The sequence below is a fragment of the Capsicum annuum genome, chromosome 10 (assembly GCF_002878395.1).
Source record: "Capsicum annuum cultivar UCD-10X-F1 chromosome 10, UCD10Xv1.1, whole genome shotgun sequence".
In the NCBI taxonomy this organism is placed as follows: Eukaryota; Viridiplantae; Streptophyta; class Magnoliopsida; order Solanales; family Solanaceae; genus Capsicum; species Capsicum annuum.
In genome coordinates, this window is record NC_061120.1 from 205,514,888 (window position 1) to 205,581,378 (window position 66,491).

The 66,491-nt window shown below is 35.7% G+C and overlaps 1 protein-coding gene across 1 annotated transcript; it reads right to left on the bottom strand.

The window, feature by feature from the left end:
• Nucleotides 1-55,494: 55,494 nt before the first annotated feature.
• Nucleotides 55,495-58,664, bottom strand: LOC107843581 (oxygen-evolving enhancer protein 2, chloroplastic). Its single transcript, XM_016687905.2, has 4 exons — nucleotides 58,154-58,664; nucleotides 56,810-57,042; nucleotides 56,470-56,520; nucleotides 55,495-55,954 (listed from the first exon to the last, which is right to left on the bottom strand). The coding sequence occupies exons 1-4, from the start codon at nucleotides 58,389-58,391 to the stop codon at nucleotides 55,694-55,696; spliced, it is 783 nt and encodes a 260-aa protein (XP_016543391.2). The 5' UTR covers nucleotides 58,392-58,664; the 3' UTR covers nucleotides 55,495-55,693.
• Nucleotides 58,665-66,491: the final 7,827 nt, after the last annotated feature.

Genomic DNA, 66,491 nt, shown 5'->3' on the forward strand with positions numbered 1-66,491 from the left:
TTTAATCAATTTTTAATTTTTAAGTATTAAAAAAATATTGAAAATACGATATTTTTAAAGCAAAGTATTTTGATGAAGGACAAAAAATGTAAAAAATATTTGTATGGTCTTTAGCACTTTTAATATAGTATAAATATCTTGTACAGTTACATATTCTATGCAACAACTATACAGTTTCTATACAATGGTATTTAATTGTATAAAAGAACAGAAAAATAAGAAATTTTAGGTAGACAATACAATAGCAAATCAAAGTTGATACAATGAAGGAGAAATCCCTATTTAAAAATATTTTTAGAAAAACCTAAATTCAGAAAGAAAAATTAAAATCTCTAATTGCATAAACATGTAAATATAAGGAAATTAATCAAAAAAGGATGAAAATATTTTATAAAAAAAATCAAATACAAAAAGGCAAAAATTCAGATTTCCAATTGCATAATCATGTAAATCTAAAGAAAGAAAGAAAATTTGTCAAATTAATTGTAAGAAATTTATCGACATGCATGAGTGAATACACCCAAAAAATGAAGAAGAGAGAAATCTGCAGTAATATGGTGAATAAATAAGAACGAAAGAGAAAGAAGGAAGCAAAATCTAGAAAAAGACCTCAGTTTCCAAAAAATATCTTTGTGTGGTTATTTTTATTTATTATCTATTTGAGGTGGGCGGTCCACTTCCCTTGACGCCTTTATCAACTTGACTATTAATTGATAATTGCTTGACTGACTGACCATCACTTGACAAATTAGGCAAACATTGGTCATTTTTTTTTTAAAATGTCCAATTAGTGTCATTTTACCTTTATTTAAATCAACTTATTCAAAGAGAAAAAGTTTTGAAAAAGAGAAACTTTTAGCTGTTGAAAGTGAAAATGTAGATGAACCTTTTTTTTTCTTTTGAGTCGAGGATTAAAATTATAGATGGATCTTGAAAACGTCAAATTTTTTGTAATAATTGTATAATATTGCATTCATAGATGAGGTTAAATTTTTATTGAATCTAGGAAGAAGACAAAGTCAAATTTTTTAATATTGTATATGAGTTTACTATACACCTCTTATAATTTTGCATAACATTATCTATTAGGTGTATATATAAATATATATAATTATATAATAATATACATAATTATATTCATATGAGCGTATATGAGTGTATGAAGTCACTTTTTTTATAGGAAAAACTACATGGAGTAGCATATCTAAATCTTAAATTATAAAAATAGCAATACTTTAATGAAATACACTGTGTAGCAAAAAAAGCACTATTTTAAAGTGGTCCCCTACTTTACCGCCTTAGAAAAGTTACTTGTATAACTTTCCCTTTTCATGCTTTTCTCCTTCTCTTTCCTGAATTCTTTTTTACCCTTTTTTCACGCCATTATCAGATTTTCTCTTTTAAATTTCTTTCTTTCGCACGATTTTTGCACGATCTGATAAGGATGGTGTTCCTCTATTTCAGGTAACTAATTAATTCCGTTATTGTATGTTATCAATTTTTTTTTTTTGTACTGTAATCAGTTTCTCCATTAGCAACTCCGAATTTAAGATTTTTATACTCTAATGGCTGAACACACATCAAAATCACGAATAAATAGAGGTATACCACCTATTAATTTGGTGTCTGATAATGCACCATCTTTTAGTATTGGATTAATTCAAGACAATGCAGTTAAAATTGTTTCAAATCCTTTACAGTCTAGAAAAATTGTGAGTACGAAGGAGATTAGGTCCAAATTTTGTAACGACCCGGTGAAGATGGCTAATATTTTGAGAAAAAAATGGTTGAAGAAAACTTTTTCTCTGAAACTACAAAAAAATAAAAAAATATGAGAAGAAAAAAAATCAAAGAAATTGCCGAGTCAAGCAATGTTGATGACAATGTTGAGAACTCTTCTGCTAGTAAATCTGAAGAATACATAGAAGAAGAGGTATTTTTCGTTGTAAATGTATTTTTATTTACTATTATATATTTAGGAATTTCAGTAAAACTTTTCTTTAATTTGGGGGTAATATGTATTTTTGCATGTATTTCAGTTAATATGTATTTCATGGTATGCTGATATGTAATTTTATTAACTTCAGCAAGCTAATTTTGTGTATATTATAGGTTAAATAGACATTTTTGGTTAACATGTATTTAATTGTATTTTATGTGAAGCTGATATGTTTATTTGTGTTTTGTATATTACATGATATTTGCTAAGTTGCATGTATGAAAAATACATTTTTATAGGAACTAGTCATGGAGAGATTTTTGGCTATATGTATTTTTCTTATAATTGATATGTATTTTTAACTATTTTGGATTGTTGAAATATAGAAATACTTTCTATGGCTTTGGCCATATTTGTATTTATTGAAATACAAATACACGTACATTCTTGGTCATAATTGTATTTATTAAAATAAAAATAAACTATGCAGATTGTGTTATAGAAAGTTAAAGTGCATACAGATACATATGCACTTTCATTGTATTTTCATTATGGTTTAATATACATTTTAAGGTATAGGGTAGTATTTGTATTTTTATACATAGATATCAAATTTCATATGTATTTTGCTTTAGTGATCGTTTTGTATTTTTAGTTTGTTCAATATACATTGTTATATGTATTTTTTGATGTGTTGGTTGTGTTTAGTTGTTTTTCACAATTTAATAAGGTGTGACTTTACTCTGTATAGGTGCCGTGTGATGAAATTTTCACTGTAAGAAAACTTTCAAGATTTGCACCACATATGTGCTCCTACAGTGATAATGACATCGAGAAAAATTTACAAGCCATATTAAACAAGGAGCAGTACAAATATTTTTGTAACAATAACTTTTTTGGATATTTCATGAAGAAGAAACACTGTGTTGTTCAAGCACAGTTGTACAGATATGTTATGTCCGTCAAGATATTGTGGGACTACGGAATGAGAAAACAAGAAGCAAAAGCTCAAAGTAATGACGAAGCACCATTAAAGCCTGTTAGGGAAAGCAAGATAACTAGTGTCATGAAAGTTTTAGATGTCTGATTATTCATGATTTTATTACATTACATAGTTGTCAAGATTAATCTGGATGTTGGTAGTCATTGTAGAAACTTTTTTTATGTTTTGAAGTGAATCAACCTTACTGATTTTGAAGTGAATGAAAGTAATTCATTTTAATCTTTTTGTTGAATATATTTTCAATAATTTTGTAGTATGTGTTTTATTTCAGTATTCAATTTTATTTGTTACGTTGAAATTTAGATTCAAAAATACATATGCTCCTTTTAGATTTTTTTCATATATACATATACAATATTCATGTTTAACTTAAAAATACATATGCAGTTAACATCATATGTATTTTAATATTTATTTGTTTACTGTCAAATACATATGATACTTTATATTTATTTTTTTAGTATGTATTCATATACTATGTTTTTTTAGTATATAGATTGGCAAATACATATAGCCAAAATTTATAAAAAATTATGTTATTAAACGTGACTTATAATACAAATACATATTGATATCAATTTCTAAAATTTTTGGCAAATATATATTGATATCACTTTCTCAATTTTACTATTTGTTCTTTCTTATCTTATGTTTTGTAGTGAATCAAATTAAAGTTATTAATTGACAAGTGATTGAAAGTTATTCATTTTACTCATACATGTTGAATATGATTTCGATAAGTTTGTAGTACATGTTTGTTTTTCAGTGTTCAGTAAGATTTGGTACATTGTTCAGATTACACTTCAAAATACATATACACTATTCGTAGTTGATATTCCACTTGAATACGTTTTCTGCTCAAATCCACATTTAGGTGAGATGCCAAAAGTTTGTGTAGTTCATTGAATGGTGCCGTTGTGCTCAATAATATTGCATCATTGACGTACTCTTCATAATTTTATTCATACGTCCACCTTCTGGAATGCTTCACGAAAACTAATATACTTCCTATTGATAACTTATTTCACCTAAAATCACGAATATACACACCTGTAAGTTGTCAATAATTAAAACATACACTTACACAAAACAAATTCAAACAAATTTCTACAATTATAAACGTAAACAATATATACTTACACAACCAATAACTACATCTAAAAATACAATTACAAAACATTGGTTAAACTTAAAATACAAACACAACAAAACTTTTCAGCCAAAATACAATTACATATTAGTTGTTCAATGTTAAATACCATCAAAGCCACATCCTCCATAATCGAACACAATCAAATTATCTACAAATGATTTTTTCACATATACAGATATACTATCAAATTTCGAGAATCAAAACTCCAAAAAATTGAATTTTATCAGCTTTAAAAATTAATTTCGATCACTATTTTTCGTTCTACCGAATCAATTTTGTGTAGCATTAACTTTTACTCGAAATTTATTTACAAACTATTCAAAACAAATTAACGAGGACGTGAAAAATTTGAACGAAGCAGCAGTATGGATCAATAAAAAAAATTGAACCAAATAACTATAATGGTGCGGAAAAAAATTAATAATAAATTCTATTTTTTCGATTTCATAACACATGATGAAATTGATATGAGAAAATGCATTATGAATGAATACCTTCAACAATAGTAAAGGATGAATTTGCAATTGATGTTTGAATTCGAACAAATTATCCAGAAGAACGTACAGTTTATCGTTGAATTCGAAGAAACTGATCGTTGAATTTGAAGAAATTGAACAGAACAAGATACACTTAATTTGATTGTACAATTAGAATAAATTGAACAGAAAAGGATTTAATGGATTTTATTTTTTATTTTGATTTTTGTTTTGCCTGCACACATTTTTTGAAACTGAAATTTGAATTTGATTGTTGTTGCTAACAAATAACGGAAATCACGTGATTTATTAGTTTTTTATGGGAAAGAAATCTGCACATTAATTTAAAGTAATTTTACCATAATTATCGCAATTGATTTCAGTTAAATAAGGGTGGTAAAACTATTTGTATTTGTATATTTATAGCAACAGTTTGTTAAAATACAAAATACAAATTGCTATAATATGTAATTATGAAAGTGTTGCTATGAATCTCATAATTAAGGTGTTAAGTATGCTATTTGTGAATTTTTCCCTTTTTTATAATAGTGTATAATATTGTATATGAATGTATTACAAACCTTTTATAATTTTGCACAATGTTTTATATATATACAATTATTCAACAATATATAATTAAACAAATATGTACATATGCATGTGTTTAGATAATGTATCTACATTATATAAGTGTGTATAAAATGAAGTGGAAGAAGAAAATCAGTGTATTGCCTATACAATAAATATAATACAGTATACAAATGTATACACAAAATGGATTTTGTCTTCTTCCTCGAATTCAACCACCAATTCATTCAAAAAATACCTCAAAACTACACTAAATCATCCAAAATTTTCAGATTTGGGCTCCTAAATACATAACCGATCTTTTATAACTATACCCACTCGAAATAGAGACTAATGACAGATATCTCGTTGATGATCATTTATCTCAAAAATCGATAACAGTTTTGCAGGTGTTAGAGGTGGGAATTATAGTTCATTCAATAGTAATATGCTATCTCTAGGTACTTCAAACAATACATGCACAATAAAGAACTTGTTCCTGCAATTTGCTTTCATCAGATGTTTGAATGGATATGGGCCTTGATAGTTGCATTCTCCAGGCAAGTTTTCATTTTGTGAAGAAATTTCTTTTGAAATACCTTATTAGAAAAAATATCAGTCCGTTGATCATAATTAGTAAATAAGTTTTTATACGTTGTGTTGTTAGATAATTCATAATTTACATTACTAATCAGTAAACAAATGTTGTTTCCCAAATAACTTGGAAAGAAAAGTTAGTTTACCGTGAATGGTCAAATCAGATTGAGCTATAAGGTGTAAAATATATTTTTGGCTACTTAAATGTACAGTATATTTGCTAGCTGTACTTTTGTGTAGATGGTGGAATGAAGTAGTGCAGTACCAGCAGAGTAACAAATCTACCTGCAGATCCTGGTGAACATCTATGAATATTGTTACATGCAATGTGAGGGGTGCAAATAAAGCTCAAAGAATTAGGGAGCTAAGAGTGGCAATAAAAGAAGCTAACATGAAGCTATTGGCTATATTATAACATAGAGTTAAGTACCAAAAAGAGGCATCTATATTACCTAACATTATTACAGGCTGGATATGGGCATCTAATGGAAGTGCTACTACTAAAGGAAGAATATGGGTGATTTGGGATCCTAAGGTGTTGGATTTTAATGTTTAATGATATGGGACCATAAGTGATTCATGGAGCCATTCAAATTCAAGCAACTAATTTCTGATTCAACTTTACAGCCATTTATGGGCTTCACACAGTACAAGATAGGCTAGAATTATGAAAGCAGTTAAGGGCTATACATAGCAATGTCAAAGGTTCGTGGTTGGCAGTGGGGGACTTTAATGCAGTGCTAGTCCCTGAAGATACATTAGTTGGTGCTCCAGTGGAAACAAAGGACCTCAATAAATTTTTGATGGATATTGGAATGGCTTAAATGAAGGCGATTGGAATAGAGATGTGGGGTTGACATGTCCATACTGCAAAGCCATTTAGGTTTCTCAACTGCCTAACGACACATAAACAGCTTTTGTCACTGGTTGGGACAGGATAGTGACGGGTCAATGAGTAGAGTATGGGCGAAATTGAAGAACGTCAAACAACTTTTGAAGAATCTGAATACTAGTCAGTTTAAAGGAGTAGGTAATAAGTTGAAAGACTTAAGGGGTAAATTACAGATTGTGCAGGAGAAGCTTGGTCAATAGTTACTCCATGATTATCTCATTAATGAGGAAAAAGAGATTAAGGTTCGACTTGACAAATGGAAAATGACTGAGGAAAGTATTTATAGGCAAAAATCTCACATTCAGTGGCTACAGGCCGAGAACTCGAATAATGCCTACTTTGAAAGGCCATAACTTCTTGCTCGGGAGTCGGATTTTAGGAAAATTGGTATCGTTGGAAATTTAACTCAAAGACCTATCATTTGACACATAGTAGGCTCTCTAATTCATCATATACAGAGAGTTATGGTCGATGGAAGCTGACACAAATTACAACGTCCACTAAAACTTAATCGATCGAAATAGTTTCAACTCGTCCTTGAGTTGAAGGACCTCTATGGTCTAAATTCATGCTCAAATGGATTCACATACTACATAATTGATTAACATGCCAAATTGGTATAGGATTTAAGGCTCTGGGATTATCAACGCGTCAAAGTTATGGTTTTTATTCTAGCCCGAAATGCGGGGTGTTACATTATCTCTCCTTCAGGATCATTCGTCCCTGAATGATGGATAGAATGTCGAAGTTTTAAGGGTATGGTATAAAGCTGACATAATATGTTCCCTAAGAAAGGATACACTGATTGGAAACATGACTATAAGATTGGAACTACTGATGTTTTAAATGCTTATGCCGGACATGCATTTCCGAAGCATGGAATACACAACTGAAGCTACTCATAGGCTGAATTCTCATAATGAATCATGCATATCTGATGCATGGATCTGTGACCGAGTTGTTATCATGAATGCAGGACTGAATACACTGATAAGCTGAACTTTTCTATTGAACATGCATTTCTAATGCATGAATATCTGATTGAACTAACATATGAACGTATGGCTAAATACGCAATAATAACTGATGTGAAGCTTGTAATAAGAATCTATGCATGCAACTGAATGGGGTATCTCCCCCTTGGTACCCTATGTCCCTCTATGAATGCTCAATTCACTAAGATACTCGAAAAACTGAGGCGATGCACAGGGCACCTACGAATTGAATCATAACTAAACATCTGGAATCTGAATTTAATGCATGATGCATGAAATGGGCTATACTCGTAACTACTGGTATACTCTATCTTGGAATAGTAGCATGTCTGAGATTTCGAGTAGCATGAATAAGTGCAAAGGCAAGAAAACAAGTCATACGAATCTAACTACTAAACTGACTTATTGGCCATATAGACTGAATTATACTACACCCTCATACTTAACTGGAGTATCTCTTCATCACAATTCTCTAAAGAAATTCTAGCAGTAATAGGGAGCCAAGAATCTTGGGTACGGATTACACAAGACATCCAACTGAGGAATCACCACATTGACACTACTCTGCAGTCTGGAACATAGGCATATAACTCCTGAATTAGGATAGAATTACCAGGCCTTTGGCATTACAACTTCTCGAATATCACTTAACTATACTATTCTCCTTAAATATCATATTCATTCAACTCATCTTAAAATTCTCATATGAGCATTGACAAATCTTTCTACTAATGTCGGAAATAACTTAATCCCTTCTCCGTGATCAAGCCTAACTCTAAGTCACAAAAATACAACATGCCAGACCACGCTATTATTCTAAACCATATGATGCAATCTTCTATATCTCCTTTAAAGATCACATCCTAAGTATAACATGCCTTACCACTTCAATGACTACTCTAAACTTTTACTATGAAGTCGCTAGCGTATGTAGCGTTCCTTTACAACAATCTCGACATGTCATTCAAGCCTATCTTTATAACCACATATGAACTTCAAAGCAAACACTCATAAAGGCATACTTCACATATTCTCTAAACCACTATCAATATCACTCCCACGAGCTACCCCAAGAACATACACATACAAAATTCCACTAACCATCACATAAATAAAAACTTAGCCCCAAATTTTACTTCATACTTATGGCCTCATCTAAACAAGCGTACTATGATCTTTCATCAACAAGGAATAATTACTCACCACCACTATCATCGCATAAGGAGGAGTCACAAAAAGGTTAGAACATAAGATCTGGAGGCATGGAATAATACTATATGAATCTTGACACTCATCTGAGGCCTGAGGAATAGAAAAACAACAACAGGGACTCACCAAAGCGCTCTGAATTTAGGGTATTCATGGCTATAAGCTGAATCTCGCCAATTATTTGGCGTAAAATATGAGTTATGGAACGAAGAACATTATAAAGCGTGAGTAAATGACTCTCTATCATATGTATGAACGTGAACTGATCATGGAACTAAATCGTAAAACGTGAGTAGGTATTAGGATCACTGAAAAATATTGAGATAGGAATGGATTGAAATTTACCCTTAATTTTTGATGTTCTATATCATCATGACATCACTACAAGAATCTGAGAGTCTTACTTGGTTATTCATTTAGTCATCTCCTTCTTAGCTTCAAGCCATCATCTTAAGTTTTTGACAGATACCTTACTAGACTTTAAACTTAACTGCACTCACTGCACTCTAGGTTCTGAAATATGACAATACACAAAATTAATAAAACTTAACCCGAAAGACCACATATGAAAGTGGAACACCCACTGCTAATACTACCTCCTGAGGAACACTCTATCATTCTATAACCCCAATAGTCATCATCTGTTACTCTAACACTTACTAACTTCGAATCTTCATGAGTATCCCCAAAGTTGAAGTGCACACCCTCTAGTGCCTCTACTTTTATTTCTATTAGCACGACTTTCAAGGACTTGAGCTTAGATTATAACACCTAACATGGTATCACCAAGTCTTCAATGAGCCACTCTATTTCTATCATAGTCTACCAAAATAGTAACTTCAAATTTATTTTCTTCTACCATGAGAATCAAGTTCATATAAAAAGGCTCAAAGCTATCAATCAAAGGTTCTTAACTTGGCTATTTAGAAGACCATATACCATCTAGCTAGTCTTTTTCCATCTAGCAACTCAACGGTACCAGTAGCCACACACAACATGTAATAGCCTTAGAAAAAAACCACAGCTTCATACTACCTTGGGCATACTTCTACATTATATATACAATGTCATACTTCATTACGAATCAAATAAACTTAGGCACTTGCATACACTGTTCAAGCCTATAGATCACTTCCATATAACTAGTATCATTAACCAAGAAATCATCACATCCACCTCCATGGCATTAATTGTTTCAAACTTAATGTCTAGTGCTAAACATGATTTACAACCAACCTTACACACAATCCTCGCTTAGAAACTATGAAATAAACATCAAGAAATACTAGTACACTAGAAATTCATAACCATAATAATCGATCATGACCTTACGATTTTCCTTTTCATAATCCATAGCACGTACTATTTCAACACATCAAGCTTACAAATCTAATCCCACGAAACATGTATCATCAATCTCTAGCCACTATTCACCACCACACCATTTAAATTCAACCCTATAGTCTAGCATCAATCATTCACAACCAATAAAGAGTGCAACATAATATAAATTTACTAATCCTTCAAATTGGGATATTCTACCCAAATACTTCAAAAATATACTACATACTTTCTCATAAGTAGTTTTAGTTTACAACTACCAATGAGAAGAAGGTTAAGGGGTAAGGTCACATAATAGACATGATCAACCTTAAGCTTATATTATAACCATACAATCTTATCTACTTATACAGCTGTATCACATCACACTTACTTACCCCAATGGGAATTTAGACTACCTTCAAATACCCCATATGACAATGAGTCTATACTTACAACCTACTAGCTAATCTAGCCATTTTCATTCATAGCCTATAAGGGGTTTCTATAACCACCTTAAATATCCACTCTGGGCTCTTTCTGTATTTTGAAAGGAAGAAAACAAATAAGATTCTGAGTCAACACTTCCTCCATGGACTACTATATAATCCATAAATGGTACCACCATATTAGTCTACCACCACGAAAGGGTAAATTATTCTCAATCAACGATTATTCAACTATAAATATTTAATCACAAAAGTCACCCTCACTTTGAACTCTAACTTTGTGACTTCATATCACAAACTTCTTGGTCTAATTTCACTACCAATAAGTCATTACACCGATACTCTAACTTATACTACTACTCGGGTGGAAATACAGTTCCAACAAACACAAGAATAACAAAATAAACAGCAAGTTGCTAGTGAATCAAAATAGGCCTCACACGACTTCACTAGACTTTGATTTTTGTGTTTTCAAGAAGAATAAGATAAATGACAAGACAACTATGCTAGTGAATCGAAATAGGCCTCACACGGCTTCACTAGACTTTTGTTTTCAACAACACAATGATATCAAGATTACAAGAGATAAAAGTTTGATACACAATATTCAATGACTCAATAATACACATCTTACTCTTGTCTTAACTGAATGCCTCATAAGAATGAGGACACAATTTTACACTAGGGAACTCCTCTCCCGTCCTTTATGGGACTTCTAAAATTTCTGTTAGATAATCGGAGAATATCTGGAGCACCAGAGTGAGGAAGAAATTAGGATAACTTTTCTTTTCGTATGGGTGACACCATAGTACGAATTAGAGTATAAAGGAGGAACATTCTGACTCAATAGCACGAACTAGAACATGAAGAAAAAGAGACATTCCTAAACGCCTTGTAGCCTCCTGCTTATAAGTGTGGCGCGTTACACACCCATAAACAAGACTTTACCCGACGCATTTTACAGACACTCTAGGACCATGAACCGTTCTTTGATACCAAGTTTGTCACGACCCAAACCGGGGCCCTGGCCGTGACGAGCATTCCTAAACCCAAAGGCCCGGTACGCCCTCTGTCTATCTGGTAATCATGCACATAATTCATATGATCAAAGTAATATAGAATAGACACAATAATACAAAACATGGTCAATAATTTAAAAAAGTTAAAGGCCTAAAAACATGCCCAACAATATTTAATAAACATCTGCAACAGTCTGCGAAATCTCTACTGACATACTATCTGAATAACTGGGACAAGGCCCCTAGCAGACCAAAAACCATACTGAAATAAAAACCTAAATGACTAAGCTTTCCGAAGAAAAGAAGGTTCACCAACTGGACTCTAAGACAACCTTGTCTGTAGATTCTACTGAGGATCTGGACCCCTAGACTGTGCCTCAGTACCTGGGAGGAAGGGGGGTCAGCACAATTGTACTGGCACGCGAAGCAATCCAAAATAGAGTAATTGAACATATATATATATATATATAATACATGAGAGAAAATATTCATCAAACATTATGCATAAAACAGTTTCTGAAAAACACATGGGCACCTTCTAAAAATATGTAACTTATTTGTAAATCTCAAACTCTGATCTGTGTATTACTTCTGAGTTAGGTGGTATCCCCTACAAGTCTGATATTTCACGGGCAATATGGAATTCGCCATTGACTCGGCGGGGAAGCCTCCAACTCGAGTATGCCGCGAGGGTTGGAGTTCCTAAATCTGATAAGCCACACGACACTTAAGTCAGTGTATAATAATATACCCGGGTCGGCAAACTACAGTTTTAGGCAATGAGTTGCTTGAACTCAAGCCCTCTTCAGGGAACCACCTAACATCTCTGTATGCCCATTTTTAATCTTTTCTGTACATGCAACATTCTGGATGTCTAAAATCATGATAGTTTAAAATGTCTATTAGTCTGAGTCTGATATGGCATTGGTCTGAATTGATATCGTCATACCAAGACTTGCAATTCTTGATTTTTGAGTCATAATACATTAAGCTAAATCTTTCATTTAAAGCATAATTTAGTCCACCAAAAATATGCAACTGATATAAAAGATTTCGTGTTTCGAAACTCAAGTCAAAATCATGCAAAAACTTCATCAACGTATGGTGGTCTAGTGTCTTTGCCAAATCCATGCACTCTTTCATTACATGCATTATGAATATTAGACATTCATGCTAGATTCCCTCTTTAGTGATTTAAAACCACCTTTAAATTATAACAAGAGTTCAATCATTTTATATAGTGATTTTCAAGGATGCATTGCAAAACAATTCATATTCTATGAGAAATCTGAAAAATTCATAATAAGAGGGAATTCACTGAAAATCATGCTCTCAACAAGAATTCATTCTTAAATACATGGTTTCATACATTCATATTCTCAAATCACTTTGGAGAAGGTCAAAAGACCAAAACAATGATGTTAAAATATTTAATACATAAATATATACATAGATTCAAAAACTCCATTCTAAAACATGATTTTTCTATGACCATGAGAATTTAGGAAAACCCCGCATACCTCTATTTTGAAAAATAATAGGTGCTTCTTGAAGCCTGTGGATTGGGGATTTCGAATCTCTAATCAATTTCGAAAACCCACGGTTAAATCTTGATTTATTTGGGTTTTTAGTTTGAAACCCTTGGGAGTGTTCTTGAGAATTTTTAGATGAATGTGGATGTATTTTTGAGAATTGAGGACTGAATTTCGTGTTTATGGCTGAATAAGGGTGGGAAAAGGACCATTTTACCTCAAAAATGGAGTGTTTAAGTCACTTGAAACCATAACATATGCGCCGCATATGATATCGCATATATTTACATAGTCACCGCATATGATATCGCCTATATTTACATAGGCACCACATATGCTATCGCAAATGCTTTTCAGTGGCCATGTGTGATTGGTTAGGCGACACATACTACTTTGAAAGGCCATAACTTCTTGCTCGGGTGTTGGATTTTAGCAAAATTAGTATCATTGGAAAGTTAACTTGAAGACCTATCATTTGACACATACTAGTCTCTCTAATTCGACATATACAGAGAGTTATGGTCGATGGAAGATGACACAAATCACAACGTCCACTAAAACTTAATCAATTGAAATAGTTTCAACTCGTCATTGAGTTGAAGGACCTCTATGGTCTAAATTCATGCTCAAATGGATTCACATACTATATAATTGATTAACATGACAAATTGGCATAGGATTTAAGGCTCTGGGATTATCAACGCATCAGAGTCATGATTTTTATTCTAGCCCGAAATGCGAGGTGTTACAGAAGGAAGAGTCAAACGGTCGGTTTTTTCATAGCATGGGTATACAACCACTAGTGGGCGGGTTAGCGAATGTCCGCTAGCATGAAACTAAGGGTAAGGATAAAATAATGCCAGTTATAAAACCAAGTAAAACCATACATAATGCATACAAACATACATATATATAAGTGACGGGAAAGGGAACCTGGTTTAGTATGTCCTTAAAACCTTTATCTGGGCTATTAGCTTGGCCGTCCTAACTATCCATAGGTGATATGGTATTCAGCTTCCCCTGCTGAAAGGGTCCCAGTGCGTGTAGCCGCATGACTAGGAAATATCACATGGGATGACTAGTGCATCCCCCGATATAAAATGTGACACACACACATGGTCATCAAGACCTTTCATATCGGTAAATATGAGTTTTCAATTTTGGTCCTCCCGAGATCGACACCTTCCACGGCCTTGCTACACACCCTGCCATTATTGCCCAATTAAAACCATTTCCAACTAATCAAACCAATTCATTTACCATTTTATTAATCAAGGCTAATATTAGTGGTATCTTCATACCACCCCATTACTTTCAAGCAATATCCATAGCCAAACCATTAAGGTTAAGGGGACTTTCAAGTGCCCTTCCATATACCATATCAAACCACTTGGGAGACTTTCATGTTCCCCACAAGAATAAACATTTAGCCTTTAGCCTTTTCAAAATTGCTTAAAATTATTTAAAGCTTTAATATATAAGCTAAAAATAAGTAATAGTCCCATTAAAAGAAGTCAATGAACATACCTTTTATAAGTATTTTGTCAAACAACTTGGGGGGATAATATAACCAAAATCAATTCCAAAGACCATTAAACCATTACCATGCAATCCAATTTTTCAAAGCCATCATTAATGCATATAAAAGCATAATTAAAACCATGAGAAACCATAACCAAGCATTTGTTTTGATAGTTGAAAACCATAATCATGAAAAAGTAAAACCATGAAATCAATCATATAAACCATGCCTTTAGTTGAAATTTCAATGAGGGAAGAGAATCATGCCTTATACCGAGAAAAATAACGGAAGAAAATCACAAAGCAAGCCCCAAAGTAATCCCTTAGTTGAAACCCTAGCTTCCTTGCCCCAAAAGCCCTTGAGAGAATTATTGGATGTTTAGGAATAGTTTCTAAGTGTTAATGAATAGAATAATAGGGTAAATAACCTCCTAAGTATACTAGAAGTCGTGGATCCTAATTAAGGTAAGTAGAAAAATGTCCAGAATACCCTCACTTATGTTGCACAAAATCCCATCCCAGGGATACGACTGGCCCTCACAAGTCGTATCCTTCCATATGATTGGTTTCCACCACGCGTATCCAAGACTCACCTTGGATCAGACACTGTCCAGTATACAACTCATTCAACCAAGTCGTAACCATAACATATGATTTGTACCCATTACCCGTATCCTTTGCAGAATGAAATACCAGGAGGATCAAACACTGTCCACCATACGAGTCCCTGATATGACTCGTACCAAGCCCTACGACTTGTATCCCTAAGTCATGACCATTTCAGTGATCAAAATCATTCCACCAACTAACACTGGTCAGCATACGACAGGACCATACCACTTATAGCCCAGCATACGGATCGTACCCGTGAGTCGTATTGGATCCGGAGAACGGATTTCAAGAAAAATTTCTAAGGTCAAAACCGGATGTAACAATATATGAATGAAATCATGAACATGCAGATTCAAAGAAATAATTTTATAGAACTTATTTGCTATTTAGGTCACAAATTTTGTAGCAGATATCATGTTTGTCGAAGATAGCATTGTTCTAGATTCTCTGTAATGTGATGAAAAGGCTATGTTTAATCATTTTTTCTAATCCTTTCAACCAAACTTGCTTCCAATCATGCATTAGTTTCATCGTCTCGTTCCTTTTAATTTCAGCAGTAGATATATGCATGTGATAACTTTCCTTTGGACAAGTTTCTTTTTTTTGTTTGAATATGTAGCCTAGAACAATTTGATATACGTCTTTCACTGAGATGTCTATTTGTGGAATGGTAATATCCCATTTGAGAACACTCTTTGGTGCAAAATATGACCTTCAATCAACACATCAACTAAACATGGAATGCAGGGTATTTGTTTGGTTTGAATATCATGCCTTACATTGAGTTTACTGTGTTTACCATCTACTTTCTTTTGTCATTATAAAATTGAATGCCTTCTCTAATTATTTCTTTTTACTTTCTTATTTTTTCATCTACACTCAGGAGCGCATTTGGGGTCTCATGGCTTGACCCATCTCTGTCCAAATCAAAAGCAAACAAATATCGCATTACATATCTCCGTCTAGAAGTCTAGTGCCTTTTCTCCTCTTTTCGAGCTTTATTCTTCTTTATAGACACTCATTATTTTCGTTTAATATTTTGCACAATATTATTTAAAATTTTTGTATTTTGTATGTCTTATTTGGATTAGTGTGAACTTGATATGCTAGTGAATTTATTCATTCCCTTTTCGTCCCTCTTATATTTGAAACATAGCATAATCACTAGGTTTCGGTATATAATTTATATCGTTAAAAATTTGAAATTTGGTAGGTTAAAACATACATTTTAGAATAATGGCCTTATCTCTAGAATCAAATTTAGTTTCTTAGTAGTTACTAATGATTTTAATTTAGTCAAACCCTTTCAATTTTTCAAATAACTCACCCATTAAAACCCAGTTTAATTTAACTTAATATTATTTAAATATTTAATACTTTTTATATTGTTTAACATTGTTTCAAATTTTTATTTTTAGATTTCAAAGCAAATGAGTTGAACCATTTATTTACTACAGATGATCATTTTTAAATCCTTTCCATTTTCACGAATACCAAAAGAGTTTTTTTTTTCCTAAGTCGAATTTCCTCATCAATTATAGGTTTGAAATAGTTTTCTCACCAAATTACTTTGAAAAAAAATATTTTCTCACCCAGTTACTCTCCTTTTCGAGTCTTAGCACTTGCCTTTGATTTTATTTTGCTAACCTAACTTTGGCTAGTTAACCCTAGTTAGCGGATCCTTTAGGGTGCCTAATCCTTTTCCTTTAGAATAATTAGAACTCTTATCTAGAATCTTTTTTAAGTTGCGTAGGCCTAAGATGAAGTCTTTATTTGTTTTAATCACATAGTTTATTATAGGTGTCCTAGTTTACCGTAGAACTAATTAGGTGGCGACTTCCTGATTTTATTTTGTGGTTTCCAATATGTTGTACACTATTTTGACCTCGATTAAAATAGGGTATGACAGTAATATTTTGATCAAACTTAGTCAATAACTATGTGCCTCTTCTATAAAATAACTTCTACAATAAAACTGTAAATGAACTGCAGTGAAAATAGTAATATTAAACACCCTTCTACGACCCAAGTTAGTTCATAATCATCTTTACCAGAAAATAGAAATTATATAATGTGTATAGTCTTAAGATATAAATAGTGAAAGGAATAACAACTCGGTCAAATTATGAGCTTGGGGACAACACGTCCAACTCCTGCATTCCATCATCCACAGACATCCGAGCACCCAATACACGGGAGTGAGAAAGAGGTACTAGCTTTTACACAGTCCTACTTAACAAAGGCACATAAACTATTCTGTCATTATCCGACAGGAATTTGTGGAAATCTTCTAACTAATTTCAAATGTGCACAACATCCCTCCAGCATCCTCTCCATGCACTCCCTCAACATGCACAACAAATATATTATCCCCTCCAACCTCCTCTACAGGAACTCCCTCCACGGACAGACCATCCACATGCACAACACCCAGATTATCACCTCCAAGATCTCATCCATCCCCCTCATATGCACAATAGAATACCACATGCTGTCAACTTAGGATCGTCTCAGTAAAATTAGTGGCCTAAAGTCAAATTTTAATATGAGACCTTAAATATATGCACATAATAAAAATATTATCAATAATGTAGAGTTATTTTTTGATCCTAAACTCAAATTTTAATATGAGACCTTAAATATATGCCCATAATAAAAATATTATCAATAATGTAGAGTTATTTTTTGATTCTTATGTACTACTAATATTCTTAGAAGACATTAAGCATTTAACTTCACAAAGTGATATTATTATTTATAAAAGTAAGCACTAATTTTGGCTAATAAATGTTAGTCATTTGGTTGTAATGCATTACCTTGAATATTATTGTGAAAACTTTATTATTAATATGAAAATTTGATAAAAAATTCTAAAATATTTTTAATATAAAGTAAATAGTTGTTCTTTCTTTTTATTTAAATTTTGTACTTTTTCTACTTTACAATCTTTAATATTATTTTAAATGAAATTAAAATCATAAAATTGATATTAATTTTTTGGGGCCTCAAAATTGGCCTAAATCAAACACTTTGCTAGCCTTACCCTTGAGCCACCCTTGTGTCATCTAAGGCTTCGAAGAAAAATTAAACTAAAAACAACCTTACAAACATTCATAACAACCTCCTCATATGAGGATGGTTCATTGTCATTGCAAACATTCATAGCAAAACTGAATCTCTCAGGAAGTAAAGAAACAGAAGTATCATGACTTGTGTATTTGTGTAAAGTAATGAGTGAAGCATATAAAGGATCAGTACTATTTTGTGGTTTGTGGTTAGGGATTGAGTGGATGTAATCTTGGAGATACATAGGAGGCTTGGCTTGCCTATGGAATTTTCAAAGTTCTATAAGGGCTAATAAGTAGTATGGGGTGAAGAAGTGCTTGTGTGTTCAAAGGATAAGAAGGTTGTTCCATGAGGTAAGTTCTCATGGCCATGATTGTGATTTTAGCTAGATGCAGCAGTAGTAGTAGGATCATCAGGTGCCACATGATGATATGTATCATTACTAGGACCTACATCATGTGTTACATTAGGTGAGCTATCATTAGTACCATTGAATAAAGATCAATAAAAGAAATTGACTTGAACACAGAAGGAAAAGAGGTGGATGTAGATGATAAACAGAATGGAAAAACTGACTCATTAAATACAACATCCCTTGAAATGTGGATCTTTCTGGTGACCAGAGTTAGGACCTTGTATCCCTTAACTCCAAGAGGATATTTAATGATTACATGAGGTGTGGTTCTTGGATAAAGTTTTTCTCTGTTTGGTTTTGGAAAGGAAGGATAGCATAGGCACCCAAAACTCCTCATATGGGAATAAGAAGGTGATTTATTATATAATGTTTCATAAGGACATTTGCCTTGCACAGGTGATGTGGCAAGTCTATGTTAGAACAATAATGATAATTGTACAAGAAATTCAAAATAAAACTTGCTTGGTTTAGAGGCACGATAATACGCTTCTTGAAGATAGTTGGAGTCTCTCCCACGAGCAAACGGAAGAACAAGTGACAACTCTATATTCAGGATTCAACTAAGCCACAAAACAAGTAGCATTCAAGAATGTTGCCTTCTATTCTTGAATTGGTGATTTCACCATTTGATCAATGTCTCTCAAGTGTTTTTCAAGGGGAAAGTAGTTTTGAGTGCTTGTCTTTTCAAACCAAAGAAAACAATATTTCTAGGATGAAAGTTTCATGAGAAGTATATTAATTAAGTAATAGTTAATAGGTTCATGTATGTTTTAAAACAAAAAATGTCATTCTTTCAAGAACGTATAAAATAAAACTTAATGAATAATGAATTTGTCAAATACATTTCCTTTGTAACTCAAAACTTATGAATAATGAATTTGTCAAATTCATTTCCTTTGTAACTCAAAACTTTAAGTGATGCACTTGTTTCAAAACTAATTGAAACATAAATCTTAAAAATCTTTAACCGATGTATTTGTTTCAAAATTTATTGAAACATAAAATCAACAATCCCCCACTTGTTTCAAGAAATTTTATCGTTAAAAAGAAAAATTCATTTGAGACATAAATCTAGCAACATGCATCAATAATGGTGTCTTTTGGACTTGAACCATTAGCTAGTGAAGACTTTCTAAATCATTGACTGCTTAGTGAAAAAATCTTGAACTAAGTGGTTCATTGAATGAAGTAGAAAAATACTCCACGCATATTGCTATATTCCGGTGAAAATAAAAATCCTTTGATACCTTACGGCCATGTGTCCCGAATCCTTTTAGCTAAGTGCTTTAAGATTTTCCTGTAAAAATCTTATTGAAGCGGCCTCCACTTCGCACTTAGTGCAGTGAATTCATCAAGAGCAACTTTGCATACTCCGACTAAGTAGTCTATGAATTTCATTAAGAGAAATTAATCTTATCCTCCTTTACAACAAAGTATCAGTAAATCTATCAAGAGTGTTCCTACACACTCCAACCAAAATCGGTGTATAGACTTTATAAGAGAAGACTTAATAAGAGAATATAATCTCATTATTTTCTTTTGTAGGAATACTATCAAATCTATCAAGATTGTTATTATTTACTCCAAGTGATATCGGTCTTATAGATTGATCAAGAGAATAGATCTCAACTTATGCACATCTACTCACTCGTTAGGGAAAAAGAAAATTTTATTGATGTGCTTCACAATTGTAACTTTACTTGTTTTTTTCCTTTGAACCTAAGATTACATCATTAAGTAGGGTTACCATAAAGTACAATCAATCTACAACAGGCTTTATTCCCATCCCATTACAAGTTTGTACCACCAATTCCTTGCCTAACCCTTTAGACAAAGGATCTGCTAAATTGAGTTTGGACTTCACATATTGAAGTGATATTATGCCATCCTCCAATAATATTCTCACATGATTATGTTTGAGACGAACTTGTCTTGACTTGCCATTGTAATAATCACTTGAAGCCCGAAATATAGCAGCTTTATTATCACAATATATAATCAAAGGTGGTATTGGCTTACCCCATAATGGAATATCTATCAGCATACTCCGCAGCTAATCAGCTTCTTCTCCAGCAGAAGACATAACGATAAATTCAGACTTCATGATTGAGTAAGTAATACATGTCTACTTCTTTGATTCCCAAGATATTTCTGCTCCAGCCAAAGTGAAAATCCAAGCAGTAATAGATTTAGAGTCATTAGGATCAGAATTCCAAGTAGCATCACTATAGCCTTCAAAAACTGCTGGAAAGGTAGAATAATGTAGGCCAATATTGATTGTACCCCTCAGATACCTTAAAACACAAATTAAGGCATTCCAATGCTCAACTCAGGGCTACCAATAAATTTGCTCAAAGTTCCTACAGCATAACCAATATCTGGCCTGGTATAATGCATGGCATACATAAGACTCCCAACAATATGAGAATATGTCAATTGATCAAGAATATCACCAAAGTTTTGTACTAGTTTGATGATAGGATCAAATGGTGTAGGAGCAGTCTTGTCGTCAAAATGACCAAACCTCTTTAGAACCTTCTCAATATAACTTGATTGAGTAAGAGTCAAACCACTTGCCGATCTTACAATTTTGATGCCTAAAATTACATCAGCTTCTCCAAGATCTTTCATTTCAAACTGAGAAGCAAGAAAATATTTTATTTCTTTGACTCTTTCGATATCAGTTCCAAAGATCAACATGTCATCTACATAAAGACATATTATAACACCAGAATTTTCTTGAAATTTACTAAATATGCAGATATATCCACCATTGATTAAGTAGCTATTAGAAATCATAACTTTTCTAAATTTATCGTGCCATTGTTTTGGAGCTTGTTTTAATCCATAAAGAGATTTAAGAAGTTTACAAACTTTACGTTCTTGACCAGGATTGACAAATCCTTCTGGTTGTTTCATGTAGACTTCTTCATCTAGATCTCCATTCAGGAAGCATTCATCTGATGAATCACAAGACTATGAATTGCTACTAGAGCAATCAAGAGACAAATAGAGGTTATCCGAGCTACAGGTGCAAAAGTATCAAAATAATTAATATCTTCCAATTGAGTAAAGCCTTTAGCTATCAAACGGGCTTTGTACTTATCTAAAGTACCATCAGATTTCATTTTCTTCCTAAAAATCCATCGGCAACCAATTGGTTGACATCCAGGAGGAAGATCTAACAATATCCATGTATTATTAGATAATATAGAATGCATTTCATCATCAATGGCTTCACGCCAAAATGGAGCATCATATGAAGACATAGCTTCAGCATAACTTTCAGGATCCTTTTCAACCAACTAAGCTTGAAAATCAGGTCCAAAGTCTTTTGATTTGGCTGATCTTGAACTACGTCTTGGTTGACTTTCTTCCAATGGCTCAACTATTTTCATTTTAAGAGGAAAAATAGAAGAACTTGAATTTTGTTCAAAAGAATCTTTTTTCTTGGGATATATATGCTCAAAAAAGTTAGCATGTAAAGATTCAATAATTGTGTGAGGACTTGGGGTATCATGATTTAAAAATCTATAAGCCTTACTGGTTTGTGAATAACCAATAAACACACAATCTACTCCTCTATAGCCAATCTTGGTTAAATGTTGATTTGGTAATCGAACATGAGCCAAGCAACCCCATACTTTAAAATAATTTATATTTGGTTTTCAATTATTCCAAAGTTCATATGGAGATGCATCATGATTCCTGGAAGTAATTCTATTCAAAATATGACATGCTGAAAGCAAAGCTTCAGTCCATAAATTTTCAAATATACCAATAAAGCATAGAATTAACTATTTCTATGACAGTACTATTTTTTCTTTCTGCTACACCATTTTGTTGTGGTGTATAGGACATGGTCAATTATTTTTTCAATGTCTTCTCTCTCACAAAAATCAATAAAATCTGACTGTAAGTACTCTCCACCTCTATCAGACCTAATTGACTTAATTTTTACACTCAATTTATTTTCAACTTCTTCTTTATATGCTTTGAAAGTCTCAAATGTTTCATCTTTTGTTTTCAATGGAAAGACATAAGTATATCTTGAGTAGTCATCAATAAAAGTGATAAAATACCTCTTTACATTACGTGACAAATAATCCATCTCACAAATATCAGTGTGGATTAATTGCAAAAGTGTGGAAGTCCTTTCAACTGTCTTAAATATCTTCTTAGTAATCTTGCATTTACTACAAGTAAGACACTTAGTAGTATAATTCTTTCCACAATCTTTGATTAACTCATTATTCACCATAAGTTGAATGGATCTAAAATTCATATGTCCCAGACGTCCATGCCATAAGTACAGAGACTCCACAAAATAAGCAGAAATATTTTCATTTTCAATATTGAGTTTAAACATTCCATTTGCAACATAACCTTTTCCAACAAACATGCCATTTTTAGATAAAATAAACTTATCTGCATCAAAAACCCTTTTAAAACCATGCTTCAAAAGAAGAGTACCTGACACCAAGTTCTTTCGAATATCAGGAACATGCAATACGTCCATCAATGTAACTATCTTCCCGAAAGTAAACTTCAGTTCAACAGTTCCTTTTCCCACAACTTTAGTAGAGGAGGAGTTTCTCATATATACAATTTTATCACCCCCCACTAATTCATAAGTCTTGAAAGAATTTCGGTTACCTGATATGTGACGAGTTACGCCAGTATCTATCCACTATTCTACTTGATCTTCCACTACAAATGCTTCTGTGACCATTGCCACAAGATCATCTTTTTTATTTTTACTTGCTTTTTCTTTCTTCTTTTTGGCTTTGAGAATTCTACAATAACACGCATAGTGACCAACTTTGTGATAATGATAGCATTCACCAAATTTAAAATTGGCTCCATTACGCTTGAAATTTGTAGTCATCTTTGCCTTTGAAAAATTCTTATTTTCAGGTTCCTTCTTGTTTGATTTTTCTTCAACCATATGAGCTTTCATGATAGGTTCCTTCATACTATTCTTATCGCGCCATTTTGTCTCTTATTCAATTTGCAAGTGTTGCAACAATTCTTCAAGGGTCAAATCTTCTTTTTTGTGTAAGAGTTTGCTTCGGTACTCTTTCTAAGATGGAGGAAGTTTTGATACAATAGCACCAACATGAAAGTTTTCATCAAGAGCAATTCCAAATATAGCAATTTTATTAGCTATAAGTTGGAATTCTTGTACTTGTTCAGTGATTGACTTGTCATTAACCATTTTGAACTCCATATAATTTGAAACAAGAAATTTCTTAGAACTCGCCTCTTCGGCTAAATAAATAGCTTGAAGAGTGTGCCATATCTCTTTAGCATATTTGCATTTAACATAATATTGATCATAATATTTGTTAGACATTCCTCCAAGAATATAATTCTTGCACAAATAATCATCATATTGCCATTTGGCAATTTGTTCTTTAATCAAAGTTGCCTCATCAGATGCTACCATAGAACTAGGAGCATTAGGATAAGGTTCTTCAAGAACATATGCCAACTTTAATCTTTTTAAAAAGAATTCCATCTTTCCATGCCATCTAGGAAAATCTTTGACATCAAATAGTTCAAAATTAGGATTAGGCAAAGATGGAATACTATTTGATATTGATGTAGAAGACATAGAGACAACTATCTTCAAATTGTTATAACAATAATGATAATTGTACAAGAAATTTAAAATAAAACTTGCTTGTCTTAGAGGCACGATAATACGCTTCTTGAAGATAGTTGGAGTCTCTCCCATGAGCAAACGGAAGAGCAAGTTACAACTCTATCTTCGGGATTCAACTAAGCCACAAAACAAGTAGCATTCAAGAATGTTGCTCTTCTATTCTTGAATTGGTGATTTCACCATTTGATCAATTTCTCTCAAGTGTTTTTCAAGGGGAAAGTAGTTTTGAGTGTTTGTCTTTTCAAACCAAAGAAAATAATATTTATAGGATGAAAGTTTCATGCATGAGAAGTATATTAATTAAGTAATAGTTAATAGGTTCATGTATGTTTTAAAACAAAAAATGTCATTCTTTCAAGAACATATAACGTAAAACTTAATGAATAATTAATTTGTCAAATACATTTCCTTTGTAACTCAAAACTTATGAATAATGAATTTGTCAAATTCATTTTCTTTGTAACTCAAAACTTTAAGTGATGCATTTGTTTCAAAACTAATTGAAACATAACTCTTAAAAATCTTTAACCGATGTATTTGTTTCAAAATTTAGTGAAACATAAAATCAACAGTCTATTTATCATCTAGGTGGCACAAAGTAGACACTTTCCTTTGTATTTCAAAGGCAGTTGGGACTGAAAGAGCGAAGCTCCTGCTGTTTCAAGTAGGTATTAATGTTTTATCTTCACTCTCCATTTTGCTGTGATGTGTATATGCAAGTTTTTTTCATGGATGATGTCTTTATCTTAGAAACTAGTGGTTTTAGAATTTACAAACTCAAGTCCATTATCTGTTCTGATAGACTTCACACTGGTATTAAATTGACTCTCAACCATGCTTATGAAAGACTTTATGTCTGTCAGGTATTACTTTTGCAAGTCAAAATTTATGTCCATGTACACCTACAAAAATCATCTATGATGGTGATAAAGTATTTGTGATTGTCATAAGTGTAGGTGTGGCAGGGCCCCTACAGGTCAATGTGTAAAAGTTATAAAGGTTTAGTTGAGCAGTTGGTTCTTCAAGAAAAAAAAGGCTTGCTTGTCTAGCCATGGGACAAATGGAACATGTACAGGATTGTTTTGTAGTAAATTAAAGTTTTCATGTAGATATTGGATATTCTTCATTATAACAAATGGAACATGTCCAAGTCCATTATGCCACAACACATCCACATTATCAGACAGAAATGTAGAGTTGGTAAAAATTTGAGTTTTATTTATACATAAGTTGTTCATAACAGAAACATTTTTATCACGACCTTTACTATTACATCAAATTAGAAAGCATGCTTATTTAAACATGAGTCATTCAAAGCAGATGCATGTCTATTTAGACCTAGACTTTTTACAATAGACTGTGGAGCACATTTGTTTGTGGACACTAGATTTGGGAGTAGGGAAAGATGATGACACTATGAACTTTGAGACTGGTAGATAGGAGACACATGATCTGCAGCAGATTTGTTTGATGAATCCCTACTGTTAAGATAGTTGGGTTGTAAGAAGAAGATTCCATCCTTGACACCACCAATCTCCCGAGGCTTTTTTACTAAGTGGGCCTGCAAAAGATAAGAAGTTTTGGACAAAACAACACTATTAGAGTCAGATGTCCAAAAGTGTGTGTATGCTAAATTATACTAGAAAGAAGGTACAAGTAACACCTAGTACAACACAATATTTGGTCCAAAAATAACGCTTCCAAATAGTGTTACCTTTACCTTATATCCATTTGGGAGATAGATTAACATTAGATGGGGTAATATGACTATATTGATTAGTGATAATTTGTGGAATGTCATATGATTGGATGCTTCAGAATCCAAATTTTAGAAAACAATTTTGTTTTTGAAATATGTACAAGTCATTTTACCAAAGTCAATAGAAAAAGTACAAATGATTGTACTTTTAAAGCTTGTTGATCTAGTAACAAATTTCATCCCAGATTCAATTCTCTCCTCTCCAGTATTTCCACTTTCAGTCTGAAAATTATGTAGAGATTGATAGTTTGACAATACTGTTCTTTACTCAAATGCGCACCTTGGCTTTCCTCCTTATCAAGATTGTTATTTCCTCCAGTTTCAAATGTAGGACCATGTACATTGGCCATGATTCTATTTCCTTGTTGAACCTAGAGTTCTGAGGAGTGAAATTTCTTCTGTATGTATTCTAATGTCCTTGTATTTAACTAGAGAAATTTGAAATTGAAGCTGGATAACCACACAACTTGTAACATTTCTCTTTAATGTGCCTTGGTCGCTTATAGTATTCATAAATTACCTGTGACTTGAAGTTTTGATTTGACTACTACTAGCAGTATTTTTAACTCTAGCAGAGTAGTTGTTCCCTTGACTACTACTGGTTCTCGTCGAATAGTTTGTTCTAAAGTTTTTTTGTCTCGAAGTTCTTGCATTGAGGGAGATGGACTCTGTGAACAATTAACTATTTGATTTAATTTCTCACTGCTTTTCATCTTATATTAGAAGGGAGAAGGCCTGAGCTAAGGAAGGCAGGGGGATTCATCATTAGTATATTGCCCCTAATAACTATATATACCTCGTTTAGTCCTATAAGAAATTGTATCGGTCTATGATCTTGTTCAGTCTTGTTAAGGTTTTCTCGTGCACCACAGGCACAATTGCAGCTACACTGCATTTTCAAGTGTATATTACTAAGTTTTTTCCACAATTTCTTTATTTTCATGTAATAAGAGGTGATATCCATTGTACCTTGATAAAGGTCATTGATTTCTCTTTGAATATGATAGAGTTTTGCTTCATTAGCTTGATCATAGCGATCATTCAATTCCTTCCATAATTCAACCGAGCTATTGACATACTCAACACTATCTGCAATGTCTTTTACGAGGGAGTTCAAAATCAACAAAGTGACAATGTTATCGCATCTTTTCCATTGTTGATAATGTGGAGTGGGTTTTGTAAATTCACCAGTGACAAATTCAAGCTTATTCTTCACTTAAAGCACTCGCGATCCTCCCCGTCTCCAGGATTTGTAACCCACACCATCAAAGAGGACAACAACTAGCATTGTGTTAGGGTTATCTGAAGGATACATATATAATGAAGAATTTGCACATATGGAGTTTGTTGTTGATATTCTGGAGCTTGTTGTCGAGTTTCTTTATCCATCATTGATAATTAATTGTACAAAAACAAGGTTCACACAGAAAGTGTGATTAAGAAAATGAGTGACGAAGAACGATCAATCAATTTGAGATTGCAAAGTGAGGAAAATGCTTCTTCACATAAACACAATTTCAATCTTAGATTGGGAATTCACAAATCTGCAGCTAAACGAGTCAACTTGGCTCTGATACCATGTCAAAATTTTCAATAATGCAGCAAACCAACGACCTAAATCAATGAAACAGTGAAGGGGGGAAATAGAGAAATCATGGAGAAGAAACTGGGAGTTGAAGACTTGACTCACCTCGGCCCCAGTTCTTACCTTACCAGATGGTTCAGTTGGGTTTATTGTGTACTGTGATACATCCAGAGTAGGTTTGGGTTGGGTCCTTATGCAGAGAGAAAAGGTCATAGACTATGCCTCTAGGAATCTTAAGCCCCATGAGAATATTTATCCAACTCATGATCTTGAGCTTAAAGATTTGGAGGCATTACTTGTATGGGGTGCATGTTGATGTGTTCATGGATCACAAAAAGCTTGCAGTATGTATTCTCTCAGAAATACTTGAATTTGTGTCAGAGAAAGTGGTTAGAGTTATTGAAAGATTATGACATCAGTGTTTTGTATCATCCAGGCAAGACTAATATAGTAGCAGATTCTCTCAGTAGATTGTCTATGGTTGGTTAGTGTTGCTCATGTTGAGGATGGTAAGAAGAAATTAGCTCAGGAAATTCATCAGCTTACCTGACTAGGTGTCCGCCTAGTTGATTCAGCAAAAGGAATTATATGGGTGCAGAGTAGTTCAGCATCCTCTCTAGTTTCTGAAGTAGAGAAAAAGAAGGATAGAGATCCCAATCTAGTTACGTTGAAAGAATCAGTCAAAGATCAGAAGGTGGAGGCTTTCTCTCAAGAGGGAGATGGTGTGCTGTGTTGTCAGGGTCGGCTATGTGTGTCTGGTGTAGATGACCTGAGGCAACGAATTCTTGCTGAAGCACATGGTGCGCACTACTCTATTTATCCAAGGGCCACTAAGATGTACCGTGATTTATGGGAGATCTATTAGTGGAGTGGGATAAAGAAGGATATTGCAGAGTTTGTAGTTAAGTCCTCTACATGACAGCAAGTTAAGACTGAGCACCAAAAGCCTAGTGGGTCCATGCAGAAGTTTAATATTCCCACATGGAAATGGAAAGAAGTAAACATGGACTTTGTGATGGGTTTGCCTCTTACTCATCATCAACGTGATTTCATTTAGGTTATCATAGACAGGATGACTAAATCAGTTTATTTCTTGCCAGTCCATACCTCGTATTTAGCCGAGGACTATGCCAAACTCTATCTCAGAGAGTTGGTTAGGTTGTACGATGTTCCCTTATCTATCATCTCTATTAGAGGTACCCAGTTTACCTCTCACTTCTAGAAAGCATTCCAAAAGGGTCTTGGTACCCAAGTCCATCTCAGTATATATAATGCCCCGCAAAATCCTCTTCCAGTCCAAGTCTTAGAGCGTATTTGGTAAAGCGAAAATCTGAGACAAAATATTTTAGAAATATCCTTCCAAGTATGAAATACTTTGAATCGTTTGGTAATCTATTTGAGCATGAATTAAGATCATAGAGGTCCCCTAACTCATGAACGAGTTGAAAACTTTCCTATCGTTCAAGTTTTAGTGACCGTCAAAATTTGGGTCAACTTAAATCGACCATAACTCATTGTATATAAAGAACTGGGTGGATTTATATATATGAAATTAAAGATCTTTGAATTATATTTCCAACGATACCAATTTCTCTTAAATCCGATATCGGAGCAAAGAGTTATGCCCATTTTACTCCAGCATGTCCAGCTGGAAAACGGTGACGACGTTTCTAACGGGCTATCACATTTCTGACGACCTTTTTGACGACGTCGTCACATTCTGACGACATTTCTAAGAACATCGTCAGTCCTGGGCAGAAAATTAAGAATTTGGACCCCTTTTGTGACGATCATTCATGACGGCCTATCACAAACCTGACGGCCTGTCACGGATAGCGTCAAATATATTTTTCCAGCAATTCAAGGGAGTTTTTGCAAGAGTATTTTGGTCATTTCCCACCCTTTTTGAGCCTCTATAAATATGAGGAACCATCATTTAAACCCTAATTCAATCATTTTCTTTTTCAACTCTCTCAAGAGAGTATAACTAGGGTTTCAATCAAGAACCCTAATCTTTCAAAAATCATCCATAAATCTTCAAGGTTTCTTCAAGAATCAAGTACCTCATAGTGCGGGCTTTAAGAAATTATTTATTTCAAGTGTGGATAAAGTTTCAAGCACTAAAGTTCATCCAATTTCAAAGGTTAAGGTATGTAGATGTTAATTCTTGGGTCCCTTTCATCTCAAGAATCCTTTTTAAAACTAAAAGATTTTTATGTTTATGAGTTTTTAATGATTTGTATGAGTTGAAACGGGTGTTTAATGTGTTGTTGAGTTTTGATTTATGTTTGCCTACAAAATTTATGAGCTTTGACCCTAGTATATGGAATTCATGTGATGTTTGTGATAGACCCTCTTGAAGTTGTTTTTCCATGTGATGTGTTCATGATTTTTGGGTGTATAAATGGTTGAATAAGTGAAGAACACTCCCCATAGGTTTGATAAAGAGCTTAGGTGAAGCATAAGGGCCTCTATAGTATGTTGAACAGGAAACTCTAAATTGTGAGCTAGTCCATGCATGCCTAGTGTTTGATAAAATGCCTTAGTGAGTGAAATGTGCCAAGATAGCATAAAATCCCCAAGTAGGTGTAAAATTAGTTGTGTCTAGTGGTGGTTGAAAGACCCTAGGGAACAAAGAAACAAGTCGAGATATGATGGTTGTAAATTCCCCAATTTTATGCTCTTTGATTTATGCTAAGCTTTTAATACATGTCAAGTGGTTAGCAAGTAAATAGTGACGTGTTAGTATGAAGTTTCCCCCAAATCAAGTGATATCCAAATACATGACAAGACCGATATAGGTATGAAGTACTTGATGTAAGATCTCGTTGAATGGGGTATAATCTAATAGCATGTCTTACCTAGGCTAGATATGATGATGAATAGACGTCTATGTTTCCTAAATGCTTAATGCGATGTCCTAAGGATCTTGAGAGGGAAAGTATGTTGTGATGCCCAAATACTTGAAGTGATTCTTTAACGATTGTGATAATACATGAATAATTGTAATGGTGAATGAATGCTTGTAATGAAGAATGAATAATGGTAGTGATGAATGGATGACCGTGATGATGCATGAATGATTTATGATGAAGAATGATTATGTATTACTTTTATGTTATCGAGTACTGGGGGTATTTATACCTAAAAATAGAGCTGTTGTCTAGAGCCTGTGTCAGTTTATTGATAATTCCAATCGAGCCATGATTCTCAGAACTCAGTGAACTATAGAACTCTGTTTTCTTAGACAAATGCGAAGCTTAATAAAGCTCGGTAAGCTCAGTTATCTCTGTAATCTCTGTATCACTAGTAACCTAGCCCCAGACCTGTAATTAGCTCAGTTCTAATAGTATTCAAGTGATTCAACCCTAATCTCAGAAGCAATTCGAGTAATCCATTCAAGCTCTGTATCATCAGTCAGATACCATGATTCGATATCTTTTCCGTCAGATACGGAAACAAGTGATCTCAGCATAACTCAGTCAGACCTTTTGAGTAATATGATTAGTGCCTGATTCAAGTCAGCCAATGTTCAGTTGAGAATTCAGTTCTGAGTCTTTCAGTTGGAAGTAGAAACTAGCACCGAGCGAGATCAAGGATGGAATCTCACCTACTATAGAAGCAATCCTTGTGCTACAGAACTATGTAGCCAACGTAGTTTGAGACATCACACTTATTAGTTGAGGGTGGATGAGAGATATCGTATCTGCTAGATGAGGGTAGATGAGGTGGCTTGACCTGCTAGATAAGGGCTCTACCATTCTCGTTTGAGGACCTACTAGATGAGGGTCACATAGAGTTGTCTTTACCAGTGGTGCGGTAATAACTGGGGCACAGGTTGGACCCCACCTATGGTAGGTCGGGGCATGTTGGTTAAGTGACTACTTCCTACAGTTTCAGTTTCAGATTTAATCTCATTTTCAGAATCAGTCTTTAAAAATTAGGACTGTCAGATACAATCATCTATCATTGTTAGGATCTCAGATAGTTCCATTGATTTATGGGCCATCCCATCAGATAGACTTGGTCTCACATACAGTTATTTGATATTATATTTAGAGATATGTTGTCAGACAGGCATGATCATAGTATTAGATTTCTATTGAGTATTCTTGTTATCAGATTCAGATATAATCATATTTCTTATCATTGATAAAGCTTCCAAAATCATTTGTTATAAAGGTTGATCTCTAATCCTATCAATCAAAATCAGTAAGTCCAAGAATTCAGCCATTGATGTAAGCACATCCAGATCCTCAGTTACTAGTATCAGATGAGTCAGTAATTCAGTATCTCAGTGTCAGTAGTGAGTTCTATGCATTCATGTATGTGTTCAGTATGCAGTAAAGTAGTATCTGAGTTCAGTTGCGATAATTGTGTTTATGTTCTGTGCATTCATGTATGTGTTCTCATGCGGCATTTTCATGATTATTCATTTTAGATATTGTGCATGCATGAACCCTTGCATTAGCCTACCCCGTCTACATACTCGGTATATTTTTGTACTGACACATTTGCGCTATGGTATTTTATTTGACACCATAGGTTCAGAGGCACAGGATCCAAAGCAGTTTGGTCCCAGTCACCAGCAGTAGCAGTGAGTCCTCTTCTTTCGAGGACGAGTCTCAATTTACTACTATTATTTTACATTTTATTTATTTTTTGTTAACAGAGTTAGTTGGGAACATATTCCATCAAATCCACAGTTCAGACAGTTAGAGGCTTTTCAGACGGATGTATTAGTATTCAGTTTTCAGTTTTCAGTATGTATAGTTGTGTTGAACCTTATGGCAAGTTTCCATATTTTTTTTAAATATTATGCAGTGTACAGGTACAGATATCAAAAAAGGGTTAGCTTGTGGTCCTTCGGGTCCATAAGCACTGTGTGACGTTCGAGATGGGATCTCGGGGTGTTACAGTATAGCCTTCCACCCTCAGATAGATGGTCAAGTAGAAAGGATCATTCAAACTCTTGAATATATGCTGAGTGCATGCATATTTGATTTTAAAGGTAGTTGGGATGACCATTTGCCTTTGATCGAATTTGCCTTTAATAATAACTATCATTCCAATATCCAGATGGCTCTGTTTGAGGCTCTTTATGTTAGGAGATATAGATCTTCGATTAGTTGGTTTGAAGCAGGTAAGGTCGCGATAGTAGGGCCTAACTTGGTGTTTGATGCCTTAGAGAAGGTTCAGTTGATCAGGGAAAATCTGAGAGTTGTCCAGAGCTGACAGAAGTTGTATGAAGATGTGAGGAGAAAGGATCTCGAGTTTGAGATTGGTGATTTTATGTACTTGAAAATATCTTCCATGAAGTAGGTAAAGAGGTTCGACAAAAAAGGGAAACTCAGTCCCTGCTATGTCGGTCCTTTTAGAATCCTCAGTTATTTTGGAAAGGTATCTTGAGTTGCCTTCAGATCTAGTACACCAAGTGTTCCAAGTCTTATTTTTGAAAAAGTGTATTGGTGATCCAGCTGTATTTATTCCCCTAAAAAGCGTAGATGTTCAAAATAGTCTTTCCTATGAGGAAGTTCCTGTCAAAATTCTTGATCATCAAGTTCATAGACTAAGGAACAAAGAAGTACCACTAGTCAAAGTTCTTTGGCGGAATCAGTTCGTTGAAGGAGCCACTTGGGAAGCAGCAACAGATATGCAAACCAAGTACCCTCATCTTTTCTCCGCGAATTTAGATTTGGTTTAAGGTACTAATCTTCTTAATATTTCTCTCTATCATGCTCAGTTTCAGTTGTACATCATGTTCATGTTTATCGTGCATTTACAAATCAGTTCAGTCATGCATTCCATGCATCAGATATGCATGTTTTGTGTGTAAGCTCAGTCCATCAGTTTTCCTCAGCTTAACCAGTCTCATTCGAGAATGAATGATCCTAAGGGGGAGATATTATAATACCCCATATATCCCTAGCATGACTTAAGTCCCAATACATGAGCATTCATATATAAAATTTTCAAAATGTCCATTATTTTTTAGTTTAGAACCTGCCATTGCATAGGAAATTTAATTAGCTTTCCAACGATGTAAAATTCACCCAAATCTAATAACCGAGTTAGAAGATATGGCAATTTTAAGTTACAGTCGTTAAACACCATCATTTTGGTCACTAGCGCATCGCGGCGCCATTCTAAATGACAATTGTCAATTTTTTAGTAAGGGTCCACGAACTGGCGCGTCATTCCAAGGACCAAGTTCACATTTGGCAATTTCCAGTGAGCCTCCGTGATAATGGCACATCGCGGAGGTGACCAAAATGCCATTCCAAAGGCTTACCGTGATAGCTCCGCATCGCACCAAGCTTTCAGGTCCCATTCATCAATTTACAGTGGTGCTCCGCGATCCTGGCGCGTCATACCAGGGCCTCAAATTAGGATTTCTAGTTTTGCATTTTTAATTTCCAAGGAGCTATTTGGTCATTTTCCTAAGCCTTAAATTTATCCTAAACACGAAATTAAAACCTAATAGGGCATCATATGCCCATTATTCTCAAATTACTCAAAAGGGGATTCATTTTCTTCAAGAAAACAAGAACCCTAGCTCTCAAATTCGGGTCAGATCTCAAGAACTCACCATGAATCCTCTCAAATTCATTAACCCAGGTGTGTTAAATTTTCATTCATGGATTCCTTCACCCATGGAGTCCAAGTATCCGATTTAAATTACAAAATTGTGATCTTTTTAAGTTATTTTGATTTTAAATTATGATTTCACCCATGAATCTTCATGAACTATGATTTTCACCATGTATAGATGCAATTATTGTTGTTATTCAATTCTCCATGTTTTAATGTTATAATTCATTGAATTAATCATGATTTAGTACTATTATGTTGAATTCATACTATTACTATAAGTTCCCTAACATTCCTATGATTTAGCCAAACTATGAACTATAAGTGTTTGATAAAATGCCTACAAGAATACATGTTTGATAAAAGCCTTCATGCTATGTCCTATAAGTTTAAGTATCATGTTACTATTATTGCTTTTGAGTCTTAGGGGTATTGGATACCTGAAAACCATAACTGCTTATTTAGTCTCATCTCAGTATCTTCAGAATAACTTTAAAATACATATTATGAGCATTACTAGATCAGTCAGTTAAACTCAGAATAGTTAGTAACTCAGTGTCATTCAGTTGGGAGTAGGACCTAGCATCGAGCGAGTGTAGGGATGGAGGCTTCCCTATCAGATAGGTAGAGTCGCTAGTAGCAGTCCCTAAACTCCAAAACTACGTAGCCAGCATAGGATATGAGAAGTCACCCATCAGTGTAGGCTTCACTATCTCGCAGGGGTTACCCATCAGTTTAGGCTTGAAACCCTTAGTCCTTCGGGATAGTACATCAGTATAGTGGATTCACACAGCCAACGTTAGTACCCATGGCACGGTATTGACACCCTTCCAACTGGGGTTACAGGTTGGATCCCGATTAGGTCAGATTAGGAAATGTCGGTGTAATGACTCGGGACTACCCCTAGTCATCACATGGTGCTTACAGTCCCGAGGGACCACAAGCTAACCCATGAGATGGTACCTGTTATGAGCACTGAATAATAATATCATAATTACGGAAAAAATCTGATATTACCATAAGGTTTTATCACTGAATCAATACTGTAAATATGAATCTATAGAAAAACTGACTGAATCTGATTAAATACTGATAAACTAACATGTCAACTGAAAATCTGAATACTGGATAACTGATTCTAATGTCTTATAAGCATCTAAAACTGACTGACTAAATATGAGTTGATAGGATAGGCCCTCAACTAACTCTGCTAACTACAAAAATAGAGATATAAAGTAAAATAATCTGTCATCAAATGATGAGGACTCACCACTACTACTATACTGCTGATAGCCTAAGATGTAAAGTCTAAGCGCGGTCCAGGAACTGAGCGTCAACACCTATGATATAATATATCATAGCATAAAATAAAGGTATGCGATCAGTACTTTGAATGTACTAGTATACTAAATAGGGAAGGCTGATATACATGGTTTCATGAACAGAACTAATAATTAACTTAATATGCATGTAAAACATGGAGTACTGAGTAAAGAACATGGAATATGTAGATACTAAAAATATAAAAAAATCTGTAAATACCGAGTATGCATGAAAGTCTTTAAATACTGAAGATAAGTGAAAATCTGTAGACACTAAGGATGCATGACCAAGCATATAACATGGACTGAGTAAAATCTGTAAAATGAAATACTGACAAAATACTGATATTTGTATTCTTTGGTCAAACAACTCTAAGACGGCATAACTAAATTGGGACTATAACTAAGACTACATCTAAGACTATGGCAGATATCATCTAACCAACATTCCTCAATTTGAGCTAATCGAGGTCCAACCTGTAACCCCAGCTGTTTTGATCAACTAAACTGATATAATGTCCAAAGAACTAAGGGTGTCAAGCTTGAATTGACGGGTGACCCCTGCAAGATAGTCAAACCTAATCTGATGAGTGACTTCTCATACCCTATGCTGGCTACGTAGTTCTGAAGTATAGGGACTGCTGCTAATGACTCTGCCTATCTGACGAGGAAGCATCCATCCCTACACTCACTCGGTGCTAACTTCCACTCACAACGGAAAGACACTGAAATGCTAGACTGTTCTGAGTTTAACTGACTGGTATTTGACTATTCTAATAATGTTCACAGTATGTTCTAAAGACTATTCTGTAATGTACTGAGACTAGACTACATAAAAAGCTATGGCTTTTGGGTATTCAATACCCTCAGGACTCAAAAACAACAATGGTAAAATGATACTAAAGCTTGGGGGACAAAACATGAAGGCTTTTATTAAATCAATCACTCTTGTAGGCATTTTATAAAACAGTTGTAGTTCATGGTTTAAAACAATCATAGGAATGTCATGGAACTTATGGAAATAGCATGAATTCAACATAATAGTATTAAATCATTGTTTAATTCAATAAATAATAATATTAAAATATGGAGGATTGAATAACAATAATAATTTCAATGAAACATGGTATAAAATCAATAGTACATGGAGGTTCATGGATGAAATCATAATTTAAAATCAAATAGCATGAAATGATTATAACTTGGTAATTAAAATAGGATATTTGGACTCCATGGATGAACATCTAACATACCTGGGATAATGAATTTCTTGAATTTTTGGGTGAGTTCCTGAGGATTGGTCTTGAATTTGAGAGCTAGGGTTTCTTATTCTTGGAAAAAAGAGATCTTTAATTTGAGAGGAATTGAACAATGAAAGATTATTTAGGTCAATTGGGGCTAAATTTTGTATTTTAGGATGAGTTTAGGTCTTAGGACAAAGACCCAAATACCCTTAAATGGATTTAAAACGTAAGCTGAAAATTGACCATCCCAATTTTTTGCCTTGGCACGATGCGCCACTATCGCGCCAAGCCACTAAAAATGGACAATTGGGATTTGGACAAACATTGTGATGTGGAGCTATCGTGGTAGGTCTTTGGAATATCAATTTGGCTACCTCCGCGATGCGCCAACATTGTGGAGGCCCACTGGAAACTTGGCCTGGTCCGCATGCGCCATGATCGCGAAGTCATACTAAAAATTGACAATTTTCATTTGGACTTTCTCCATGACGTGCTAAGGGTTAAAATGACGGGGTCTAACGAACGAAACTTAAAATCACCATAACTTCTTACCCGGTTATTGGATTTGGCTGAATTTTATATCGTTGGAAAGCTAATTAAATTTCCTACACAGTGCCAGGATCTAAATTGAAAAATAATGAGTGTTTCAAAAATTTTGTGTACGAATACTCATGTATTGGGACTTAAATTATGCTAGGGAAATACGAAGTATTATAATATCTCCCCCTTGAGATCATTTATCCTCGAATGAAACTGGTTAAGCTGAGAAAAGCTGCTAGGCTGAGCTTACACACTAAACATGCAAATCTGATGATTGAATGCATGAACAAACTGATTTGTAAATGCATGATTGACATGAACATAATGTGCAACTAAAACTGAGTATGATAGAGAGAAATCTTAAGAAGATTGGTACCTTATACTGAATCTGAATTCGCATAGAAAATATGAGGGTACTTGGTTTGCATATCTACTTCTTCTTCCCAAGTGGCTTCCTCAACGGACTGATTCCGCCAAAGAACTTTGACCAATGGAACTTTTTTGTTCATTAGTTTACGAACTTAATGAACAAGAATTTTGACTGGAACTTCCTCAAAGGAAAGACTGTTCTGAATATCTGCACTTTCTAAGGGAAAAAATACCGCTGGATCACCAATACACTTTTTTAACTACGAGACATGGAACACTGGGTATACTAAGGCTAAATCTGAAGGCAAATCAAACTTGTAAGCTACCTTTTCGAAATGACTGAGAATTCTAAAGGGACCGACATATTGGAGACTGAGTTTTCATTTCTTGCCGAATCTCTTCACTCCTTTCATGGGAGAGATTTTCAAGTACACAAAATCACAGGCCTCAAACTCAAGGTCCTTTCTCCTCACATTTGCATATGATTTCTGTCGGCTCTGGGCAGCCCTAAGCCTTTCTCTGATCAACTGAACCTTCTCTAACGCATCAAACACCAAGTCAGGCCTTACTACTATGGCCTCACCTACTTTAAACCAACCAATTGGAGTTCTACATCTCCTACCATAGAGCCTCAAATAGAGCCACACAGATACTGGAATGATAGTTGTTATTGTATGTGAATTCAATCAAACACAAGTGGTCATCCCAACTACCTTTAAAATCAACTACGCATACATTCAACATATATTTAAAAGTTTGAATGATCCTTTCTGCTTGACTGTCTGAAGGTGGAAGGTTGTACTGAGCTGGACTTGGGTACCAAGACCTTTTTGGAATGCTTTCTAGAAGTGAGAGGTAAACTGGGTATCTCTATCAGAGATAATAGATAAGGTAACATCGTACAACCTAACCAACTCACTGAGATAGAGTTTGGCATAGTCCTCGGCTAAAAAAGAGGTATGGACTGGAAAGAAATGAGTTGATTTTGTCATCCTATCTACGATAACCTAAATGGAATCATGTTGATGATGAGTACGAGGCAAACCCATCACAAAGTCCATGTTTACTTCTTCCCATTTCCATATGGGATTACTGAACTCCTGTATGGACCCACTAGGCTTTTGGTGCTCAATCTTAACTTGCTGACATGTAGAGCACTTAGCTACAAACTCTGCAATATTCCTCTTTATCCCACTCCACCAATAGATCTCCTGCAAATCATGGTATATCTTAGTGGCCCCTGGATGAATAAAGTAGCACGCACCATGCATTTCTGCAAGAATTCGTTGCCTTAAGTCATCTACACCAGGCACACATAGCCGACCCTAACAATGAAGCACACCATCTCCCCCTTGAGAGAAAACCTCCACCTTCTGATCTCTGACTGATTCTTTCAACGTGGCTAGACTGGGATCTCTATCCTTCTTTTCCTTTACTTTGGAAACTAGAGAGGATGTTGAACTACTCTGCACCCATATAATACCTTTTGCTGATCGAGAAAGCTGATGAACTTCCTGAGATAATTTCTTCTTACCATCCTCAACATGAGCAACACTAACCATAGATAATCTACTAAGAGCATCTGCCACTATATTAGCCTTGCTCGGATGATACAAAACACTCATATCATAATCTTTCAATAACTTTAACCACCTCCTCTTATGCAAATTCAAGTATTTCTGAGAGAACACATACTGTAAGATTTTGTGATCTATGAACATATCAACATGCACCCCATACAAGTAATGCCTCCAAATCTTTAAGGCAAACACTACAGCTCCTAACTCAAGATCATGAGTAGGGTAATTTTTCTCATGGGGTTTAAGTTGTCTTGAGGCATAGGCTATGACCTTACCTCTCTACATGAGGACACAACCTAAACCTACCCTGGATGCATCACAATATATAACAAACTAATTTAACCATCTGGTAGAGTCAAGATTGGGGCTGAGGTGAGTCAAGTCTTCAACTCCTTAAAACTCTTCTCACATGAATCTGACCACTGAAACTTAACTTTCTTCTGAGTCAATCTGGACATAGGAGATGCAATAGAAGAAAACCCTTCAACAAATCGATGGTAATAGCCAGGTAAACCCAAGAAACTCTTGATATCTGATGGAAAGATGGGTCTAGGCTAGTTTCTCACTGCCTCAGTCTTTTGAGGATCAATTCTAATGCCATCACTAGAAATAATATAGCCAAGAAAAGCTACTGATCTTAGATAGAATTCACACTTATGGAATTTAGCAAACAACTGATGAGCTCTAAGAGTCTGAAGTACTATTCTAAAGTTGTCTGCATGATCATTTTTGCTACAAGAGTAAACAAGAATGTCATCAATGAAGACTATGACGAACATGTCTAAGTACTATTTGAACACTCGATTCATCAGGTCTATGAAGGCTGCTAGGGTATTGGTAAGGCCAAAGTACATGACTTGAAATTTGAAGTGACCATACCAAGTTTGGAAAGCTATTTTCAAAATGTCACATTCCCTGACCCAAAGCTGATGATAGCCTGATCTGAGGTCTATCTTTGAAAAATAAATGGCACCCTGAAGTTGATCAAACAAGTCATAGATTCTAGGAAGTAGATATTTATTCTTGACTATGACTTTGTTTAACTGACGGTAGTCTATGCATATTCTGAGAGAACCATCTTTCTAACACATGAATAGAAAAAGGTTCGCCCTACAGGGAGATACTGGGTCTGATAAACCCCTTATCTAGGAGATCCTTTAATTGTTGTTTTAATTCCTTAAGTTCAGCTGGAGCCATTTTGTATGGAAGAATAGATATAGTCTGAGTATCTAGATAAAGGTCTATTCCGAAGTCGATTTCTCTTTTGTGGGGAACTCCAGGCAGATCTTCAAAAAATACATCTGATAATTCATTTACTACTGGAACTAACTCAAGAGTTGGAGTTTCAGAGTTAGAGTCTTTAACTCGCATAAGATAGTAGACACATCCCTTAGATATCATTCTTCTAGCTCTAAGGTATGAAATCAACTGACCCTTAAGAACTGTGGTCCTACCCCTCCATTTAAGGACTGGTTCATTTGGGAACTGAAAATGAACTATTCTATTTCTATAATCAACTGAGGCATAGCATGAGTAGAGCTAATCCACGTTGAGAATGATGTCAAAATCCATCATCTCTAACTCTACAAGATCAACTGAGGTAACTTTCTGAGATATTATGATCGAACAGTTCCTGTATACCTAGATGGCTACAATGGAAACGCCTACTAGGGTAGACACTAAAAAGGGTTCTGCTAGAGTTTCGGGATTGACTCCAAAGTTGATGGCTATATATGGAGTTATAAAAGACAGAGAAGCTTCAGGGTCTAGTAAAGCATAAACATGTAACTGAAATACCTGCAACGTACCAGTAACTACGTCAAGAGAATTTTCCTGATCTTGACGAGATTGAAGAACATATAATCAATTTAGACGCTGACCACTGGTAGCATTGAAAGTGGCACCCTGCTGAGTCAGGTGATCGAATGGAACTGACGACTGGTGGAATTGATCATGTTGGCACACATCCCTACCTTTCTAAGAAACTACTCGACACTCTTGAATCTGATGGCCTGGCTTTCCACACCCAAAGCACACATCACTACCCTCTCTACACTCACTCTGATGGTGTCGACTATATTTTTTACATAAAGGATTTGTACGAACACTGCTAACACTATCTTGGAACTTAGAGCCTGGTGCCCTATCCCTATTTTCATTTCTAAATTTGGGTACTGGGGCACTAGCTAAAGAGGGTTCTAGGGTTGTAGACCTCTGATGAAATTAAGAACGGTTACCACCTTCTGACTTTGGCTGATTGAAATTAAAACTACCCATCCTAGCTTTCTTGTTTCCTCTTTCCCTCTCCTTAATATTTTTCTCCTCCATCTGTTCAGGATGGACTATCAACCTATACAAGTCCATCTCACTAATAATAACTATGGTCCTGCACTCCTTGACCATACTATTAGATACGTCAGACGCAAATTTACTCATCTTGGACCTTTTATTAGCTACTACATGAAGAGCATACCTAGATAACTGAGTAAACTTGAGGGAATACTCCCTCTCGCTCATGGTGCCTTGCCTCAAGTTAATGAACTCTAACACTTTGGCCTGTCTCAACTCCAATGGGAAGAATCTGTCTAAGAAAGTTGTGGCAAACTCTTCCCACTCTACAGGCCCTATATCAACACCTCTATTTACCTTATACTGCTTAAACCAAGTATGGGCTACATCTTGCAACTGATATCCATCCAACTCAGCACTCTGACTAGATGTTACCCTCATATTATCTGTTACCCTTTGCACCATATCTAAGAATTCCTGTGGATTCACTTTAGACTTGGATCCCATGAAAGAAGGAGGATTTATCTGGGTGAAATCCCAAATTCTAGTTGCAGCAGTATTGGTCACTGGGTTGGCTAGAACAGCAGATAGCCATTTATTTTGTGCTACTACAAAATTGGATAGAGTAGTGAACGCAACCCTAAATTCTGCGTAAGAGACGTGCTCGTCTAGAGGATCTGCCTAGATAGGCTGAGGGGCTGGCTGATTTCCTATTCTTCTTCCATTCTTCTTGGGAGGCATGTTTTGTAAGCGAAAGGAAGAAATGGATTAGACAGGGAGTTTAACTTGAGCTCATGCTCACTCGCACTACATAAATACTAAAAGAAGGGAAACTTTTTCCTAAACACCTTGTAGCCTCTCATCCATAAGTGTGGGCACTACACACCTATGCACAAGATCTACTTAACGCGACTTTCAGACTTCCTAGGACACTTCAAAACCTTACGACTTGATACCAAGTTTGTAACGACCTAGGACTACCCCTTAGTCGTCACACGGGGCTTACAGTCTTGAGGGACCACAAGCTAACCCATGAACCAGTACCTATTGTGAGCATTGAATAATAATATCATAATTGCAGAAAACATCTGATATTGCCATAAGGTTTTATCACTGAATCAATACTGAAATATGAATCCATAGAAAAACTGACTGAATCTAATTAAATACTAACAAACTAACATGTTAACTAAAAATTTGATTACTGGATAACTTACTCTAATATCTGAAAAGCCTCTAAAACTGACTGACTGAATATGACTTGATGGGACAGGCCCCCAACTAACTCTGCTAACTACTAAAATAGAGATATAAAGTAAAATAATTTGTCCTCGAATGATGAGGATTCACCACTGCTGCTATACTGTTGATAGCCTGAGAAGTAAAGTCTAAGCGTGGTCCGGGAACTGCACGTCAGCACCTATGATATAATATATTATAGTGCAAAAGAAAGTTATGCGATTAGTAATTTGAATATACTGGCATGCTAAATGAGGTAGGGTGATATGCATGGTTTCATGAACTAAACTAATAATTAACTGAATATGTATGTAGAACATGGAGTACTGAGTAAAGAACATAGAATCTGTAGATACTAAAAATATGGAGAATCTGTAAATACCTAGTATGCATGACAGTCTGTAAATACTGAAGATACGTAAAAATTTATAGACACTAGGATGCATGACCAAGAATATATCATAGATGAAGTAAAATTTGTAAACTAAAATACTGACAAAATACTGTTATCTGTAAGCTTTGGTCAAACAACTCTAAGACTGCATAACTGAACTGGGATTGTAACTAAGACTGCATCTGAGACTGTGGGAGGTATCGTTTAACCGGCATTCCCCAATTTGAGCTAATCAGGATCCAACTTGTAACCCAGTTGGAAGGATTTTAATACCCTGCCATGAGTACTAATGCTAGCTATGTCGATTCACTAAACTAATATAATGTCCAAAGGACTAAGGGTGTCAAGCCTGAACTAACGGGTGACCCCTGCGAGATAGTCAAGCCTAATCTTATGGATGACTTCTCATACCCTATGCTGGCTACGTAGTTCTGGAGTATAGGGACTACTACTAACGACTCTGCTTATTTGATGGGAAAGCCGCCATCCCTACACTCGCTCGATGCTAAATCCTACTCCCAACTAAAGACACTGAAATGCTAGATTGTTCTGAGTTTAACTAACTGGTATCTGACTATTCTGATAATGCTCATAGTATGTTCTGAAGACTATTATGTAATGTACTAAGACTAGACTACATAAACAGCTATGGTTTTCGGGTATTCAATACCCCGAGGACTCAAAAACAACAATGATAAAATGACACTAAATCTTGGGGACAAAATATGAAGGTTTTTATTAAATCAATCACTTTTGTAGGCATTTTATCAAACACTTGTAGTTCATAGTTTAAAACAATCATAGGAACGTCATGGAACTTATAGAAATAGCATGATATTCGACATAATTGTATTACATCAAGGTTTAATTCAATAAATAATAATATTAAAACAAGGAGGATTGAATAACAACAATAATTTTATTGAATTGGTATAAAATCAATAGTACATGGAGGTTCATGGATGAAATCATAATTTAAAATCAAATAAAGTGAAAAGATTATAACTTGGTAATTAAAATAGGATATTTGGACTCCATGGATAAATATCTAACATACCTGGGATAATAAATTTCTTGAAGTTCTGGGTGAGTTCCTGAGGATTGGTCTTGAATTTGAGACCTAGAATTTTTTGTTCCTGGAAAAAAGGGATCTTTAATTTGAGAGAAATTGAATAATGAATGATTATTTAGGTCAATTGGGGATAAATTTCATGTTTTAGGACGATCTTAGGGCTTAGGAAAAAGATCCAAATACCCTTAAACGGATTCAAAATGTAAGCTAAAAACTGACCATCCTGATTTTTGGCCTTGACGTGACGCACCACTAGCACGCCAAGCCACTAGAAAGGAAAATTGGGATATGGACAAACATCGAGATGTGGAGCTATCGTGGTAGGGCTTTGGAATGCCAATTTGGCCACCTCCGCGACACACCAACATTGCGGAGGCCCACTGGAAACTGCCAAATGGAAAATTGACCTACTCTGCGACACACCATGATCGCGAAGCCATAATGGAAATTGACAATTGTAATTTGGACTTTCTCCGTGATGCGCCAAGTGTTAAAATGATGAGGTCTAACGACTGAAATGTAAAATCTGTATAACTTCTTACTCGGTTATCAGATTTGGGCAAATTTTATATCATTGGAAAGCTAATTGAATTTCCTACGCAGTGGCAGGCTCTAAACTGAAAAATAATGAGTGTTTCAAAAAAGTTTTATGCGAATACTCATGTATTGGGACTTAAATTATGCTAGGAAAATATGGGGTGTTACAGTCGCTTAGATGATAGCTCCCACAGTCTCAGTCCAATAATCAGACCTGTACTTCAGTCTCAGTGTTGTTTGACCAAAGCATATAGATAATAGTTATTTTAGTATTTCAGTTTATAAATTTTATTCAGTTTATATTATATGCTTAGTCATGCATCCCCAGTATCTATAGATTTCACTCATCTTTAGCACTTACAAACTTTCATGCAATATAGTATTTACAGATTTTACATATTTTCAGTATCTACAGATTTCGTGATCTCTATTCAGTACTCCTTATTTTACATGTATATTTAGACAGTTATTATTCTAGTTCATGAAACCATGCATGTCAGCCTACCTCATTTAGCATACCACTACATTCAAAGCACTGATCGCATACCTTTCTTTTGCGCTATGATGTATTATATCATAGGTTCTGGCGCCCAGTTCCCGAATTGTGCTTATACTTCTCAGACTCTCAGCAGTAGCAGTGGTGAGTCCTCATATTTCGAGGATAGATTATTTTACTTCGTGTCTTTATTTCAGTAGTGGAGTTAAGTGGGGCCTATTCCATCAACTCTCAGTTAGTCAGTTTAGAGGCTTTTCAGATACTACAGTCAGTTATTCAGTATTACACTACAGTCAACTATTTAGTATTTAGACTTTGGTTGAGATGTTATAATTTTAATGTTTGATTTTTTTCGTCTTTCAAATATTTTACATTTTTCTTCTTTCAGTGGATACCCAGATGAAGTTTGTAATGTCAACTCCAATTGTTGAAACCAAATTTTATCCAATTGTGGTACAGTTTTTGTATTAGTTAGACCACTAACATGAAGGATCTGACTGGCTTTCTCTCTCATTAGCAAATTCAAGAATGTAATTGTGTAAACTTTATTTTGAAAATGAATATCAATAACTTGATTTTACTACTTCCTTATTTTGGAAGACTTACTAAATAATGAATACAAGTATGAAATTATCTGTCTCAGCATCACCTCTTTTGTACAATGATGTCGAGTAAATGCCTGTGATCAGCACGAACACGGACTATCTAGTCATGCATAGAATTTAACTCACGTTTTCAATTCTTCTAGTCCTAGATCCACCTTAATCCAGCGCTTTAAATATTTTACTAAAATAAGTTATGGGGAAGCAAATGGATGATGATAAAAAGATTCATGCCAGAGATATTTTTTCACACATATTAAGGGAAAAATTATTTACATTAGCTTCTTCCAGCAATTTTCAAACACCTTGAAAATTCTTTCTTAGAGCATACAAAAGTTCAATTTTGGGGGTGACTCACTATCCCCCTAAAATTCAATCCAACCACCCATTTAACATCCCTAATTAAAGTCATGAGGGAATTTGTAACACCCTGTACTATTAATGCCTAAATAAATCTTTTAAAATGAATCTTAGGACCCCTATATAGATGGAAGATCATGTTAAGTTTGAATGGTGCATGTTGGGGGTGTTTTTATGCATTAAAAATGGGTTGGCATCGCAAAAGGTACCCTCTGCAAAGGCTTTGCGTCACGTAGGGATAGCAAAATATCACTGGAATGGGTTTGCGATGGCCTTGCACCACAAACCCTAAGGTTTGCTTTGGCCTCATGCTGCAAACCCTGTGGTTTGCTTTGGACTTATGCCACAGGGCCTCTTTCGGGTGTCAAAGTATTTTGTTTTAGTTTATTTTAAGGGCGTTTAGGTCTTTTCACATTCTATAACTACTCCTATTCCTTTATGGATGAAATTAAGGTCTTAAAACACGTTATTTTACTTCTCAAAATCCCCAAATCATCTTTCCTTAAGAAAGAGAAAAACAACTACTTAGGGTTTAGGATTTTAAGCTCCGTAGATCAAATTACTCTATGTTTTCATCATTATCAAGGTATGCGGGACTATCCTAAATATTGGGCATAAGTATATCGTTTAAACAAGATTTAAAGGTGTATGATAATTTATATTAAATGGGTTTTAAAATTGTTGAAAAGCATGCAATGTAAACCCCATTTTATGATGAAATCTTGTATAAACAATGGGGTTTTCCCTAAACTTGAATTGTTTTCATGTGTATGTGTTATAAGTAATACGAATTAATGTGAGTGCATGATTTATGAAATTTCCTCTTCTATTATGAAATCCATTGTCTTAACATGTTGTCGTTGCTTATATGAATGGCCAAACTCTTGAGTATAAATGTTTTACTATTATTTATGGACTTGCGTTTCTTTATTATCTAATAAAAGGGCATTTTATTGATGTATAAATGCTCTTTTGTCCTAATGAAGGATTGCATGTGTTTTATGTAAGAATTGACCACCCCATGTTAAAGTATTGAAAGAGAGTGTTTTGCATAAGTTTATGTACTTTTGAAATAAGAACCCTCTTGAAGTGTTTAAATACTTTAGTGGTCCAACAATACATTTTGAATGAAAAGACTAAGACATGACATGATATGATATGATATGGTATGGCTTATATGACTTGCAAGTCTTGGTATGACGATACCAAAACAGATGAATGCCATGAAAAACTCAAAATAGAACAGACTACAGACTTTTCAAACTTTAGATCATGATTTCAGTAAGATGCATGTTTTAAAAGGCTAAAAATAGGCCTTAAGAGAGTTAGATAATTACCCGAAGAAGTCACAGGTTCAGATAACTCATTACTCAAAATCGTGTTTTGCCGATGTGAGTCTATTATGTCCCGAGATAGAGATTATACGCTGGCCTTATACTCGTTTGGCATATCAAAATTAAAAACTCTAGCCCTTGCAGCAAACTTGGGTTGAAGGCTTGGCCGCCAAGTCAAGGGCGGATCCCATATATCCCAGGAGATATTTTTTAAAAATGTAGGGTGTACCGACTAGCTCAGAACTAATGTAAAAGAGTTGAGTTCATGATTTACAAGATTATTTTGAAACTCTTGAATTATGCCCATATATTTTTACCTATATTATACTAGATTGATTTTTAAATGCTCTCAATTATTTTACATGAATTATACATTATTTTGGACTATTCTACATACCAGTATTTTTCAGGTATTGACCCTTTACCCTACAGGTTCTAAGGCACAGTCTTGTGGCCCAACTCAACAGTAGATTATTCCCAGACTTTCAAAGTTTGTGAGCCTCTCTTTCTTCGGAAGGAAATCTATCCATATGTTAGTTTTCAGTTGTTTTATGATTTGGTCAGGTCCTTATCCTAGATTTAGTCAGACTAGTGTTTTCAATTCATTAGAGGCTCCATCAATTGATTTAGATTGGATTTAGGTTTCTTATGGATTGCTGTCAGGAAATACTTAGTTTTATTATAGGATTATTATGTTTTAAGTTTATCTTCCGCACTTTTATTTCATATGAGTTATGCTTTTGATTACATACTAAGGGGCCTCCCGAGCCTTCATATTTTGGGATGCCCTTTATGGTCAAGCCTCGATTCAGGTCATGACAAGCTTGGTATCAGAGCACGATTCAGGATCTAGGGTATTTACGAAGTTGTGTCTGGTGGAGTCCATTTTATCGGTGTGTAGTGGGCCACATTTATATGGAGGAAGATACGAGGCATTTAGGAATGTTTCTCTTTTGTTTATGATCTAGTTCGTGCTTTAGGGTCTGAATGTTTCCTAACTCCTGACTTTCTATGTTTCAGATCATGCCTCCCAGTAGATCTAAAAAGCAGGAAACCTCAGCCTGGGCCTCTGTACCAATTAGGACAAATATTAATGATGTCTTCCCTACTCATGGGATATTGACCCGTTACGGAGATCGTACCCCAGAATTACTGCTACTCCAGGGGTTCCTCCAGTCCAAAGTAGCCCACCCCAGGCTCCTCGATATGATGTTAACCGTACCCAATCTCTTTAGAGAGAAGTCTTGAATGCTGAGTTCTGTTAGTCCATCCATATGATTTCTCAGCTTATGGCTTCTCAGTCTAGTTGATCTGGAGATGTGAGTTCTATACCTGGTTTTTCTGAAATCACTTAGGTTGGCCAGTTTTGAACCCACCCACTTTTACAAATACCAAGGTTGAAGAGGACCCTTAACCCAAGGAGGACCCTCAAGGGTTATAGATGATATAGAGAAAATATTCAAAGTCATGCATACTAGTGTTACTGAGCGGGTAGAATTGGCGGCCTATCAGTTAGAGGACGTAGCCAATCAGTGGTACTAAGAATGGGAAGAGTTGAGGGGTGAGGGTGTTGAACCTGTTGTATAGGAGAAGTTTTAGAGGTTCCTAGATCACTTTTTCCTCAGGAATTGAGGGAGGCCAAGGTCAAGAAATTCGTTAACCTGAAATAAGGAAAAATAAGGGTTAAGGAATATGCATTAAAATTAACCCAACTATCCCATTATGCTCTGGAGTTAGTGTTCAACACGAGGGCTTGTATGAGGAAGTTCACATTTGGTCTCTCCAATAATTTGGTATTAGAATTTAAGGGGGAAATGCTGAACAAGGACATGGATATCTCCAGGAAAACAGTGTATATACAGCAGGTAGAATAGGAGAAGAAGAGGCAGACAAAGGTAGAGGAAAAAAAAGGCAGGCTAAAAGGGCTAAGTATCCAAATTAGAATGTCAGTCAGCAACAAGGTGGCAAATGGAATAAGAAATGGTCTAAGCATAAATTTTGGAGCAATGAACAGTCATCAGCAAGCATCCCAATGCCCAAACCTCCAGCCAATCAATGATTCCATAATTCCCAACCTAGCAGTGGTTTGAGGATACAGGGTACTCAGTTCCAAGGTAGTGTGGCCCAATCGTACAAGTCACACTCACAATGTGGCTCTTAGGACAAGTATTACCTAGGAAAGTGTTAATTTGGTAGGCTTGTGTTCTATATATGTGGTCAGCCAGGCCATTATAAGAGGGAATGTACCTCAGCTAGAGGAAATTTTAGGGGCGCTAAGTCTCAAGCTGCTTCCACAACTCCACCACATAAGGGTACTTCCTCTGCTACTGGAGGTGGTCTCAATCAGTTACATACTTTATCTACTAACTAGGACTCAGAGCCTCACCAAATGTTGTTATGGGTATGTTATAATTTTTTTTGTGATGTGTATGTATTTCTTGATCCCGGGTCTACCTTGTCTTATGTGACCCCTTATGTGGTAGTCAGTTTTAGTTTGGAGCCTGAAAATATTTTTGAACCTTTTTCAGCCTCTACCCCTGTTGGTGACTTTATTATGGCTAGGAGATTTTATAGAAATTGTGTGGTATCTATTTTCCATCGAGATACTATGGTTGATCTTATAGAACTTGATATGGTCAATTTTGATACTATCTTGGGAATGGATTGACTCTATTCATGCTATGCTATGTTAGACTGTAGAACCATAAAGATCACCTTCTCTTTTCCTAATGAGCCGGTAATAGAGTGGAAAGAGTATTCTCTCGCACCTAGAGAGAAGTTTATACCTTATCTTAGAGCCCATAAGCTCATCTCCAAGGGTTGTTTGTACCATCTTGTTCGTATCAAAGATTCTAGCACTGAGAGTCTTCCCCTCCGGTCAGTTCTAATAGTTAATGAGTTCCCAGGAAAGAATCTCCCTGGGATACCCCAAGATAGGGAGATAGATTTTGGCATTGACCGGTTTCCAGACACTCGGCCTATCTCTATTTCACCATATAGGATAGCTCCGTATAATTGAAAAAGTTGAAAGAATAATTAAAGAACCTTCTTGACAAAGGCTTTATTCGTCCTAGTGTTTCTCCATGGGTGATCCTATACTCTTCGTGCATAAGAAAGATTGCTCCCTTCGTATGTTCATAGATTACCATCAGCTGAACCAAGTCATAGTTAAGAACAAATACACTCTTCCCAAAATCGATGATCTTTTTTACCAATTTCAGGGAGCTAAATGTTTCTCCAAAATAGACCTTCATTCGGGTTATCATCGGTTGAAGGTTAGGGAGGCTGATATTCCTAAAATAGCTTTCCAAACTCGATATGATCACTATGAATTCCTGGTCATGTCCTTCAGGCTGACTAAATTTATAGACCTCATGAATGGGGTGTTCCGTCAGTTTCTATATCTATTTATCATAGTTTTCATAGATGATATATTGAATTACTCTAAGAGTGGGGAGGATCATGCCAATCGCCTCTAAATCATCCTTCAGACTCTTAAGTACCATAACTAGTATGCTAAATTTTATAAGTATAAGTTTTGGCTCAGTGCAATAGCTTTTCTGGGGCATATTATTTTCGGTGAGAGAATTAAAGTTGACCCTCAAAAGGTTGAGGTAGTGAGAAAATAGCCCAGACCCATGACTCCAATCGACATCCGGAGCTTCTTGGGTTTGGCAGGGTATTACAGGAGATTTATAGAGATTTTTTCATCCATAGTTGCTCCACTTACCATATTGACTCAAAAGAAGGTAAAATTTGTGTGGTCGGACACTTGTGAGAATAGTTTTGAGAGGTTGAAATACAAGCTAACTACTGCGCCTGTTTTGACCCTTTCTAAGGGCACAGAGGGTTTCATGGTATACTGTGATGTGTCCGGATAGAACTTGGGTGTGGATTTATGTAGCATAGTAAGATGGTGGCCTATGCATCTTGACAGTTAAAGGTTCATAAGAAAAACTATCCTGCCCATTATTTAGAGTTAGCAGTTGTGGTATTCGCACTCAAAATTTGGCGTCATTTTCTTTATGGGGTGCATGTTGACATTTTTACTAATCATAAAAGTTTGCAGTATGTGTTCACTCAAAAAGAGTTGAATCTCAGGCAGAGGCGGTGGTTAGAATTGTTGAAGGATTACGATATGAGTCTGTGCTATCATCCAGGTAAGGCGAATGTTGTTGCTAGCGCCCTTAGCAGGTTGTCCATATGTAGTCTTTCTCATGTGGAGGAAGAAGAGAAGAATTTGGTTAAGGATATTCATCAGCTTGATAATATAAAGGTACGACTCCTAGACTCTAAGGATCGAGGGTTGTTCATTAAAAAGGTAGCTAAATTTTCCCTATGGGTAGAAGTTAAGGAAAAGCAAACCAGAGACCCCACTTTGATGCAGATCAAGGAGGATATTCGTCAACAAAAAGTAATGGCATTTGAAAGTGGGGGAGATGGTATTTTGAGATACCAAGGTAGGTTGTGTGTGCTAAATGTGGATGGGTTGCAAGAGAGGATTCTTGATGAAGCACATATCTCCAGGTATGTTGTTCACCCTGGCTCCACTAAATGTATCGTAATCTTAAGGAGATTTATTGGTGGAATAACATGAAAAGAGATGTTTCTAACTTTATGGCTAAGTGTTTGAATTGTAAACAAGCTAAGGTGAAGCATTTGAGGCCAGGTGTTACTTCTCAAGAGATAGTCTTGCCTTTATGGAAATGGGACATGATCAATATGGACTTTATGACAGGACTTCCACAATATCAGAACCAATACAACTCTATTTGGGTGTTTGTGGATAGGATGACCAAGTCATCTTACTTTTTGTCTGTGAGGACTAATTATTTGGGTGATGATTATGCAAAGCTATACATTCAGGAAATAGTTCGACTGCATAGGGATCCAGTATCCATTATATTCGATATAGGTACTCAATTTCGGCGGTCTTTCGAAAGAGGTTTAGGTACCCAAGTGAACCTTTACACGACCTTCCACCCTCAAACGGATAGGCAAGCAGAGTGCACTATTCAAATCTTCGAAGATATGTTGAGGGCTTGCGTGATTGACTTAAGGGTAGTTAGGTAGATCACTTGTTGTTGATAGAATTTGCCTATAACAGTAGCTACCACTCTAGCATACAGATGACTCCTTTCGAGGTTCTGTATAAGAGAAGGTACAGGTCATCGATTGGTTGGTATGAGGCAGGTAAAACCCATTTGTTTGGACCTGACCTTGTTCATCAGACGATGGAAAAAGTGAAAGTCATTACAGAGAGACTTAAGACTGCCTAGAGTCACCAGAAGTCCTATGTCGATGTTAGAAAAAAAAGAGTTAGAATTCGAGGTTGATGATTGGGTACTTATAAAGGTCTCTCTTATGAAGAGAGTCATGAGATTCGGGAAGAAATAAAATCTCAATCCTCTCAACATAGGTCCCTATTAGATTACGAAAAGAATTGGCGGAGTTGCATATGAGTTAGATTTTCTCGCAAGTTTAGATTCTGTTCATTCACTGTTTTATGTATCAATGCTTAGTAAATATATTGGAGATCATTCGCTTGTGTTACCAGTTGAGGAGATTGGTGTGAAGGATTCATTATCGTATAAGAAAGAACCAATAGTTATTTTAGATCATCAAGTTCGAAAGTTTAGAAATAAAGAGATAGCTTCAGTTAAAGTGTTGTGGAAGAATCATAAAGTTGGGGAAGCTACTTAGGAGTCAGAGGATGATATGCGTGCAAGATACCCATCACTCTTTGAATCCGCGGATGACAGTATGGAAGGTACTAATCTTATCTTACTCATTTCATTTCATGTAATGGTTGAATTCGTGCTTTATATGTTTCAAGTCATCATTCGGGGATGAATGATCCAAAAGGGGGATAATGCAACACCCCGTACTATTAACGCTCAAGTAATGCTTTTAAAATGAGCCTTAGGACCCCTATATCGATGGTAGATCATGTTAAGTTCGAGTGGTGCGTGTTGGGGGTGCTTTTAGGCATTAAAAATGGGTTGGCATAGCAAAGGGAACCCTTTGCAAAGGCTCTGTGCTATAGAGGAATCGTAAAACACCACTAGAATAGGTTTGATATGGCCTTGCACCACAAACCCTGAGGTTTGCTTTGGCCTTGCACCTCTCCTGGCGTCAAAAAGTGTTTCGTTTTAGTTTATTTTAAAGGCATTGAGGTCTTTTCACACCCTATAACTATTCCTAATACTTTAAGAAAGAAATTAAGTTCTTAAAACCCATTATTTCACTTCTCACAATCCCTAAATCATCTTTCCTTGAGCAAGAGAAGACAAACTACTTAGGGTTGAGGATTTTAAGCTACAAGGGTCGCATTACTCTATGTTTTCGTCATTATCAAGGTATATGGACTATCCTAAATGTCATGGGGATAAGTTTATTGTTTAACAAGCTTTAAAGGTGTATGATTATGTATATGAAATGGGTTTTTAAATTATTGAAAAGCATGCATTGTAAACCTTTTTTATGATGAAATCTTGTATAAACAATGAGGGATTTTCCCTAAACTTGAATTGTTTTCATGTGTATTTATGTTATCAGTTTTTCAAATTTATGTGAGAGCATGATTTACAAAATTTCCTCTCTTGTTATGAAATCCATTGTCTTAACGTGTTGTGGTTGTTTATACGAATGGCTAAAAGCTTGAGTTTAAATGTTTTACTATCATTTGTGCACATGCATTTCTTTATTATCCGATGAGAGGGTGTTTTATTAATTTATAAATGCTCGTCTCCTAATGAAGGATTGCACGTCTTTTATGTAAGAATTGGTCACCCCATGTTAAAATATTGAAAGAGAGTGTTTTGCATATGTTCATGTGCTTTTGAAATAAGAACCCTCTTGAAGTATTTAAATGCTTTGGTGGTCCAATAACATGTTTTGAATGAGAAGACTAAGACTTGATTAAGACATGACTTATATGACTTGCAATTCTTGGTATGACGATACCAAAACAGGTAAATGCCATGACAGACTCAGAACAGAACAGGCTACGGACTTTTCAGACTTTAAATCATGATTTCACTAAGATGCATGATTTAAAAGGCTAAAAATAGGCCCTAAAAAAGTTAGATGGTCACCCGAAGAAGGCACGAGTTCAGATAACTAATTGTCCAAAATCGTGTTTTAACTATGCAGGTCTATTATGTCCTGAGATAGGTATTATATGCTGGCCTTTTGCCCTTTTGATATATCAAAATCAGAAACTCCAACCCTTGCGACAAACTTGAGTTGGAGGCTAGGCCATCGAGTCAAAGAGCGAATCCCATGCAACCCGAGAGATATTTTTCAGAAATGTAGAATTTACCATTTAACTCAGAAGTAAAGTAGAGAGTTGAGTTCATAATTTACGAGAATGTTTTGAAACTCTTGAATTATGCCCATGTAATTTTACCTATATTATACTAGATTGATTTTGGAATGCTCTCAATTATTTTACATAAATTATATATTATTTTGGACTGTTCTACATACCAGTATTTTTCAAGTATTGACCCCTTACCCTACAGGTTCTGAGGCACAATCTCCTGGCCTAGCTCAACAGTAGATTATTCTCAGACTTTCAGAGTTGGTGAGCCTCCCTTTTTTCGGAAGGCAATCTATCCATATGTTAGTTTTTAGTTGTTTTATGGTCCAGCCGGGAGCCTTGTCCCAGATTTAGTCATACTAGTGTTTTCAATTCAGTAGAGGCTCCATAGATTGGTTTAGATTGGATTTGAGTTTCTTATGTATTGTTTTCATGAAATACTTAGTTTGATTATGGGATTATCATTTTTTCAGTTTATCTTCCACACTTTTATTTCATATGAGTTATGCTTATGATTACATGCTAAGGGGTCTCCCGGGCCTTCATGGTTCGGGATGCCCGTCACGGCCAGTACCCCGGTTCGGGTCGTGACAGAACTCAATTCTACACCATACTCTGCATTTTTAAGCAAGATTGAAGGAACTTGCAGCATTTTCCACAAACTTTCTAGCTCCTTTGAACCATCTCTTGTCACCAGCTTGTGCTTTGCAAATGTAAAGTTTGCCATCATTTACTGTGGCTGTGATTAACTGATGCTTCCCACCTTCATCTCCATCAGCAGTTCTTGTCAATACAGACAAGTAGTAATATTGTTTCCCTCCCACTGTTGCACTAGATGTCTCCAATAAGTTTGCAGTGGCTACTGCATCTGATTCAAATCCACCCTGTAGTTTCAAATCCCACATCATTTTTGTATCATAAAGCTTTCATACAGAGGCAAATCCAAGATACAGTCAATGGGTTCAAAAAGAGTGTGTTCTTGTTATATGTATACCTTTTAATTATTTTGTCCACAAATGTAATAGTTCGAGCCTAGTCTAATAGTTCAGTTGTATACACAAAACTTGCCCTGGGTCAGCCTATAACCTATCTTGGATACATAAGTTCAAATAATGGCTTAGCAGCTAGAAATGTGACAATTCCGACAAATTATTTATTTAGTCCTATGTCATTTTCCCCTTCGGTTCTGTACTCCCTAAATTCCAACAAAATGATTTTGTATTTGTAGAGTTCAACTTCAAAATGGATTGCCATATGTTAGATATTAATGGGATATCAAAAAATTAAACTATGCTGCCAACACTAGTTAGCAAGTTGAGAGGATCTTATTTGGTTGTATGAACAATTAATCAATGTGAACAAAAAGATTTACTAAAATAGATAATATATTATAACTAACCTCCGCATCAGTTTTGCCAAAGTACACTTGTTTCCCCAGTAGAAAGTCCACCTGCACAGAAAAGACAAATCGATGCTCAATCAGTTCTGAGCAAACAGAACTCTTGAAGTTTTTGGTCAATCAAAGTGAAACCATAAAGTTGCTGCCATGTGACCAGGAGGTCACGGGTTCAAGCCTAGGAAACAGCCTCTGGCAGAAATGCAAGGTAAGACTGCGTATGATACACCCTTGTGGTGGGCCCTTCCCCGAACCGCGCATAGCGATAGCTTTAGTGCACCAGGCTGCCCTTTTTTTTTTCAAAGTGAAACAATGCATGCTGAACAAGGGAATGCTGAATTACTTGAGAGAGGAACTGTTCTGGGGAGCCATAGTCAGTGATGGACTTCTTGTCTGTTGGAGTGATTGTGACAATAACATTGGTGGTAGAATCAAAGTTGTCTTCATATCTGAGAACTTGGCCAGGGTACTCTACTTCCTTGCTGGGATTCCATTTGGATGGGATTTGCAGCTTGAATCCATCTCCGTTGTATGGCAAGAAATCGGTGTTTGTCTTTGGCTTCCCAAAAATATTTGCTGCATCACGAAAATCATCATTCACTTAATTTTAATGCTATAGAGAACCAATTAATGATCATAATGCATCACCTTCACATTCAAGAAACGCAACCATCACAGGAAGTTTAATGCTAAATAATAATATTCAACTTTGTCAACCAATGCATACAAGGAATCAAAACCATATCCATAGCATTTTCAGACATCAATAGACAATCGGCATATATCCTCGATATATAGGCGAAATCCTGGACACCTACAAAGATCTCCCATGAATTACAAGATAGATAATTAGACTTGACTACAAATTGCAATGCCCTCTTTTGATATTTTGGTATGTAACGTAAATGTCTGTTAACAAAACGATATGATCGTATAAAAACAATATCTTATTCCAGAATGAGCATGTCCATCCATCTTAGCAGAAGAGAATGTAAGACAATGACCAAAAAAAAAAAATCTTCTCTTGAGAAGAAAAGAAAAATAGAAAAGAATGTTGGAGGTTGGGGGATAGTTTCACTATCATGCATTTACTGAGTTAATGTTGGTGAAGAATTTTTATTACAATCTAACATGAAGTTTGATATGGTAACTTGGAAAATAGAGAAATAACTAGCTATACATAGTTACAAGTGGAAACATATTGTCTACTTGCTGGTGATATTATCCAACAACACGACATAGAGTTTCATCCTCTGAGGCCTATTACTGAAGATTGCAGATTCCTGCTAGAAGTTAATAAGGCGAACATTATCCACATTAGGAGAAGCAACCAAGTGTGAAGACTTTTTAGTAAATGAAAATCAAAGACATGAAGATCTGCTTGTATGGGAAAATGAGATCAAGGAAATGGAGTTTTTGCTCTTGGCAAATATAAGTAGTGTCGCTTATGAAATATTTTATTACCTTTTAGTTTTTCTCATTGTACAAAAATAAAAACCTGATATAATTGCTTAAGTTGCATTATTGTATGATAACTTTAGTGAATATGATAAGTAGAAACAATGAGTAATAACCTAGCATTTCCACTTAAATATTAATGTGACAGTGTCAAAGATTGAACTCTTCTATTAATATATATTCAGATGACATTTTAAGTAAATATACATGGGAAAGTCAAGTGGAATACCAGATTCCCCATAAGCAGCATCAGCAGGGGAAACTTTGGAACCAATAGCAGCAGCACCAAAGAGGATAGTGAGAGCCAATCTACGAGAGACAAAAACATTATTGCCATTATCTTGTTGATCTCTTTGGGCAAGATAGACCAATTTGTTAGGCTTGAGGTCTGAAACACCCTTCAATGTTACTAAGGGAGTTTTAGACAGTAGATGATAGTGCAAGAAACATTGAGTGGAGCAAGCCATTGATCACTCTTTTGTTTTTCTTTTTTCTTGTTTTGCTTGAAATCAAACTAGTCTGTTATTTTCTGCTGCAATGGTGATCTGGGAATGTGTTTTTGGATTTATTTTGTGACATATGAAAGGGAAATTGGTAGAGTTTTATGACAAGATTTGGATGTGGAAAAAAGTTGATGTTACATATATGTGATTACGGATAAGGTTCTTGAGGGTATCATTTATGCCAAGTGGACATTCACAATAATTCTTCTTTTGTTCTAGCATCTACTAGTTGGGAAATTTCTACTACTCCCTCGCGACGCCAATAAAATTTTATTAAATTAAAATTCATACGAGATTTAGATTATATTAAATTTAAAATATATTATTTTTAAATAAATATTATGAATTAATATAATTGAATTAATTATTTAAGTTCAAACATATATGAATTTAATTAAAGTCCAATTTTTATTGGGCTAGCCATTGTTTTGAGCTACAAATGATGAACCCAATTTATTAAGCTCAAGATATTGTAGAGGTCCAAATGAGTGTCACGTATCAAATAACGTGGCATGTCAGGTCGAGTAAAGAAGTCAATAGAACCATGCCACATGTCAATACAGGAGACCTATTGAAATCAAAAACTCATAAAAGCATCATATCACGTGAATTCTGATTAGTCAAAACAAGTTTATATTCACCATGACTTCTTACTTTCTACAACAATAAATAGGATCTCATAATTCAAAAAAAAAAGTCAGCAACTCTAACAAGAAACAAGAGAAAGCTCATGGATTAAATGTCACAATTTCTCTACAAATCTCAAGCATTCAAATTTTGTTCATCAAGATTCAACATCAAGACCGCAAGATTCAATAATAAACCTAAAATCCCTTCAATTCAAGCACAAGTCAAGGTCAAATTCTTCAAATTCATAAAGCAAGTCTAAATTCAAGATCAAACTCGAAACCCTTAAATTTATATTTGAAAAGGCGATAGAGTAGTCATATCTACAACTAATATCATCCTTAGTTAATTTGTGACAAAAGTCAGTGATTTTGGAAAGCAAGTCTACATAGTATATTTTTCTTTTTTTCTTGTAAACCAGAAAAAGTCATTGTATATTCATCTACTATTTTACATGATGAAAGTCGGATGCCTGGGAGATTTTACTGAATAAACTGCAAATTTCAGCATATAATGAAGAAGATACACAGGATCATTGAATTCCCACAAAATTCCCAAGCTATGTAACTTGAAAATGTGATTTAACTTTTTCAAAAAGTCACAATTCCATGTAGCTGTCAAATGTACAATAGATTTAAAGTTTGATAATGCAAAGGGGACCTCCTTAAATAAGTAACATTTGTAGTAGGTATAACAGAACCCATCAACAACAACAACAACAAACCCAGTGTATTCACACATAGTGAGGTCTGGGGAGGGTAAGATGTACACAGTTCATACCTCTACCTCTAAAGAAGTAGAAAAGTTGTTTCCGATAGATTCCCGGCTCGAGACACGGCATACTAAACAAATTCATAGTAAAGCATGGAACAAGATGGCATAACATAAATACGACACCCACAAGTAATAGAAAACAGAGAAAAGTAAACGGATTCATAATAAAGCATGAAACAAGGTATCATAACAAGAATAATACCCCCACCAAGTAATTCCCTACACTAACGACCCAAACTGACACTAGCCTTCTGCCCTAATTCGCGTCCTCTAGATCTTCCTATCTAGGGTCATGTCCTCAGTGAGCTGTAACTGCTCCATGTCCCGCCTAATCACCTCTTCCCAATACTTCTTCGGCCTATCCCTACCCCGCCTAAAATCATCCGAAGCTAGCCTCTCACACCTACGAACCGGGGCATCCATGCCCCTCATCATCACGTGTCTGAACCATCTCAATCGGACTTCCCGTATCTTATTCTCCACTGGAGTCACACCAGCCTTCTCCCTGATAGTCTCATTCCGAACTCTATCCCCCCTAGTCAGCCCACACATCCAACACAACATCCGCATTTTCGTCATCTTCATTTTTTAAATGTGGAAGTTCTTAACTGGCAATACTCTGCTCCATACAACATGGCCGGACGGACTGCCACCCTATAGAATTTGCCTTTAAGCTTGGGCGGCACCTTCTTATCACACAACACCCCCGAAGCTAGCCTCCACTTCATCCATCCCGCCCCAATACGGTGTGAGATATCGTCGTCAATCTCACTGTTACCCTAAATCACGGACCCGAGATACTTGAAACTATCCCTCTTACATACCACCTGTGATTCCAACTTCACTACCACTTCATTCTCCAGCTTCACGTCATTAAACTTGCATTCCAAATACTCTGTCTTGCTCCTACTCAACCTGAACCCTTTAGACTCAAGAGTTTGTCTCCACACCTCTAATTTATCATTCACACCTCCCCGCGTCTCATCAATCAAAACTACATCATTTGCAAAAAGCATACACCAAGGCACCTCTCCTTGAATACATCGCGTCAACACATCCATCACCGAAGCAAACAAAAAGGGACTAAGAATAGATCCCTGATGCAATCCTGTCAAGACAGTGAATTGCTCTGAGTCTCCTCCCACCATCCTCACCTGAGTTTTAGCTCCATCATGCATGTCCTTAATTGCTCCGATATATGCCACCGGGACTCCACTCACCTCCAAGTATCTCCAAAGCACCTTCCTGGGGATTTTGTCGTATGTTTTCTCTAAGTCGATAAACACCATGTGCAGGTCCTTCTTCCTTTCCCTATACTGTTCCACCATCCTCCTGTACCAGGTGAATTGCCTTTGTCGTCAAGCGGCCAGGCATAAATCCAAACCGGTTCTCCGAAATAGACACTATCCATCTCAGCCTCACCTCGACCACTCTCTCCCTAATCTTCATAGAGTGACTCAATAACTTAATACCCCTATAGTTATTGCAACTATGAATGTCACCCTTGTTCTTATAAAGAGGGATCATAGTATTCCACCTCTAAGCCTCGGGCATTTTCGCCGTCTTGAAAATTTCGTTAAACAATCCAGTAAACCATCTTAAACCAGCCTCGCTAGAAAACTTTCAAAAATCAACCGGTATCACATCAGGCCCCGTCGCCCTACCCCTTCGCATCCTGCGAACAGCCTCTTTAACCTCCTTTACCTTAAAACGTCTACAATAACTAAAATCCTGACACTCCTTTGAGTGCTCCAGCTCCCCTAACACAATAGCTCTATCCCCTTTGTCATTCAAGAGCCTATGAAAATACGACTGTCATCTTTTCTTAATGTGGCCATCCTCCACCAACACTGTACCGTCCTCCCCCTTAATGCACTTCACCTGGTCGAGGTCACGACCCTTCCTCTCCCTAGCTTTAGCGAGTCTAAACAACTTTTTTCCCCTCCTTTCTCCTGTAACCCCGCATACAAGCTCTCAAAAGCTGCCGTCTTAGCCGCCATAACTGCTAACTTAGCCTCCTTCCTAGCTAACTTTTACTCTTTCCTGTTTACCCGCTTCTCTTTTTTATCCTTACTCTCAACCAACTTAGCATACGCCCCTTTCTTGGTCTCCACTTTCTTCTTAACCTCTTCATTCCACCACCAATCCCCCCGATGATGCCCAGCCCGGCCCCTAGAAACACCCAACACCTCACTAGCATTCTCCCTGATGCACCTAGCCACCCTATCCCACATACTATCCACGTCCCCCCTACACTCCCACACCCCATTCCCGCCAACTTCTCTCTTATCTCCCACGCATTCACTGGCGTCAAGCCGCCCCACTTAATTCTAGGTCTACACTCCTCACCCCTTCTCTTCCTATCCTTATTTATACCCAAATCCATAACCAAGAGCCTATGCTGGTTAGAAAGATTCTCACTCGGGATGACCTTACAGTCCTTACACAACACCCTATCCCCTTTCCTAAGCAACAAAAAGTCAATCTGGGTCTTGGCTATCGCGCTTTGGAAGGTGATCAGGTGATCGTCCTTCTTCGGGAAGCCCGAGTTCACCACCACCAGCTCAAAGGACCTCGCAAAATCCAATAGAGTAGCCCCCTCTTCATTTCTTTCTCCAAAACCAAAACCACCATGCACATCACCAAAGCCTCCCAGTAACGCTCCAATGTACCCATTGAAATTTTCTTCTACAACAATTTTCTCTGAGCTAGGCACGCCTCTCACCACATCATCCAAAGCCTCCCAAAACCGCATCTTCTCCTCCCCATCCAAGTCCACTTGTGGCGCATAAGCACTACACACGTTCAGGGTAAACCCCCCCAATGACTAACTTAATAGTCATCAACCTATCGCTAATCCTCTTTACCTCTACTACCTGACCTCTAAGCTCTTCATCTACTAAGATGCCAACTCCATTCCTACGCCTCTCGCTCCCAGGTATAGCAGAACCCATGATCTCCATAAACAGTTTCATTAGTTTTTGACAAGCCTCAAAGTAGTTGGTATAACAACTGGTGAACTTCAGCCACTCCAACGGAAAGTACTAGGGATCAAAGAAAGATTTGTTCATAAGATCGACTGCAGAATCCATGAACTGCAAGCTCAAAAACAATAGAAAAGTATCAAAAAGGTAAAATTACACTTGTACTTATGTACCTGCAGTTGTACTCAAGAATCCAGCTACAAATGTGCATCTTTGTAATATAAGGTATATTTTCACATTCTTGAGTTTTGACTGTACAGCTGAATGTCTAATTGAGAAATTTATACTGGCTAGGAGGAAGGGGAGAGCAGCAGCATCTCATTTGTTGATTAGCCAAATCCTCTTATGAATGCATTTACACTACCTACATTTACCACTGTCATTATAATTTGTAAATGCACCATATTTTCGAAAGTCACACTCATAGTCAAAATTTATAATGGTTAAAGATCGAACAATTTTGTTTGACTACAAAACCAAATGTACATACACATGCGCTTACATATGTCAGTTTATGTCTATAAGTACCAAAACTCATCAGTTTTCGCTACAAGTGAGGGATAGCACCTTTTTTTCTAATGGTTATGTTAGTTTTCCCTCTTTGAACTATACCAACCATGAATCCACAGAGCAAGTATACCATGGATGGCATGATAACTTGCTACAGCTTTTAGGGGTTACTCATTTGCTATTTCCATTTTCTGCAAATTTCGTAAGCTATGTATTACATTGAAGTTCAGAAAAGGCTATAACGTTTGCAGGTAAAACTAAATCAGTTCTGCGACAAGGCAGAATCTACTCATGCAAAAGTTATATGGAAGGAGTGAACAACTTGTTTAGTGGCAACGAATAAATTAACTAATGAAACTAGTTTGCTTTCACAATATCTAAACCAGTCACTGGATTTGTCTCAACAGCATTTTCTTTAGATAATTGGAACCGTAAACTAGACAAAGTAAGAATTTACCTTCCCAACTTGACTTAAGTTCTCGGCCAGCAGGTTCCATAAATTTTAAGTCATCATTTCTTTTCCCTGAAAGTGTGAGGTGGTTTCAAGCCGAGCATCAATCCAATCTTTATTATACCTCTCAAAGACGACTGGTTAGATTTCTAAAATGCTAAGAAAATTTCATATCACCAACTTAAAGACCCTGTGCAAACTAGTTCTATCATTTAAAACATGCAACCATCAGACTGCAACATAGAAATGCTTGAACTTGGATGAATCTACATTAAGGTAACTAAACAGAACAGCAACAAAGCCATCCCACAAAGCTATTGGATCCTCCAAAAGTAGTACATTTTTGAAGGATCCGACATGGGTATATGATACGGGAATAATTACGGATATGGACTTATGGAAGTGCATTTTGGGTCCGAGACTTGGTGTGTGCAATTGAAGTGCAAAAGGGAACCTAAGTGCACTAAAAATCAGCCAACATATTACACTTGATGGGCACCTAAGTCTCTAAGGGGCCTTTTGGTCTTTTTGTATTTTATTTGTAACCTAGTATAAATAGAACATTGTAGGGCTTTTAGACTTAGTTTATTGATGATGTTGCAAGTCTTAAGACATTGGAAAACACAAGTCCTCTCTTCTCTTTGGAGGCAAAACCGAAACTAGGATACAACAATAGGGTGGATTCTCTTTTTATTATTGTTTGCTTGGAAACATTGATGCTTGAGAGGTGGATTCCGATCTTGTGTCTTTGTAAGAGATAGGTTTATTGTTGTGTGTAGTGTTAAGGGTCCAAGATTGCCCATTCTTAGGTTCTTAAGATTATACCTTCATGTGGTCTAGCTATCTATCCTTTTACCTTCTTGCAATCTTGTTTATTGTTTGTGTTGTAATCTTGTGTTCTTGTTGTTATTGTAAAATCCGAATCTTGTATCTTCTTTTTTATCATCTTGTGTGAATCTTGTTCTTGTTCTTGTTGCTGTTTTGGTATTAAAATACACATTGTATCTTGTATTCTTCTTGTTGATAGCGAATCCGAGAGTGGTCTCCATCTTGGTCCTCGGATCCTTAAGATTGTGGACTGATTTGGAGTGTTTTTTGTGCCTTCCGTTGTCATTTTTGTATCAGTATACCATCATAAATGAGAAGTCAGAGCAACATAGTGACAAAGTGGGGTCTGGGGAGGGAAGGTGTATGCAGATCTTATCCCTACCTTGCAGGTAGAGAGGCTATTTAAATAGACCCTCGGCTCAATGATAACAAAAAAAAGCACTAATTCAAAAAGAAGGTTACAACAAAAAACACTTGACAACCTAAATTGTATGAATCTAGTCACAAAATTAATACATCATACAAATCTATTAATCATGCTGAATTTGGATCCAACAGAACAGAATGAATTAGACTTGTGAATGTCTAATTGAGAAATTCATACTAGCTAGGTGGAAGGGGAGAGCAGCAACATCTTATTTGTTATTTGGCCAAATACTCTTTCGAGTGCATTTATACTATTATCTACATTCACCACTTTGATATTAGTTACGCAAATGCGCAGGAAATGAAACTACTAACCCCCATCTTCAGGGATCAACATATTTTTTTAAATTAGACCACAAAACTTTCAATATAGCATCTATCTTATCTAATTTCTCATGAGAACAAACTTGAATGCGGCTTGTTTTTTACATACAAAAATGTGTTGCCGATATCTTCCTTAGCCCACATTAACCAAGGGACTGTGAAATAACGTGCAATTTGGTTTTATTATACTATTATGCTATTTCATTATCCGATGTAGAATTCCTGTGAAGTGGATAAAGTCAATGATGATACTTCTTTTAGCATTGGGTAGGTGAGATAAAACAAGACCCAAAATGAGAAAGAGAGACAGCTTCTTCTCATTTGCATAAATTATTTTACTTCTGAACAAGCATAGAATCTCCCAGAACATCCTCAACAAGTCCAGTCAATGCAATATTCATAAGAATTAACATTACAAGCACTAATAAGCAAAACAGAAGATAGGATTAACCACTTCTTTCTCAGCAATGAAATCGCTCTGGTTGATTCTCTGAGCAACTGAAATAATTAAGCCGACAGTTTCCGTAATAGTTTTGAAACTTAAATGTTGGTGAGCAATAGATAATACTAATAAGAGTAAAATAAAATTCCGCGATCGCACATGAGCAAACACTAAATAAGTGATTTTGGAGAGATCAAGCTTTCTGTAAAGGCAAATCCACCCCGAATGGCATCACACATTCCAAATGACTCTCTGGATGTCCAAAATGAATGTGTTGGTTTACCCAGTAAATTGGTGGACGAGAATAGCACTTCACCGTCCGCAAACCTATATTTTGGTACGGACCTCAAAATGTCCCAAGCATCTATAACAAGCAATGCAATCCAAGATTCATTGACACCATAGTCTTTCAATACCCATAACTTAAATGTGCGCTTCCTTAGATGCTCACAAATAGAATGAGCACAAAGCATTCCGTCCAATTCAGAAACGCCAATACCAATGTTTCCCTCCAAACGTAATAATTGCTCTGGCAATGGTATGTCTGCATACACTTCTTTTGAAATACTAAATGAAACCAAAGAGAAAGCTCTTGAATCCTCGAAATAGTTTCCAGAGATACAGACCCAATGAAATGCATCGTTTACTAAAGCCAAAGCAGAACCCGAACAATGCAGCAAATTCTCAATTCCACGAGG

Bases quoted from the DNA above. Each gene is read 5' to 3' on its own strand.
- LOC107843581 (XM_016687905.2), bottom strand. From the start codon at position 58,391: ATGGCTTGCTCCACTCAATGTTTCTTGCACTATCATCTACTGTCTAAA. The intron at 56,521-56,809 runs GTAATTCAGCAT...TTTTCTGTGCAG, and splicing joins CAGAACAGTTCCTCTCTCAA to GTGGACTTTCTACTGGGGAA. The intron at 55,955-56,469 runs GTTAGTTATAAT...TTGAAACTACAG, and splicing joins TTGGCAAAACTGATGCGGAG to GGTGGATTTGAATCAGATGC.